The 72,089-nt window shown below is 46.3% G+C and overlaps 1 long non-coding RNA gene across 2 annotated transcripts; it reads right to left on the reverse strand.

Moving 5' to 3' along the window:
• Window positions 1–12,343: 12,343 nt before the first annotated feature.
• Window positions 12,344–33,901, reverse strand: LOC149434328 (uncharacterized). 2 transcript variants are annotated; one of them, XR_016308768.1, is made up of 2 exons: window positions 33,523–33,901; window positions 12,344–12,579 (listed from the first exon to the last, which is right to left on the reverse strand). It is a non-coding gene; the product is annotated as an uncharacterized LOC149434328 (long non-coding RNA). The 2 variants fall into 2 exon arrangements; XR_016308767.1 differs by lacking the exon at window positions 33,523–33,901 and adding an exon at window positions 20,728–20,945.
• Window positions 33,902–72,089: the final 38,188 nt, after the last annotated feature.

Genomic DNA, 72,089 nt, shown 5'->3' on the forward strand with positions numbered 1-72,089 from the left:
CATTCACTTCGAGATATATATACATATATATATATATAGAGAGAGAGAGAGAGAGACCCATACGGAAGAAAAATATACAGTATTTGAAATATATTTTAAAAATATTCTTCACAAATATATTAACATATATTTGAAATACTACAATTTTGGCCATATGAAAAAAATGTAAAACATTTTTTTAACCTCTTGCCGTCCGCCTGCTGTTTATAAACGGCAGGGCGGTGGCAGTCCAAGGTCGGGTTGCCGTTCCTAAACGGCACCCGCCTTTTCTAGCTGTGCGCGCTCCCTAGGAGCGCGCACCACCGCGATCCGGTGTCCGCTGTGTCCTCCGGACACAGTGAAACACCGATCGTCGGACGGGACCTCTGTACGAGGTCCCGGTCATGTGATCACTGATTGGCGAATCAGTGATCACATGCAAAGTAGTAAGCAAGATGTCACTTGTGACATCATTGCTTACTACATGTGAAATCTGTGAATGATCACAGAGGTCACATGGTACAAGGCTATTCACAACAGCCTTGTACCATGTGACAAGCTGTGACCAATCACAGCTCACTCAGTATTTCTCAATGACTGCAAGAATGCAGACAGAGAGAAAGAGAAATGATTGCTTTTACATCCTATATGGGTGTAAAAGCAATCAGTGTAAAAAAAAAATAAAAAATCTTCATCACCCCCCACAAGTAGTACAGTGTCACCATGGTGACACTGTACTGCTAGGGTGACAGTATGTAAAAATAAAAAATAAAAATAAAAAATAATATAAAAAAAAAATAAAATAAAAATGTAAAAAAAAATGTTTAAAAATTATAATGTTTGGTTATAAACTAATTTGGATTTTTTTTTTTTATTAAAAAAATAACGGAATAAATTTTGGCCAAGATTTAGGATGAAATATTATTTATTTGCAAAATTTTATAAAAAAAAACACTTTTTTTCAAAATTTTTGGACTTTTTCATTTACATAGTAAAAAAAATAAAAATCCCAGCGGTGAATAAATACCACCAAAATAAATTTTTATCTGTCTCAAAAAAATGGTAAAAAATTCATATGGGTACAGTATTGCATGACCGCGCAATTGTCATTCAAAGTGTGATAGCGCTGAAAGCTGAAAATTGCCCTGGACAGGAAGGGGGTGAAAGTGTCTGGACAGGAAGTGGTTAAAAAAAGCATTTCATTCAACATGCAGTGTATGTATATATATATATATACTGCATGTTGAAATGCATTTTTTATATATTCCAAAACATATGAAAAATATTTTTAAAATTATGTTTTTTAAATATATTCTTCAGATTTTTTTTTCACATATAAAAAAGTCATTTTAACATATATTTTTACATATATTTGTAAATGCATTCCAAAAATGTACATTTGTATTATTAAAGACATACAGTATATTTGAAATGTATTTTTAAAAATATTTTTCATACAGTATATTTTGTAATAAAAACGCATTTCACCATACAGTGTATATATATATATATTGAAATATATTTTGAGATATATTGAATATGGCCAAAATTGTAGCATTTCAAATATATGTCAATTTTTAAAATATATTTCAAATATATTTTTCTTCCACGTGGGGGGGAGAGAGGCTGGTCTCTAGTGTAGCTATGCAGATTTGGTCATCCTTGCTGCTGATTCCTGGCAGGGTGTGTTCTTTTAATGACCATTTAGCTGTGTGTGTAAACTGATCTCTCCTGCTCATTTACAACAAAGCTTTTTTCTGAGGACAAGAACATTTTTGCTTTTATTTGGAACATGCCACCTGCTGGCAAACAGGCAATCATCATAAGTAATGTCTCATATTTAGCTATAAAAAATTAAGATATCATATTTTTTGTATCGCTAAGCACAATAGCTAAATAAAGAACTTACAAGAGAACAAAAAAAACCCAGCAAATAAAAAAATAAAGAACTATATTTATCTTCTGTAGTTGAATAGTTTTATGGGCCATTCTTGTAGTGTACTTGTTATGACTCCAATTGTATTTGCCAGGAATGTAATGAGAGTGAGTCCTCGGTAACCAATTATTTGTAGAACCTGCTTTAGTTTCCATAGCCGGCTGCTGGAGCTGTGTCTGGAGCGAACGGTTTGGCCCTAATGACGTTTAATTGCTTATCCAGAGAAAGTCGGCTATGCTGGGTGTTTAGCTAAGAGCAACAGAACCTGCTGGAGGTGAAGCGGTGTTCCCGGAGTCTATGGACACGGTATGACCGGGATATGTGCTGCCAATGGCATCGCGGGTGCGGGAGCATACTGTGGCCTTTTACTCCTGGAGGCTTTTGGTAGGTGCTGGAGACTCTATTGGTGGGATCTCTGCACTGAATTCCTAGGTCTGCACACCTCCTGCGCCCATTTTGAGGACTTCCAACAATCTCTTTATTTGTTTTATTTCATGAAGAATGAAACAAGAGGAGTTGGAACACACAAACATCCTAAACTCCCAGGTGAACTTAATGGAAATGTGTCTTTTTTTTTCAAACTGAATTAGTTTGCATCCTGTGGTTGGCCAGGTCCACCTTCCCCTAACACTTTCTTGTAGAACAGTTATTGGGCCGATAACCCCTAAATAATGACTTACAGACATATAGGAATGATCCTTTGTCATGCTGTGTTTCTCATTTATATACTATACATGTCCAAAAGGGGTAAAGACTCCTGAAGAAGGGGTACATGGCCTTTTAGGCCAACATCATGGTGGGCCCCTTCTTCATGATGTGATTGTCATTCTTTGGACTATTCAAGTCTAAACAAGTCCAGTAATGGCAACCTTCTCCTGAAGAAGGGGTACATGGCCTTTTGGGCCAACATCATGGTGTGCCCCTTCTTCATGATGTGATTGTCATTCTTTGGATTATACAAGTCTAAACAAGTCCAGTAATGGCAACCTACTCCTGAAGAAGGGGTACATGGCCTTTTGGGCCAACATCATGGTGTGCCCCTTCTTCATGATATGATTGTCATTCTTTGGATTATACAAGTCTAAACAAGTCCAGTAATGGCAACCCTCTCCTGAAGAAGGGGCGCATGGACTTTTAGACCAACATTTTATAACAGTCATTCACCTTCTCTGCCTAAGCAAGGAGGAAACACCTGATCCAGAAGGAAGTTCAGGTGCAATGAGGATCCTGCTCACAACAGATGGGATCTCTTCATAAGTCAGATCAGTACAATGACTTGGTGATCCGTGGACAATGTCTGAACTTCAGAATTTGCTGCAATGATCAACTAAAAAAAAAAAATTCTCAACATGGCGATTCCAAGACCGTTCACCCCTAATAATGATGTGGTGCTCAGACTTATGGGTGTGCCCCTTCTTCATGATGTGATTCTTATTCTTTGGACAATACAAGTCTAAACAAGTCCAGTAATGGCAAGCTTCTCCTGAAGAAGGGGTACATGGCCTTTTGGGCCAACATCATTGTGTGCCCGTTCTTCATGATGTGATTGTCAATCTTTGGACTATACAAGTCTAAACGAGTCCAGTAATGGCAATCTTCTCCTGAAGAAGGGGTACATGGCCTTTTAGGCCACAATCATGGTGTGCCCTTTCTTCATGATGTGATTGTTATTCTTTTGGCTATACAAGTCCAAACAAGTCCAGTAATGGCAACCCTCTCCTGAAGAAGGGGTACATGGCCTTTTGGGCCAACATCATGGTGTGCCCCTTCTTCATGATGTGATTGTCATTCTTTGGATTATACAAGTCTAAACAAGTCCAGTAATGGCAACCTACTCCTGAAGAAGGGGTACATGGCCTTTTGGGCCAACATCATGGTGTGCCCCTTCTTCATGATGTGATTGTCATTCTTTCGGCTATACAAGTCTAAACAAGTCCAGTAATGGCAACCCTCTCCTGAAGAAGGGGCGCATGGACTTTTAGACCAACATTTTATAACAGTCATTCACCTTCTCAGCCTAAGCGAGGAGGAAACACCCGATCCAGAAGGAAGTTCAGGTGCAATGAGGATCCTGCTCACGACAGATGGGATCTCTTCATAAGTCAGATCAGTACAATGACTTGGTGATCCATGGACAATGTCTGAACTTCAGAATTTGCTGCAATGATCAACTAAAAAAAAAAACAATTCTCAACATGGCGATTCCAAGACCGTTCACCCCTAATAATGATGTGGTGCTCAGACTTATGGGTGTGCCCCTTCTTCATGATGTGATTCTTATTCTTTGGACAATACAAGGCTAAACAAGTCTAGTAATAACAACCCTCTCCTGAAGAAGGGGTACATGTCCTTTTAGGCCAACATCATGGTGGGCCCCTTCTTCATGATGTGATTGTCATTCTTTCGGCTATACAAGTCCAAACAAGTCTAGTAATGGCAACCCTTTCCTGAAGAAGGGGTACATGGCCTTTTGGGCCAACATCATGGTGTGCCCCTTCTTCATGATGTGATTGTCATTCTTTGGACTATACAAGTCTAAACAAGTCCAGTAATGGCAAGCTTCTCCTGAAGAAGGGGTACATGGCCTTTTGGGCCAACATCATGGTGTGCCCCTTCTTCATGATGTGATTGTCATTCTTTCGGCTATACAAGTCTAAACAAGTCCAGTAATGGCAACCCTCTCCTGAAGAAGGGGCGCATGGACTTTTAGACCAACATTTTATTACAGTCATTCACCTTCTCAGCCTAAGCGAGGAGGAAACACCCGATCCAGAAGGAAGTTCAGGTGCAATGAGGATCCTGCTCACAACAGATGGGATCTCTTCATAAGTCAGATCAGTACAATGACTTGGTGATTCGTGGACTATGTCTGAACTTCAGAATTTGCTGCAATTATCAACTAAAAAAATAAAAATTCTCAAGCTTGGCGATTCCAAGACCGTTCACCTCTAATGATGATGTGGTGCTCAGACTTATAGGTGTGCCCCTTCTTCATGATGTGATTATCATTCTTTGGAGTATACAAGTCCAAATATGTTCAGTAACTGAAATGGTCTCCTGAAGAAAGGGGACTTTGCCTTGTAGGTTGGCATTATATAACAGTCACCCTTTGGGCCAAAGTGAGAATGAAACCTTCAGTCCAGAACTGAGTTCAGGTAGGGTGGGGGACCTGCTCTTAGTTGATGTGATCCCTTCACTGGTCAAATCAGTATAATAAATTGGTGATCCACAGCCAAGGTGTAACCTTTTGGATTTGTCACTATTATCAGGCCAGACAAACAAACTAACATGCAAGGCAATTCCAAGACCATTTACCTCTAATAAAATGATGATGTGGTGCTCAGACTTATGGGAGTGCCCCTTCTTCTTGATGCAGTTGTCATTCTTTGGACTATACAAGTCTAAACAAGTCCACTAAGGGCGCGTGGCCTTCAGGGCCAACGTTATATAGTATTTAATCACCTATTTTGCCACAGTGAGTAGGACATTTTCAATCCAGAAAGGAGTTCAGGTGGGATGGGGTACCTGCTCTCGACAGATGGGATCCTTTCACAGTTCAGATCTGTAAAAATGAATTGGTTATCCATGGACAAGACCAGTTTCCAAGACCATTTTCCTCTAGTACTCAGATTTATGGGTGAGTCCCTTTTCTTGATGCAGTTGTCATCCTTTGGACTATACAAGTCTATACAAGTCCACTAAGAGCAACGAGCTTCTGAAGAAGGGACACAAGGTCCTTCAGGGCAACGTTGCATAACATTTAATCACTAATTTTGCCACAGTGAGCAGGAAACCCTTAATCCAGAAGCGAGTTCAGGTGGGGTGGTGGACCTGCTCTCAACAGATTTGAGCTTTTCACGGGTCTGTAAAATGAATTGGTGATCCTGGATAAGATCTGACCTGTTTCCAAGACCATGCTCCTCTAATACAATGATGATGTGTTGTTCAGACTTTTGGGCGTGCCCACTCTTCATGACATGATTACTATTTAGACTTTTATCTAGCCACTGATACCAACAATGAGGCACAATTCCTCCAAATGACACCAGTTTTGGGGCACAATTCCTCCCTATGATACCAAAAATGGGGCAGACAATTCCCTCCAATGACACCAGTGCTTGGGCAAAATTCCTCCCAATGACACCAGCATTGGGGCACAATTCCTCCCTATGACATAAAAAATGGGGCATACAATTCCTCCTAATGACACCTGCATTGGGGCACAATTCCTCCCAATGACACCATCATTAGGTCAAAATTCCTCCCAATGACACCAGTATTGGTGCACAATTCCTCACTATGACATCAAAAATGGGGCACACAATTCTTTCCAAGGACACGAGCACTAGGGCAAAATTCCTCCTAATGACACCAGCATTGGGGCACAATTCCTCCCTATGACATAAAAAATGGGGCGTAAAATTCCTCCCAACGATACCAGCGTTGGGGTACAATTTCTCCCAATGATACCAGTTTTGGTGCATAATTCCTCCCTATGACACCAAAAATGAGGCACACAATTCCTTCCAATGACATGAGCACTGGGGCAAAATTCCTCCCAATGACACTAGCATTGAGGCACAATTCCTCCCAATGACACCATCATTGGGACACAATTCCTCCCAATGACACCAGTTTTGGTGCACAATTCCTCCCTATGACACCAAAAATGGGGCACACAATTCCTTCCAATTACGTGCGCTGGGGTAAAATTCCTCCCAATGACACCAGCATTGAGGCACAATTCCTCCCTATGACATAAAAAATGGGGCGTACAATTCCTCCCAATGACACCAGCGTTGGGACACAATTCCTCCCAATACCACCAGCAATTATTATTATTATACAGGATTTATATGGCGCCAACAGCTTGCGCAGCGCTGTACAAAATGAAGGTAGACATTACAGGTACAATACAATGTGGTACAAGAGGAAACAGAGGGCCCGGCTCGTTAGAGCTTACAATCTAGGAGAATTGGACCGAATGACATCAACGATGGGGCACAATTCCTCCCACTGACATTAAAGATGGGGCATTGTTTTCTCCCACAGATGTTGGGACCTTCTTTACTTCCAATGGCCATAGTCTACCACCCCCCCCCCCCTTAAAGCCTGAAGGACAGTAAACTAGCCCTTTGTTTAGAAAGGGAAACCCCTGCTGTAGGCCAACAATACATAACAGTCAACCACCCGTGTAGCCCAAGTGAGCAGGAAACCCTCAATCCAAAAGGCAGTCCAGCTGCAAGGGGGGACCTTCTCGCAAAGGATGTGATGAATTGGATCCAATGGACAACTCTTGACCTTCTGGATTCGATGCAATTGTCAACAATCCAGACCTCATTATCAAGGCAGTGAACACCTCTTCGTAAGATCTGCAAATGTCCTCCTGGTTGGAAGTCTTCTTTAATATTGATTGATTGGCAGGTCATCTGAAAGCCATTTACACATCTCCCTTCATGTCCAAATGAGTCTGATTAGATATTTATATTATGTAGCGACAGACTAAGAAATATGCTTCATCTTGTTATTTATTTACTCTTTTTTTTTGCCTTCGCCAGGTTTCCTCCCCTTCCGTACACTTCTTTCTCCCCCCCGAGGCTTCATCTGACCATGGAGAAACGGCCAATTACTTAGACATTTTCTTTGGTTTGGCAGAACAAACTATAATGCCATACATCTGTACTTCACTAAGCATCGTCTCTCTCCTTTTTTTTTTCCTTCTTCTTCTTCTTTTTCTGAAGTTCGGAATTCCAGCCAAACAACACTGTGCAAAGTTCATAAAAACGGGAACGAAATAACAAAAAACACCTACGAAAATAATCAAAGCCCCCTCCTGCTTTCTGAAGGCCCTAATGCGTGTTTTGGTGAAAATGGACGCCGTTTTCATATTTATTTGCAGAAAAATCCGACCGCATCGGCAAACTCCGTTTATTTGCCGCATGCGGTCGGCTATCCCGTTTCACCGGGTGAAACCCAATCAAAACGTTTTTAACTTCTTCCATTCCAAAGCGGCGGATTTGGGGCCAAAGGGATCTGAAACCGCAAATTCTCTCTATGTGTCTCGTAATCCGCGCTTTAATTCTTCGACGGCGGTTGTCGGCGGAGTAACATTCTTAACCTCTTGGCGCCGGCCGAACGCAAATGTGCCTCTGGGCCTATTTTTAAAATATATTTAGAATATCTTTTTCTTCCATGTGGGGTCCAGGTGCGCAATATCCCCCCCATGTCTTTGCGGCAAACGTTCAACCCAAGGATCGCATTTTGCCTTGGAAGAGGAGATCTCGGTACATCACCTTAACCTCTTGGCGCCGGCCGAACGCAAATGTGCGACCTCCCGGCGTCTGGGGCTAGACACCGAGCGGCCGCACATTTGCATTCTTCCAGTCCGGACACTTTCCCCCCCCCTTCCAGTCCGGACACTTTCCCCCCCCCTCTTCCAGTCCGGACACTTTCCCCCCCCCCTTCCAGTCCGGACACTTTCCCCCCCCGGACTGGAAGGGGGGGGGGAAAGTGTCCGGACCGGAAGGGGGTGAAAGTGTCCGGACCGGAAGGGGGGGGGAAGTGTCCGGACCGGAAGGGGGTGAAAGTGTCCGGACTGGAAGGGGGTGGGAGCGTCCGGACTGGAAGGGGGTGGGAGCGTCCGGACTGGAAGGGGGGGAAAGTGTCCGGACTGGAAGGGGGGGAAGTGTCCGGACTGGAAGGGGGGGGAAGTGTCCGGACTGGAAGGGGGGGAAAGTGTCCGGACTGGAAGTGGTTAATGATTGTAACTGAAGTTACGATATATGTTCTCGCAGTGCACTTCGATCCTTTCAGACAGATAGAGGACGAGTAATTCCCTGCAGGTGTTCGGTGCAGCAAAGTAGTCGAACATATCAGGCGATTACAGTAACACTCCCTGGATATAACAAACACTCTCTATAATGTCACAAATGGCGGCTCCCCTCGTTCATCTCGATGATCTCAGCACAAGGCAGCCATTACCCTCGAAGCGCTCGCTGCATCTTATTTACTGGTAAGTATTTCTGCAGCTCCGATAATTAGAGATGTCTAATTCCCTGTAGTGGGCGTGGGCAGGGCCATGGATAAGGGGGTACCACCAGTCCTCCTGTAGGGGGGGCCCAGACAGCTGGTGAATTGGATGTGGGCAGGGAGGAGGATGGGCAATTACTGGAACCGATCCCCTGTATGGCGCTCTTTGCAGCAGCTGAAAGCCGGCTTCTTCCCCTCCCGCTGGCTCTCAGCTGCTGTATAGAGACACGTACAGGGGATCGGTTCCAGTAATTGCCCCCGCCAGCCGTGCTGATCACCCTCCCTTCCCACATCCCATTCACCATCTGTCTGGGCCCCCCCATCACACTCCTTGTGCACCATATGTTTCCCCACACCATGACACCACCAGCCTGAACCGTTAATACAAGGCAGGATGGATCCACCACACCATGACACCACCACCAGCCTGAACCATTGATACAAGGCAGGATGGATCCGCCACACCATGACACCACCACCACCAGCCTGAACCATTTATACAAGGCAGGATGGATCCCCCACACCATGACACCACCACCACCAGCCTGAACCATTGATACAAGGCAGGATGGATCCACCACACTATGACCCCACCACCACCAGCCTGAACCATTGATACAAGGCAGGATGGATCCCCCACACCATGACACCACCACCACCAGCCTGAACCATTAATACAAGGCAGGATGGATCCACCACACTATGACCCCACCACCACCAGCCTGAACCATTGATACAAGGCAGGATGGATCCACCACACTATGACCCCACCACCACCAGCCTGAACCATTGATACAAGGCAGGATGGTTCCACCACACCATGACACCACCACCACCAGCCTGAACCATTGATACAAGGCAGGATGGATCCACCACACTATGACCCCACCACCACCAGCCTGAACCATTGATACAAGGCAGGATGGCTCCACCACACCATGACACCACCACCAGCCTGAACCATTGATACAAGGCAGGACGGATCCCCCCACCATGACACCACCACCACCAGCCTAAACAGTTGATACAAGGCAGGATGGATCCACCTCACCATGCTTACAGTTAAATGCTGATGTCAGCAATGCTCAGCGGGATGGGCATTTGTTGGCACGCACCAAATCCTAAAAGATAACTTTTATTTGTTTTAATCAAAACCCAGTTATGTTTATTTATTAATTTATTAGAGGCTGACAAATGAGCAAAAATGTACAATTTTTTTTTTTACATTTTTATTTATTTATTATTTTTTTTTCCCCATAACAGCTTTATTAGAAAATGTGTCAGAATACACAGTGCTAGATAAATTCTCGTAATCAGGATACAAAATCAAAAGTATACATATCCAAAAGCGAAAAAAAAACAAAAACCGCTTTTTAGTTTTTTAATGAATGTATTTTTCATTACCGTAATGGTATACGGCAACGTTTACCCAATTGGACGTATAGCATCACAATCTCAGCAAGACCCGAATGTCAAAGCAGAGAAGGAGAGTTGGTCTGGCAGTTCTTGTCTTGCATACTGTACCATGATTGACAAAAAAAAAATTACAAAAACTGTTAAACCATTTATGTTTATATACAGTTGCAAGAAAAAGTATGTGAACCCCTTGGGATGACGTGGAGTTTTGCATGAATTGGGCATAAAATGTGCTCTGAACGTCATCTAAGTCACAACAATAGAAGAACACAGTCTGCTGAACATAATACTACACAAACATTAGATGTTGCCATGGTTTAATTGCACATAACATGTAAACATTCACAGTGCAGGGAGGAAAAAGTATGTGAGGCCCTAGCTTAATGACTTCTCCCAGAGCTAATTGGAGCCAGGAGTGAGCCAACCTTGACTCCAATCAGTGTGATGATATTGGATGTGTTGCTGACAGCTGTCCTGCCCTTAAAAAACACTCACCTGTTTTGGGTTTACTGGTTTCAAGAAGCACTGTCTGATGTGAACCATGCCTCGCAGAAAAGAGCTCTCAGAAGACCTACAATCAAGAATTGTTGACTTGCATGAAGCTGGAAAGGGTTACAAAAGTATCTCCTTGAGCCTTGATGTTCATGTGTCCACGGTAAGACAGACTGTCTACAAATGGAGAAAGTTTAGCACTGTTGCTACTCTCCCTAGGCGTGGTCGTCCTGTAAAAATGACTGCAAGAGCACAGCGCAGAATGCTGCATGAGGTAAAGAAGAATCCCAGAGTGTCAGCTAAAGACCTACAGAAATCTCTGGCACATGCTAACATTTTTGTTGACACATCTACAATAAGGAAAACATTAAACAAGAATGGAGTACATGGGAGGACACCACGGAGGAAGCCATTGCTGTCCAAAAAGAAGATTGCAGCACGTTTGAAGTTTGCAAAAGAGCACCTGGATGTTCCACAGCACTACTGGCAAAATATACTGTGGACAGATGAAACCAAGATTGAGTTGTTTGGGAAGAACACACAACACTATGTGTGGAGAAAAAAAAGGCACAGCACACCAACATCAAAACCTCATCCCCACTGTGAAACATGGCGGAGGGAGCATCATGGTTTGGGGCTGCTTTGCTGCCTCAGGGCCTGGACGGATTGTTGTCATTGATGGGAAAATTAATTCCAGAGTTTATCAAGACATTTTGCAGGAAAACGTACGACCATCTGTCCGCCAACTGAAGCTCCGCAGAGGATGGGTGATGCAACAGGACAATGACCCAAAGCATACAAGTAATTCAACAAAACAATGGCTGCAACAGCACAGAATACGCCTTCTGGAGTGGCCCAGTCAGAGTCCTGACCTCAACCCCATTGAAATGCTGTGGCATGACCTTAAGAGAGCGATTCACACCAGACATCCCAAGAATATTGCTACACTGAAACAGTTTTGTGAAGAGGAGTGGTCCAAAATGACTCCAGATCGTTGTGCAGGTCTGATCTGCAACTACAGGAAACGTTTGGTTGAGGTTATTGCTGCCAAAGGAGGGTCAACCAGTTATTAAGTCCAAAGGTTCACATACTTTTTCCTCCCTGCACTGTGAACGTTTACATGTTATGTGCAATTAAACCATGGCAACATCTAATGTTTGTGTAGTATTATGTTCAGCAGACTGTGCTCTTCTATTGTTGTGACTTAGATGACGTTCAGAGCACATTTTATGCCCAATTCATGCAAAACTCCACGTAATCCCAAGGGGTTCACATACTTTTTCTTGCAACTGTATATATATATATATATATATAATTTTTTTAAATATATTTTATATATATATATATATAAATATATGTGTGTGTGTGTGTGTGTTCTTTTAATACATATAATTATATATAAAATATATATATATATATATATATATATATATATATACACAGTAAATATTTATTTATTTTTATAAAAAATAATCCCAAAAATTACATTCATAATTCTAAAAATATATTTTATTTATTTGTTTATTAATTTGTATTGCTATATTTGTAGGTTTTTGTTTTTTTTTAATCCTTGGGATCCTTCTGATGAGTCATTCCCGAGGTAGGAGTTCTCCTTTAAATGGGGCCTGTCCATCCTGACAGCAGTGGTTTTTGGCAGTCGTGTGTTTTTTGCTGGCTTGGCCGTGTCCACCTGCGTGCCGTGTTGCGGGCGGCTGTACAGACCCGTCCTGGAAAAGCCATCAAGCAGGAAATGTAATTACACCATTAATGACTCGTCAGCTGCGATATTACGGTTTTACTCATTTAGATTATATACTTCACTGCGAAGAATATGAACTCCTGAGTGCTGGAACTCAAACATCATAAATTTCAGCATTTTTTTTTTTTTTTTTTACTTTTAACAAACATCGCCGATATTATAATACATCTTTCAGTTGTTACGGATTTTTGTCATTACGGCAGCTTTTTCTGTTTTACTCTTTATGCCAAATGCAAAATCTTCATCCAACGTCCATTTAAAAAGGAGCGCAAAATGACTGTTTTCGTACGGCTGCATGTGGTCAACGTAAACAGCATAATTATAGGATGTGATTGTTGTGGCCTAAAGTGTAACTCTGCCTTTGACCCCGGCCAGCAGGGCCATGAAATAATACGCTTTCCAAATGACATTCATAATTCCAAAAATATTATTATATTTTATGTATTTGTTTCTGTATTTCTATCATATCATTTATATTTTTATATAAACAGTATATTTACATTATTTATATTTATTTTTATTGTGTATATATATATATATATATATATATATATATATATATATATATACACACACACATACATATATACACACATTAAATAATCCCAAAAATTACATTTAGAATTCTAAAAATATAATATTTTATGTATTTATTTGTATTTTATTTATATATATATATATATATATATATATATATATATATATATATATTTTAACACAGTATATAGTTATTTATTTATTTTTATAAAAAAAAATCCCAAAAATTACATTCAGAATTCTAAAAATATTGTATATACAGTTGCAAGAAAAAGTATGTGAACCCCTTGGGATTACGTGGAGTTTTGCATGAATTGGGCATAAAGTGTGCTCTGAACATCATCTAAATCACAACAATAGAAGAACACAGTCTACTGAACATAATACTACACAAACATTAGATGTTGCCATGGTTTAATTGCACATAACATGTAAATATTCACAGTGCAGGGAGGAAAAAGTATGTGAACCTTTGGACTTAATAACTGGTTGACCCTCCTTTGGGAGCAATAACCTCAACCAAACGTTTCCTGTAGTTGCAGATCAGACCTGCACAACGATCTGGAGTCATTTTGGACCACTCCTCTTCACAAAACTGTTTCAGTGTAGCAATATTCTTGGGATGTCTGGTGTGAATCGCTCTCTTAAGGTCATGCCACAGCATTTCAATGGGGTTGAGGTCAGGACTCTGACTGGGCCACTCCAGAAGGCGTATTCTGTGCTGTTGCAGCCATTGTTTTGTTGAATGACTTGTATGCTTTGGGTCATTGTCCTGTTGCATCACCCGTCCTCTGCAGAGCTTCAGTTGGCGGACAGATGGTCGTACGTTTTCCTGCAAAATGTCTTGATAAACTCTGGAATTCATTTTCCCATCAATGACAACAATCCGTCCAGGCCCTGAGGCAGTAAAGCAGCCCCAAACCATGATGCTCCCTCCGCCATGTTTCACAGTGGGGATGAGGTTTTGATGTTGGTGTGCTGGGCCTTTTTTTCTCCACACATAGTGTTGTGTGTTCTTCCCAAACAACTCAATCTTGGTTTCATCTGTCCACAGTATATTCTGCCAGTAGTGCTGTGGAACATCCAGGTGCTCTTTTGCAAACTTCAAATGTGCTGCAATATTCTTTTTGGACAGCAATGGCTTCCTCCGTGGTGTCCTCCCATGTACTCCATTCTTGTTTAATGTTTTCCTTATTGTAGATGTGTCAACAAAAATGTTAGCATGTGCCAGAGATTTCTGTAGGTCTTTAGCTGACACTCTGGGATTCTTCTTTACCTCATGCAGCATTCTGCGCTGTGCTCCTGCAGTCATTTTTACAGGACGACCACGCCTAGGGAGAGTAGCAACAGTGCTAAACTTTCTCCATTTGTAGACAGTCTGTCTTACCGTGGACACATGAACATCAAGGCTTTTGGAAATACTTTTGTAACCCTTTCCAGCTTCATGCAAGTCAATAATTCTTGATCGTAGGTCTTCTGAGAGCTCTTTTCTGCGAGACATGGTTCACATTAGACAGTGCTTCTTGAAACCAGTAAACCCAAAACAGGTGTGTGTTTTTTAAGGGCAGGACAGCTGTCAGCAACACATCCAATATCATCACACTGATTGGAGTCAAGGTTGGCTCACTCCTGGCTCCAATTAGCTCTGGGAGAAGTCATTAAGCTAGGGCCTCACATACTTTTTCCTCCCTGCACTGTGAATGTTTACATGTTATGTGCAATTAAACCATGGAAACATCTAATGTTTGTGTAGTATTATGTTCAGCAGACTGTGTTCTTCTATTGTTGTGACTTAGATGACGTTCAGAGCACATTTTATGCCCAATTCATGCAAAACTCCACGTAATCCCAAGGGGTTCACATACTTTTTCTTGCAACTGTATGTATATGTATAGATAGATAGATATATTTTTTTACATTCTTAATTCTAAAAATATATTTTATTTTTTTATTTGTATTTCTATATTTGTATTATATATATATATATATATATATATTTCAGGTACTTATATAGCACCATCAATTTACACGGCGCTTCACATATATATTGTACATTCACATCAGTACCCGCCCCCGAGGAGCGTACAATCGAAGGTCCCCAATTCACATTCATACATACACATATTGGGGACAATTTAGACAGGAGCCAATTAATCTACAAGCATGTCTTCAGAAGAAACCCACGCAGGTACATGGAGAACATGCAAACTCCAGGCAGGTGGTGGTGTGGTTGGGATTCAACAACCCTAGTACTGGCTGGCAGAAGTGCTAACCATATATATATGTGTGTGTATATATTTCGTTATTTAAAAAAAAGCCCAAAAATTACATTCATAATTCTAAAAATATTATGATATTTTATTTATTTATTTGTATTGCTATATTTGTATTTTGTGTGTATATGTATGTATATAATTTTTTTTATATATTATTATTATTATTATACAGTATTCATGTAGTGCCAAAAGGTTTGCTCAGCGCTGTATATATATTATATTATCTATATTTTATAATATATACTATTTTATTTATTGATTTATAATATATTTTAGGACATTAATGTGACATTCACTGCTTTAGAAATACGCCCCTAAGGGAAATAAACTGAACCATCCTAAATACACAGCAGTCTGTAATGGGCGTTAGGGAGGAAAAAAATGGGACTTTAAAGGTGCCACAAAGAGATCATGTACACAGGGGCGGACTGACCATTTGGAAACTCGGGCACTGCCCGAGGGCCCAGGGTCAGTAGGGGGCCCCACGAGATGCCCCTGGTACCTTTTATAGGCTTTTTTGAGTTTGGGCAAGGACGCAGGGGCCCCATGATCCCCTATTGCCCGGGGGCCCCATGAGTTGTCAGTTCGCCCCTGCATGTACATATATATCTCCTAGATTGTAAGCTCCCAGGATCAGGACCCTCCTATCCCTCTTGTATTGATCTGTATTGTTGCTGTATTGTCTCCCTTATATTGTAGTGCTGAGCAAACTGTTGGCCCCATAAATCCTGTATAATAATAATAATATATAAATCCTGTATAATAATAATAATATATAAATCCTGTATAATAATAATAATATATAAATCCTGTATAATAATAATAATATATAAATCCTGTATAATAATAATAATATATAAATCCTGTATAATAATAATATATAAATCCTGTATAATAATAATATATAAATCCTGTATATTAATAATATATAAATCCTGTATAATAATAATATATAAATCCTGTATAATAATAATATATAAATCCTGTATAATAATAATAATATATAAATCCTGTATATTAATAATATATAAATCCTGTATAATAATAATATATAAATCCTGTATAATAATAATAATATAAATCCTGTATAATAATAATAATATATAAATCCTGTATAATAATAATAATATATAAATCCTGTATAATAATTATAATATATAAATCCTGTATAATAATAATAATATATAAATCCTGTATATTAATAATATATAAATCCTGTATAATAATAATAATATAAATCCTGTATAATAATAATAATATATAAATCCTGTATAATAATAATAATATATAAATCCTGTATAATAATTATAATATATAAATCCTGTATAATAATAATAATAATAATATAAATCCTGTATAATAATAATAATATATAAATCCTGTATATTAATAATATATAAATCCTGTATAATAATAATATATAAATCCTGTATAATAATAATAATAATATATAAATCCTGTATAATAATAATAATAATAATAATATAAATCCTGTATAATAATAATAATATATAAATCCTGTATATTAATAATATATAAATCCTGTATAATAATAATATATAAATCCTGTATAATAATAATAATATATAAATCCTGTATATTAATAATATATAAATCCTGTATAATAATAATATATAAATCCTGTATAATAATAATAATAATAATATAAATCCTGTATAATAATAATAATATATAAATCCTGTATATTAATAATATATAAATCCTGTATATTAATAATATATAAATCCTGTATAATAATAATAATATATAAATCCTGTATAATAATAATAATAATAATAATATAAATCCTGTATAATAATAATAATATATAAATCCTGTATATTAATAATATATAAATCCTGTATAATAATAATATATAAATCCTGTATAATAATAATAATATATAAATCCTGTATAATAATAATATATAAATCCTGTATAATAATAATAATATATAAATCCTGTATAATAATAATATATAAATCCTGTAGTATTACCCCCAGTAGAAAAAAAAAAACACACTCTTGAATAAAGGGGAGCAAATAAGGATATTTTTAAGAAAAAGATTTTAAAAAGATTTCTTATTTTTATGGGTTATGCAGAAAAAAAATGATGTATTTAACACAAAGATTTTAAAAATATTTTCTTTTTTTTTCTTTTTTTAAGCATAAAATAAAAGAAAATTAAAAAATAGCAAAAAAAAAGAAAAATCTAACACACCCCCATGGCCCCCACTAAAAAAAGCACACTCGAATAAAGGGGACCAAATAAAGATATTTTTAAGAAAAAGATTTTAAAAAGATTTCTTATTTTTATGGGCTATGCAGAAAAAAAAAAAACATAAATACACACGCCCAATAAAAAAAAAAAACACACTCTTGAATAAAGGGAACAAAAAAAATGATGTATTTAACACAAAGATTTTAAAAATATTTTCTTTTTTTTTTCTTTTTTTATGCATAAAATAAAATTAAATTAAAAAATAGTAAAAAAAAAAAAAACTAAAAACACCCCCCATGGCCCCCACTAAAAAAAAGCACACTCTTGAATAAAGGGGACCAAATAAAGATATTTTTAAGAAAAAGATTTTTAAAAAATTTCTTATTTTTATGGGCTATGCAGGAAAAAAAAACATAAATACACACGCCCAATAAAAAAAAAAAAAACACACTCTTGAATAAAGGGAAGAAAAAAAATGATGTATTTTTAAGCATAAAATAAAACTAAAATAAAAAATAGTAAAAAAAAAATAAAAAAAAAGTAAAAACCCTTTAACTTGGTGCAATCGGAGGCAACGTTTCACGTCCTGGAAAGTTCTGGAAAATAAAAGGACCCTCTCCTGGACGCCGTATCGCTGCTTCCTATTAAACAAATATTATTGGGCGTCTCTGGACGCGGGACGCCGGCTGCAGAAACCCGATCTTCGCCTAATTAGTACCCAAAGAGCGTCTGACTTGCCGGGTTAATCCATCTAAACCCCCCAAATTCCGAGTCGCGGGGGAAACGCGTCTCTGGCGACTCTGCTTTTCACTCACTTATGGAGATTACCCGGCGCAGAGAAAATGAAAATCTGAGCGTCACGGAGAAAGTCGTGGAAGCGGCGGTGACCCCGCGGTGCGCCGTGTCAGGGCCCCACTCACCCGTTGCGTGCCGGATTCCTTTTTTTTTTTTTTAGCAGGAGAAAGAAATTCCAGACTTCAAATAAAAATATCACCGAAACCGCGATCTTCACCTTTATATATTTATTGTTAAGAGATGTGGGGGGGGGGGAGGGGGGGTCTTCTGTTATCAAACTGGTCGATGTCATCGTTCACATCAGCGCTCGCAGTTCCGGTGCGTTCCGGATGCAGGAAAAAAAGGTATGACAGGCGGCATTTTTTCTGCACAGAACTGTACTGGAAAACGGTAAAACGCATCAAAAACGCACCGGAACGCGCCAGAAACTCCCTGGAACACACATGTCCATGATTGAATAGAAGAAACAGAGAGGGGAAAAAATTAACTAGAGTGCTTAAAAAACGCACTGGAACGCGGTAAAAACACGAATGCAAAAATGCACCGGAACGCACCAGAGGCTCCCTGGAACACGCTTGTCCCTATTTGAATTGAAGAAAATGAGAGGCGAAAAATGAAGTGGAATGCTTAAAAATTAACTGGAACGCATCAAAAAACACATCAAAAATTCACCGGAACACGCCAAAAACACGAATGCAAAAACACACCGGAGCCTCATTGGAACGCGCATGTCCAGACCTGAACTGAATAAAAAAAGAGGGGAAAAATGAACCGGAACGTTTAAAAAACGCAAAAAAAAGTGCACCAGAATGCGCCAAAAGCGCGTCAAAAACACAAATGCAAAAACGCACCAGAACGTACCAGAAACTCCCGGGAACACGCATGTCCCTATTTGAATTGATGAAAATGAGAGGCGAAAAATGAAGTGGAATGCTTAAAAAACGCACTGAAACGCGTCACAAACGCATCAAAAATGCACTGGAACGCACCAAAAACACAAATGCAAAAATGCGCCAGAACCTCATTGGAATGCGCATGTCCCGACTTGAACTGAATAAAAAAAGAGGGGAAAAATGAACCAGAATGCTTAAAAAACGCACCAGAACGTGTCAAAAACACTAATGTAAAAACGCATCCAGAACGCATCTGGACTGCGTTTCTGTAGTGTGAACTGGTCCTGAGGGCACTTGAGGGGAGTACTGAGACAGGACCCTTGTGGCCCCTCTCACCAGACATGATCTGCCTGCATTGCATAGAGAAGCACAGAGACCCAGTGATGACATCGCTGGGTCTTAAAAAAAGGTAAAGTATGTCATAAAAACTGAAGTTTTGTAAATGTTCCGTATCATGTTGGGGGGGGGGGAGGGGTGGTAGCTGGAGCCACGGATGGTGGGGAGGGGTGGTAGCCGGAGCCACAGAAGGTGGGGAGGGGGAGGGGAGTTAGCCAGAGCCACGGATGCTGGGGAGGAGTGGTAGCCGGAGCCACAGATGGTGGGGAGGGGGAGGGGTGGTAGCCGGAGCCACGGATGGTGGGGAGGGGGAGGGGAGTTAGCCGGAGCCCCAGATGGTGGGGAGGGGGAGGGGCAGTAGCCGGAGCCACAGATGGTGGGGAGGGGTGGTAGCTGGAGCCACGGATGGTGGGGGGGAGCGCGGTAGCTGGAGCCACAGATGGTGGGGAGGGGCGGTAGCCAGAGCCACAGATGGTGGGGGGCAGGGGTGGTAGCTGGAGCCATGGATGGTGGGAGGGGGGGGGAAGGGTGGTACCCGAAGCCACGGATGGTGGGGGGGGAGGGGTGGTAGCAGGAGCCACAGATGGTGGGGAGGGGGAGGGGTGGCAGCCGGAGCCACAGATGGTGGGGAGGGGGAGGGGCGGTAGCCGGAGCCACAGATGGTGGGGAGGGGTGGTAGCTGGAGCCACGGATGGTGGGGGGGAGCGCGGTAGCTGGAGCCACAGATGGTGGGGAGGGGCGGTAGCCAGAGCCACAGATGGTGGGGGGCAGGGGTGGTAGCTGGAGCCATGGATGGTGGGAGGGGGGGGAAGGTTGGTACCCGAAGCCACGGATGGTGGGGGGGGAGGGGTGGTAGCCGGAGCCACGGATGGTGGGGGGAGGGGTGGTAGCCTGAGCCACGGATGGTGGGGGGAAGGGGTGGTAGCCGGAGCCACGGATGGTGGGGGGGGAGGGGATGGTAGCCAGAGCCACAGATGGCAAAATATAAGCAGATTAAGCTTCAGCTTTAGGTAAGGAAAATCATTTTGAATTCTTTCCGAGACGAAATGCTAAACAAACCCCATGCAGCTCCCGGAGAGAGCAGCCTCCACACTCCATGCTGACATCTCAGGTCCCGGCTGAAGGAATCCATTATACCTCCGACAGGAACGTCGCACGCCGAGATGGGAAATTAGATTTTTCTTTTATTAACGTGTCCAGCGGGAAGGAATTTGACGCGGTTTTTGATGGGACGCGTTTCATGTTATCCCTGCAGCAAAATGCGTCCCACAGAAAGAACCCGCCTTCCCGCCGGCTGTTCTAATGAAGGGCGAATATCAGCGTTCCTGTTGCTGGTTCAGTCAAAACATGTTCTGGATCCAATAGAGACGGATCGGAATCTCGGTCCGGCTCCCAGAGGGGGGGATGTCCCTGCATGGCCGAGCCCACTGACACCCCGGGGTAAGTAATACAGATCTCTCCCCTGTCAGCAAGGACATGCTGCTTTGTATGGCTCTGCATAGCAGCATGCTTACATAGTAAATCACACACAGTACACAGGGCCACACTAATCACTGCTGAGGGCCACACTAATCACTGCTGAGGGCGCACTAATCATTGCTGAGGGCCACACTAATCATTGCTGAGGGCCACACTAATCATTGCTGAGGGCCACACTAATCACTGCTGAGGGCCACACTAATCACTGCTGAGGGCGCACTAATAACTGCTAAGGGCCACACTAATCACTGCTGAGGACCACACTAATCCCTACTGAGGGCCACACTAATCACTGCTGAGGACCACACTAATCCCTACTGAGGGCCACACTAATCACTGCTGAGGGCCACACTAATCCCTACTGAGGGCCACACTAATCACTGCTGAGGGCCACACTAATCACTGCTGGGCCCCCAGATTAGCCCTCCCTCCCGCAGATTCCCACAACCACAGCCCAGGGTTTTAAGGAAGAGCCCCTTGTCCCCATCAACATGGAGAGATTTGCTAGGAGAGATTAGGGGTTTGCTAGGAGGGTTGATTGGGGGAGGTGTTGCTAGGCAGGGGGGTTTGGAGGGGAGTGGATTTGTGCTAGGAGGGGAGATTGGGTGGGAAAGTGAGCTAGGAGAGGGGATGGGGGGTCCATTAGCAGGGAGAATTTGGGGGGAACTTGTGCTAGGAGGAAGGATTGGGGGGGGGATTTGTGCTAGGAGGGGAGATTGGGTGGGAATGTGTGCTAGGAGAAGGGGATTTTTTTTAGGAGAGGAGGATTGGGGGGGGGGGGGGGGGTTGTGCTAGGGGGGAATTGGAAGGGGTTGTGCTAGGAAGGGGGAATTTGTGACAGGAGGGGGGATTTGGATGGGGAGAAAGCATTTGTTCTGGGAAGGGCAATTTGGAGGGGTTATGCTAGGAGGGATGTAGGGGGTTGTGCTAGGAGGGATGTAGGGGGTGGTGCTAGGAGGGACGTAGGGGGTGGTGCTAGGAGGGATGTAGGGGGTTGTGCTAGGAGGGATGTAGGGGGTTGTCCTAAGAGGGATGTAGGAGGTTGTGCTAGGAGGGATGTAGGGGGTGGTGCTAGGAGAGACGTAGGGGGTTGTCCTAGGAGGGACGTAGGGGGTTGTCCTAGGAGGGACGTAGGGGGTGGTGCTAGGAGGGATGTAGGGGGTTGTCCTAGGAGGGATGTAGGGGGTGGTGCTAGGAGGGACGTAGGGGGTTGTGCTAGGAGGGACGTAGGGGGTTGTCCTAGGAGGGACGTAGGGGGTGGTGCTAGGAGGGACGTAGGGGGTTGTCCTAGGAGGGAAGTAGGGGGTCGTGCTAGGAGGGATGTAGGGGGTTGTCCTAGGAGGGAAGTAGGGGGTTGTGGTAGGAGGGACGTAGGGGGTTGTGCTAGGAGGGACGTAGGGGGTTGTGGTAGGAGGGATGTAGGGGGTTGTCCTAGGAGGGATGTAGGGGGTTGTCCTAGGAGGGAAGTAGGGGGTTGTGGTAGGAGGGACGTAGGGGGTTGTGCTAGGAGGGACGTAGGGGGTTGTGGTAGGAGGGACGTAGGGGGTTATGCTAGGAGGGATGTAGGGGGTGGTGCTAGGAGGGATGTAGGGGGTTGTCCTAAGAGGGATGTAGGGGGTTGTGCTAGGAGGGATGTAGGGGGTGGTGCTAGGAGGGATGTAGGGGGTTGTCCTAAGAGGGATGTAGGGGGTTGTGCTAGGAGCGATGTAGGGGGTCGTGCTAGGAGGGATGTAGGGGGTCGTGCTAGGAGGAGCGTAGGGGGTCGTGGTAGGAGGAGCGTAGGGGGTTGTCCTAGGAGGGATGTAGGGGGTTGTCCTAGGAGGGATGTAGGGGGTCGTGTTAGGAGGGATGTAGGGGGTGGTGCTAGGAGGGATGTAGGGGGTTGTGCTAGGAGGGATGTAGGGGGTTGTCCTAGGAGGGAAGTAGGGGGTTGTGGTAGGAGGGACGTAGGGGGTTGTGCTAGGAGGGATGTAGGGGGTTGTGGTAGGAGGGATGTAGGGGGTTATGCTAGGAGGGATGTAGGGGGTGGTGCTAGGAGGGATGTAGGGGGTTGTGCTAGGAGGGATGTAGGGGGTGGTGCTAGGAGGGATGTAGGGGGTCGTGCTAGGAGGGATGTAGGGGGTCGTGCTAGGAGGAGCGTAGGGGGTCGTGGTAGGAGGAGCGTAGGGGGTTGTCCTAGGAGGGATGTAGGGGGTTGTCCTAGGAGGGATGTAGGGGGTCGTGCTAGGAGGGATGTAGGGGGTGGTGCTAGGAGGGTTGTAGGGGGTTGTGCTAGGAGGGATGTAGGGGGTTGTCCTAGGAGGGATGTAGGGGGTCGTGCTAGGAGGGATGTAGGGGGTCGTGCTAGGAGGGACGTAGGGGGTCGTGCTAGGAGGGACGTAGGGGGTTGTCCTAGGAGGGACGTAGGGGGTCGTGCTAGGAGGGACGTAGGGGGTCGTGCTAGGAGGGACGTAGGGGGTTGTCCTAGGAGGGATGTAGGGGGTTGTGCTAGGAGGGACGTAGGGGGTTGTGCTAGGAGGGACGTAGGGGGTGGTGCTAGGAGGGACGTAGGGGGTTGTGCTAGGAGGGACGTAGGGGGTTGTCCTAGGAGGGACGTAGGGGGTGGTGCTAGGAGGAGCGTAGGGGGTTGTGCTAGGAGGGACGTAGGGGGTTGTCCTAGGAGGGACGTAGGGGGTGGTGCTAGGAGGAGCGTAGGGGGTTGTGCTAGGAGGTGGGATTGAGGGAATTAACTCTAGGAGGGGGGAGAGGATTTGTACTAAGAGGGGTGAAGTAGAACTACAGGTGAAGTTTTATTTTTCTTGGGTGGGGGGTGCAAGTAGCAGGTCTTGCCTGAGCCGTAAATCAGTCTAGCAGCGGCCCTGCCGGGAGCCCCGAATCCCGCCTGTGTCTAGACAACAGGTACTCTTTAACCCCCTCCGCCGCCCCGTAGCCGGCCAATCAGCATTCTGGGTTCCCACAATTTTGCCGGCAGCGAAGCCGGACAGCCGGGGCAGCAATAACGAGACACGCTGATTTATTCCTCGCTGTCTTTTTACTGCCGGCGAATGTGAATTGGCCCTCCAGTCCCTTCCAAGGACAACAGACAGCGTCTTATTAGAACGATCGTTCCCCGAAGAACCGTCCGGCAGCAGAAAGGCTAGAGAGCGTTTTACACACACTTGTCTGGCGGAGTCTGCCAAGAAGGGGGGCTGGCGAGCCGTTTACGGGCTTCCTGCGCTCCACGCTAATTAACAGTCTGCGCGGCTTTACAAAAAAAAAAAGATGGAGTCACGGCTGGTTAGCTATTTCACGGGGGAGTCTGCGTTTGTCATTGAAACAATATTGCGAATTTTAAAAAATATCTGTAAAGACGCGGGATTTTCCAACGTGAGGAACAAGTTCTAGGGTGACCGCAAAATTGGAAGCGCCTTTAACTACCATTGCATCATGTCTGTGCATGGAGGATGGTAGGAGGATACATGGGGGATGGGGGGGGGGGGGGAGGCGCACTGACTGCCGAGTGCAGCGACTCAACCAATCAGAACTAAACTCCACAAGCAAAAAAAAAAAAAAAAAGATTAAGAATATTCCTTGAGAGCCACAAAGAATATAAACCCACTTTGCCTTTGCAAACCCAGATATTACCTTGTAAAAGTAACAGTGACATCATCACGGTGCTGTACATAGCCCATGCAGACAGCAGAACTGTGGGAGGGGCCCAGCAGGCTCCACCCACTACAGAAAACTACAGGAGGCAAGGCCAGTCATCCTGCACAAGAAGAGAGTAGAGGCTCCACCCACTACAGAAAATTATGGGGGGGGGGGGGGTGGAGACAAAACCAGTCATCCTGCACAAGAAGAGAGAGCAGAGTTTTGGGAGGGGCCAGCAGGCTCCACCCACTACCAAAAAGTGCAGGTGGAGGTGGAGACAAGATCAGTCACACTGCACAAATAGAGAGAGCAGAGTTGTGGGAGGGATCCAACAGGCTCCACCCACTACAGAAAATTACATGAGAGGTGGAGACAAGACCAGTCCCCCTGCAGAAAACAGAGATATAAGAACTGTGGGAGGGGCCTAGAAGGCTCCACCCACTGCAGAAAACTATAGGAGGGGGGTGAAGAAAAGATCAGTCACCCTGCACTAAAAGAGACAGCAACGCTGTGGGAGCGGCCCAGCAGGCTCCACCCACTACAGAATATTACAGAGGGGGTGGAGACAAGACCAGTCATCCTGCACAAGAAGAGAGAGCAGAGTTTTGGGAGGGGCCAGCAGGCTCCACCCACTACCAAAAGGTGGAGGTGGAGACCAGATCAGTCATCCTGCACAAGAAGAGAGATATCAGAACTGTGGGAGGGGCCTAGAAGGCTCCACCCACTGCAGAAAACTATAGGAGGGGGGTGAAGAAAAGATCAGTCACCCTGCACTAAAGAGACAGCAAAGCTGTGCGGAGGGACCCAGCAGGCTCCACCCATCCAGCGAAGGCTGCCTACAGAAAACTACAGGAAAGGGCGGAGACAAGACCAGTCCCCCTGCAGGTGAGAGAGCAGCAGTGAGAGGTCTTTATTACAGGAAGTCTTACGCTGGAATACTGCACAGATCTGGGAGAAACACACAAAGATCTCCATGAAAAATACACGACTAATGGACTATTTCCATCCCTCAACAAGAACCTTCAAGGCAGGAAAACTGCAGATCTTAAAATATTGAAATATTACAATTGGCCGCTGAGCTTCTCCTATCCCCAGCCTGGTCACAGGGCACTGAGCAGAACTCCTCCTCCCCACACAGCACAGATCCCATTCCCTTACAGACACAGCCTTGATCTGCACCGTGTGTAGCTGGCTACTGCAGCTGCACTGCCGTATTGATTCTGGAGTTTCACAGGACAGAAGTGCAGCATAGTAGCCAGCTACACGCAGTGCAGATCAAGGCTGTCCGCAGGGGAATCTGATATCAGATCTGTGCTGTGTGTGGGGAGGAGATCTGCTCAGTGCCCTGCCGGCAGTGACCTTTGTCCTCTGCCCTGCTGACCCCTGTACAGTATATTACTGACCCCTGTCCTCTGCCCTGCTGACCCGTCTTCTGCTCTGATGACCCCTGTACAGTATATTACTGACCCGTCTTCTGCTCTGCTGGCCCCAGTCCTCTGCCCAACTGATCCTTGTCATTTGCTCTGCTGAGCCCTGTCCTCTGCCCTGCTGACCCCTTTACACTGCCCTGCTGACCCCTTTACACTTCCTTGCTGATCCCTGTCTTTGGCTGTACTGACACCTATCTTCTGCACTGCTAACCCCTGTACACTGCCCTGCAGACCCCTATCCTTGGTTCTGCAGACACATGTCCTCTGCCCTGATGACCCCTATTCTCCTCCCTGGTGACCCCAGTTCTCTGCCCTGTACACTGCCCTCCCTGATAAAAACAGTGGGGAGAGGTATGCAAATAATAACATGCCTTGATAGGTTGATGTCAATCTGGAGGAATGAGCAATCCTAGGCGGGCTGTATTTGCATAGGTAACGCCCACATGTGATGCTGAACCTCCATGATTGAAAGAACTGAAATCCAATGAATGAACAATCAAGTTGGGGAGGAAAGCGCTAGATGATGCTGGACGTCCGCCAGCCAGGAAATGAGGGGGAGCTCTATCTGACTGGCTGCAGCTTCTAATGCACATTGTGAGGAGCTCCCAGTGTGCAGTGACATCAGAGTCCAGGAGAGGAGCTGGTCTCTGATGTAAGACCGAAGGGGAGGAGCCGGTACACCTGTGCAAGACTGAAGGGGAGGAGCCGGTACACCTGTGCAAGACTGAAGGGGAGGAGCCGGTACACCTGTGCAAGACTGAAGGGGAGGAGCCGGTACACCTGTGCAAGACTGAAGGGGAGGAGCCGGTACACCTGTGCAAGACTGAAGGAGAGGAGCCGGTACACCTGTGCAAGACTGATGGGAAGGTCGGGGGTCAGATTGTATTTCTGGGCCCCGTTCCTTCTCTCCCCGGTTACATTTTGGCTCCCCATGGTGTGCAATGTTACTTTCCTTCTATCCTATTGGTGGATATTTATATCTCTAAATACAATCTTTAGCTCTTTAGTTCATCCAAATCAATATTTTTATCTCCTCTCACACTTGGGAGACTCAGAACACGATGACGTTTTTGGCTGCAGACATCGAGCGACACAACGTCAGTCGATGAAACTTTGTTCTGCGCTGTGATTTTACGGCCCCCTCGGAATATCCCACGGTCGTGTCAGGGGGAGATACGGACTGAGAGCGGGGGGGGGGGGGGAATATCTCACTGCGCTGTAATGGAGAAGACACATGTAATGGTTCTGACACATGCTGGGGCCCGGCGTGTTTTTTCAATCAGTTTTCGGTGAGTTTTTCCAGGGCCCGGCTCCGCCTCGCAGAAATAATAATAATTTGCGGATTATTCTGTCAATACCGGCTCATGGATCTCTAATCCCGACAGTTTCCTGCAGACTTTGGCAGGGACCGGCCTTATCTGTCCGTGATTGAACCTCAACAACCTTCAACGATGCCAGGGCTTCGGGGAATCCCTTTTCTTTTTCATTTTTTTTTTTTTTTTTTTTATATATGGTTGAACTGGATGTCTTTTTTCAGCCAGACTAACTATGTAACTATGTCTACCTTTTTTTTTTTCCTTTTATACAAAGACCTTCTCTTGACTTGTGAACTGGAGGTCCTGATGAAGGGGGTGCTGGAGAATAATCAGATTTTAGTACCCCTATAATATACACAGGAAAATAATATGGACTACTTGAGATTGGGGTGTCCCAGACCAAGAAGAAAGTGAAGGAAGAGGGGCACCTCATCTTATAATTACAGACCCTCGAAAAAAAAGCACAAAATGGACTTTCGAGCTGCTCCAGGAAAACCACAATATCATGTATGGGCAGCACAGCGGCTAGATGGTCAGCACTTCTGCCTGGCAGTACTCGGGTCGTTGGTTCAAATCCCAACCACGGCACCACCTGCCTGGAGTCAGCATGTTCTCCCTGTGCCTGTGTGGGTTTCCTCCGGGTACTCCGGTTTCCTCCCACACTCCAAAGACATGCTGGTATGTTAATTGGCTCCGGTCTACATGTGTATGTATGAATGTGAGTTAGGGACCTTAGACTGTACACCCCTTGAGGGTTAGGGACCTTAGATTGTACGCCCCTTGAGGGTTAGGGACCGATGTGAAATGTACAATATATATGTAAAGCGCCATGTAAACTGATGGCGCTATAGAAGTACCTGAAATAAATATATATATATAATACAAATATAGAAATACAAATAAAAAAATGTATGATGGGAGTTAGGGACCTTAGATAGTACGCTCCTCGGGGGCGGGGACTGATGTGAATGTACAATATATATGTAAATTGCTGCGTAAATTGGCGCTATATAAGTACCTGAAAGAAATAAAGTAAGAGAAAAGAACATCCCTGTACAAGTTTATTTTTACAAAAACATTCAAATTTGGCTGTTACAAAATTTCCATACATTAACCACTTCAAGTCCGGACACTTTCCCCCCCTTCCAGTCCGGACACTTTCCCCCCCTTCCAGTCCGGACGCTTTCGCCCCCCTTCCAGTCCGGACGCTTTCCCCCCCTTCCAGTCCGGACGCTTTCACCCCCCTTCCAGTCCGGACGCTTTCACCCCCTTCCAGTCCGGACACTTTCCCCCCTCCTTCCAGTCCCGACGCTTTCCCCCCCTTCCAGTCCCGACGCTTTCCCCCCTCCTTCCAGTCCCGACACTTTCCCCCTCCTTCCAGTCCCGACACTTTCCCCCCTTCCAGTCCCGACGCTTTCCCCCCTCCTTCCAGTCCCGACGCTTTCCCCCCTCCTTCCAGTCCCGACGCTTTCCCCCCTCCTTCCAGTCCCGACGCTTTCCCCCCTCCTTCCAGTCCCGACACTTTCCCCCCTCCTTCCAGTCCCGACACTTTCCCCCCTCCTTCCAGTCCCGACACTTTCCCCCTCCTTCCAGTCCCGACACTTTCCCCCCCTTCCAGTCCCGACACTTTCCCCCCCCTTCCAGTCCCGACACTTTCACCCCTCCTTCCAGTCCCGACACTTTCACCCCCCTTCCAGTCCCGACACTTTCACCCCCTTCCAGTCCGGACACTTTCCCCCCCTTCCAGTCCGGACACTTTCACCCCCTTCCAGTCCAATCGCTTTCCCCCCTTCCAGTCCGGACGCTTTCCCCCCCTTCCAGTCCGGACGCTTTCACCCCCTTCCAGTCCAATCGTTTTCCCCCTTCCAGTCCGGACGCTTTCCCCCCCTTCCAGTCCAATCGCTTTCCCCCCTCCTTCCAGTCCCGACGCTTTCCCCCCCTTCCAGTCCCGACGCTTTCCCCCCTCCTTCCAGTCCCGACACTTTCCCCCTCCTTCCAGTCCCGACACTTTCCCCCCTCCTTCCAGTCCCGACACTTTCCCCCCTCCTTCCAGTCCCGACACTTTCCCCCCTCCTTCCAGTCCCGACACTTTCCCCCCCTTCCAGTCCCGACACTTTCACCCCCTTCCAGTCCGGACACTTTCCCCCCCCTTCCAGTCCGGACGCTTTCCCCCTGTCCAGGCCAATTTTCAGCTTTCAGCGCTGTCACACTTTGAATGACAATTGCGCGGTCATGCAACACTGTACTCATATGAATTTTTTAGCATTTTTTTGAGACAGATAAAGCTTTTTTTGTTGGTATTTATTCACCACTGGGATTTTTATTTTTTTTGCTATATTAATGAAAATGTCCAAACATTTTGAAAAAAAAGTGCTTTTCTTATAACATTTTGCAAATAAATAATCTTTCTTCATAAATCTTGGCCAAAATGTATTCAGTTATCTTTTTTGTAAAAAAAAACCCCCACAAATTAGTTTATAACTAAAATATATTTATAATTTTTCCTAAAAATTTTTTACATTTTTATTTTTTTTAATTTATGGTTTTTTTTGTACATACTGTCACCCTAGCAGTACAGTGTCACCATGGTGACACTGTAATACTTGTGGGGGGTGATTACGTTTTTTTTTTACACTGATTGCTTTTACACCCATAAAGGCTGTAAATGGAATCATTTCTCCTTCTCTCTGGCTGCATTCTTGCAGCCATTGAGAAATACTGTGTGAGTTGTGATTGGTCACAGCTTGTCACATGGTACAATGCTGTTGTGAATGGTCCTTTACCATGTGATCTCTGTGATCATTCACAGATTTCACACGTAGAAAGCAATGATGTCAGAAGTGACATCTTGCTTACTACTCTGCATGTGATCACTGATTGGCCAATCAGTGATCACATGATCGGGACCTCGCACAGAGGTCCTGTATGACGATCTGTGTTCTGGACATAGCGGGCACCGGAGTGCGGTGCCACACGCTCCCAGGGAGTGCGTACAGTCCAAAATGGTGGGCGCCATTTATGAACGGCAACCCGCCCCTGCACTGCCCCCGTCTGGCCGTTTATATATATGGGCCGGACGGGAAGTGGTTAAACAAGTAGGCACAGAACTTGCTGCATAGACATTTCCTCCTCGGTCATTATACATAAACCATTATTACGGCTGATGAGCGGGTTCCCCCCATGTAGGGAATTAGATTCCACTTGGCAAATATTGTTGCTTGTGTGTTGACAATATGAAGTCCCTCTACGCGTTTCGTGGGGACTTGTCCTCCGCTTCCTCAGGAGGAAAAAATCCAAAGAGGTCAAGTGTTATGCTATGCAGCATTACCTGATTTTGAAAAGAAAAATAAGGGGGGGGGGAACAAAAACAAATGTTTTTTTCTTCTTTTGAATATTAGGCAACCCTCTATAGCAGGGGTGTCAAACTGGCGGCCCTCCAGCTGTTGCAAAACTACAAGTCCCATCATGCCTTTGGGAGTCATGCTTGTAACTGTCAATCTTCCAATGCCTCATGGGACTTGTAGTTTGGCAAGAGGTAGAAGGCCGCCAGTTTGACACCCGTGGTCTATAGCATAACACTTGACCTCTTTGGGGGTCATTGGGGCCAATGGGAAAATGACCCTTAGAATGGTGACCAATAGGAAGAATACCCCCTTACAGATCATTGGCGGCATGCTTCTCGCTCTGCCAAGTGGCATTGGCTCTGGAATTATGCAGGCATCATTGAATTTGAGGTCAACCAGCCAAAGCTCAAGCAACCCCAAGCAACCTCTGGAGGAATCCAGGGTGATAATGACTGGTCTATGGGAACACAAAAGTAGCTGATTCCCACCCCGGCCTATAGACAAGATAACCGCTGGGTGAGACATTCGCCGTTCTGGGTGGATATCATATGACAGCCCCCCATAATGCGCCTTACAAGCCCCATAGGCTGTGCTGCGGCATGATCTGTCACCTGCCGTGTCCACCGGACACAGCCTATACTGGCCCGCTGCTCTTACCATGTGATCACTGTGACCAATCACAGCAGATCACATGACAATTGTACACAGCGGATGGCTTCCATTCATGCCATAAATTGTTGTACGATTGTGTTGCTCTCTGTGATTGGTCACAGTGATCATATGGTACAGACATGGCCAAATACAGCCCATGTGTACCATGTGATTAGCTGTGGCCAATCACAGCTAATCACAGCAATACTCACAGCAATGTTCAGTAAAAATGACTGTTTATAACAGGGATATTCACGGTTATGAGAGATCACAATGTGGAAAAAATTTTAATGAAATCCTGATCACCTGCCTAGAGTAGTACTATGGTAGCACTGTAATGATCTGGTCACTGTATGCAAAAATACATCATAAAAAAAAATTTAATAAAAGAGAAAAAAAAAAGAAAAGAATTATGCCACCAGTTAGTGTCCCTGATCACCGCCACACCGCACCGCACCGCACCGCACCACACCAGCTGTATGATGATGCTGTGCTGCACTGGTGACAAAAAAAATTATGAAGAAAAAAAAAACATTTCTTCATTTTCCCCAAAAAATTGTGACTTCAAAAATGCCATGCCATGATATTTGTACTATCCTAACATTTGGGGGGATTTGTACTGTCCTGACATTTGGGGGGATTTGTACTGTTCTGACATTTGGGGGATTTGTACCGTCCTGACATTTGGGGGGGGGGGATTTGTACCGTCCTGACATTTGGGGGGGGGATTTGTACCGTCCTGACATTTGGGGGGGGATTTGTACCGTCCTGACATTTGGGGGGGGATTTGTACCGTCCTGACATTTGGGGGGGGATTTGTACCGTCCTGACATTTGGGGGGATATGTACCGTCCTGACATTTGGGGGGGATTTGTACCGTCCTGACATTTGGGGGGGATTTGTACCGTCCTGACATTTGGGGGGGATTTGTACCGTCCTGACATTTGGGGGATTTGTACCGTCCTGACATTTGGGGGGATATGTACCGTCCTGACATTTGGGGGATTTGTACCGTCCTGACATTGGGGGGATTTGTACTGTCCTGACATTTGGGGGACTTGTACTGTCCTGACATTTGGGGGGATTTGTACTGTCCTGACATTTGGGGGGGGATTTGTACTGCCCTGGCATGTTAGGGCCTCAAGAAATGAGATCGGAGGTCAGTACATCAGGATTGATCGATTTTCAGATATATCCCATAGTTTGTAGACTCTATAACTTTCCTACACACTAAATAATATACACAGAAATGTAGCAGAAAACATTTTGGCCTAAATTTATAAAGACTGATTGTTTGCAAAATTTTATAACAAAAACGAAGAAAAACTCATTTTTAAAAATGTTTTGGTCATTTAACTGTTATTTAGCATAAGATAAAGCAAACCCTCAATGGTGAATAAATTCCACCAAAAGAGATCTCTATTTGTGTGAACAAAATGATAAAAATTTCATTTGGGTACAGCGTTGCATGACCGTGCAATTGCCCGTTCAAAGTGGGCAGGAGGGGGGTGAAAGTGCCCAATACTGAAGGGGTTACAGCAGGTCAAATGCAGGTAGGAAGGAGGTCAAATGTAGTGAAAACAGAACCAGTCAATGAATTCTGAATGATCTTGGAAGCTTCTCAAACTGACATTGCTATTGGCCATCTGTCAGAGATGGGAGTTCATATGCACAAGGAATATCGGGAATCAGGGGATTAAAACTGGAGCTGTGTGGAAGAGGTAACAGTACCTCAAGGTTCACTGAAGGCCATGGGGCGATCGATAACAATCTGGAAACCTGATGGGACACAGGGGACTTGTGGAAACACATAGTGACAGCAAGGTGACACCACATAGTGGGAAGACAGGGTACTGCAGGCAGTTGGAAGTGGAAGGCACAGGCGAGAGCCCCAAGAAGGACCAAGGCGCAAAGTCTAAGGAGCATAGAAATTACTAGAACACTCCACAAGGGGTGATGGACTATACTCCAGGATGGCTTTCAGGTTGTGGCCCTCTGACTCACCTGACTAGGCAGCAATTCAGCTATCATGAGTTGGAGATATAGTCATCTTTAGCAGGGGTTCCCCGAGACTGGAAAGTCATTTCAAGGGTTCCTCCATGTGGAAAAAGGTTGGGAAAAACTGGTCTAACATGATATGAGGACAATCACCAGATCCAATATTATGATATGAGGACAATCACCAGATCCAACATTATATGAGGACAACCACCTGATCCAACATTACGATATGAGGACAATCACCAGATCCAACATTACGATATGAGGACAATCACCAGATCCAACATTACGATATGAGGACAATCACCTGATCCAACATTACGATATGAGGACAATCACCTGATCCAACATTACGATATGAGGACAATCACCTGATCCAACATTACGATATGAGGACAATCACCTGATCCAACATTATGATATGAGGACAATCACCTGATCCAACATTATGATACGAGGACAATCAGCAGATCCAACATTATTATACGAGGACAATCACCTGATCCAACATTATTATACGAGGACAATCACCTGATCCAACATTACGATATGAGGACAATCACCTGATCCAACATTACGATATGAGGACAATCACCTGATCCAACATTACGATATGAGGACAATCACCTGATCCAACATTACGATATGAGGACAATCACCTGATCCAACATTACGATATGAGGACAATCACCTGATCCAACATTATATGAGGACAATCACCTGATCCAACATTATATGAGGACAATCATCTGATCCAACATTAAGATATGAGGACAATCACCTGATCCAACTATATGATATGAGGACAATCAGCAGATCCAACATTACGATATGAGGACTATCACCTGATCCAACATTACGATATGAGGACTATCACCTGATCCAACATTACGATACGAGGACTATCACCTGATCCAACATTACGATACGAGGACAATCAGCAGATCCAACATTATGATACGAGGACAATCACCTGATCCAACATTATGATACGAAGACAATCAGCAGATCCAACATTATGATACGAGGACAATCAGCAGATCCAACATTATGATACGAGGACAATCAGCAGATCCAACATTATGATACGAGGACAATCACCTGATCCAACATTATGATACGAGGACAATCACCTGATCCAACATTATGATACGAGAGCAATCACCTGATCCAACATTATGATACGAGGACAATCACCTGATCCAACATTATGATACGAGGACAATCATCTGATCCAACATTATGATAGGAGGACAATCACCTGATCCAACATTATGATACGAGGACAATCACCTGATCCAACATTATGATACGAGGACAATCCCCTGATCCAACATTATGATACGAGGACAATCACCTGATCCAACATTATGATACGAGGACAATCCCCTGATCCAACATTATGATACGAGGACAATCACCTGATCCAACATTATGATACGAAGACAATCATCTGATCCAACATTATGATACGAAGACAATCATCTGATCCAACATTATGATACGAGGACAATCCCCTGATCCAACATTATGATACGAGGACAATCACCTGATCCAACATTATGATACGAGGACAATCCCCTGATCCAACATTATGATACGAGGACAATCACCTGATCCAACATTATGATACGAAGACAATCATCTGATCCAACATTATGATAAGAGGACAATCACCTGATCCAACATTATGATAGGAGGACAATCACTTGATCCAACATTGTGATATGAGGACAATCACCTGATCCAACATTGTGATACGAAGACAATCAGCAGATCCAACATTATGATACGAGGACAATCACCTGATCCAACATTATTATACGAGGACAATCACCTGATCCAACATTATGATACGAAGACAATCAGCAGATCCAACATTATGATACGAGGACAATCACCTGATCCAACATTATGATACGAGGACAATCACCTGATCCAACATTATGATACGAGGACAATCAGCAGATCCAACATTATGATACGAGGACAATCACCTGATCCAACATTATGATACGAGGACAATCACCTGATCCAACATTATGATAGGAGGACAATCACCAGATCCAACATTATGATACGAGGACAATCACCTGATCCAACATTATGATATGAAGACAATCAGCAGATCCAACATTGTGATATGAGGACAATCAGCAGATCCAACATTATGATATGAAGACAATCAGCAGATCCAACATTATGATATGAGGACAATCAGCAGATCCAACATTATGATATGAAGACAATCAGCAGATCCAACATTATGATATGAAGACAATCAGCAGATCCAACATTATGATATGAGGACAATCACTAGATGTAGAAATCCTGCTGCATGAAGCAAGCTCCTTTATTCGTGGTCAGAACTGACTCTAGTGCCCTCTAGCGGCGACAACCTTGCGTGTCATTGTATGTATGTTCTTGCAGACCATTGGTTCAATTCGCTTTGTGAAATAAGCCTCTTATATGTTAGCTTTCCATGTTATAACGCATTACAGACAAAGCGCGGTTGTTGTTTGTCCACGACTTCCAGGAGAGGTATTATGTTCTGCGATTGTACTCTACAACTCTTTGTGGTTTTTCGATACTGACATATTTTACTATAAATGTGTTCTCGGCATGTTAAATCCAATTCATATAAAACTTACCGCTGTTTGTCTTGGCTTCCCAAAATACAACTTATTGAAGAACAATGACTACAAAACAAACATGGGAACTACATTCAAATTTCTTTCTCCTAAAATATCGCTTATCTGGAGAGCGGTTCTGTCGTTCTTGCAAGGTTTTCCTTGGAGAGAGATAACGCATGTGGGGTGTATGATGTGAGAATGGAGAAATGTTCATCAATTCCAGTGAAATGTGACATCTTTATAGAATGGTGACGTCCCTTCTGTGACACCTTTGCAAATTAGTTTTTTATTTCCCACAAAATCCAAAGTACAATAAATGATCAAAGTTAGTGGGCACCTGACCATCATACATATAGGAGCTTGTTGTCCATGCCATTTCGAAAACTATGTCCAATAATATGGAGTTGGCCTCCTATAGGATCCTCCATTCTTCTAGGAAGGCTTTCCAATAAGATTTTGGAGGATGAGGTCATGTACAGATGTTGGATGAGAAGATGTGGCTCACGACTGGTGTTCCAATTCACCCCAAAGGTGTTCAGTAGGGGTGAGGTCAGGGCTCTGTACAGGATACTTGAGTTCCTCCATACCAAACTGGTCACACCATGTCTTTATGAGCTGGCTCCACTGTTCTAGGAAGGCTTTCCTCAAGATTTTAGAGGTTTCCTGGGAATTTGTTCCCATTATGCCAAAAAAACACTTGTGAGGCCAGGTACTGATGTTGGATGAGAAGACATGGCTCACAACTGGTGTTCCAATTCACACCAAAGGTGCTCAGTAGGGGTGAGGTCAGGGCTCTGTACAGGACACCAGGGGCTGACTGACCATTCAGGCCCTCTGGCACTGCCTGAGGGCCTGGAGTCAGTAGGGGGCCCCATGAGATGCCCCTGGTAGCTTTCATAGGCTTTTTTGGGTGTGGTTTCACTGTGGGCAAGGATCCCCTATTGCCCGGGGGCCCCATGAGTTGTTAGTCTGTCCCTGCAGGACACTTGAGTTCCTTCACACCAAACTGATCACACCATGTCTTTAAGGAGCTGGCTTCACTGTTCTTGGAAGAATTCCTTAAGATTTTAGAGTGTGTTTGGGAATTTGTTCCCATTCTGCCAAAAGAGCATTTGTGAGGTCAGGTACAGATGTTGAATGAGAAGACCCGGCTCACAGTGTTTCAATTCACCCCAAAGGTGTTCATTAGGACTGAGGTCAGGGTACAGGACACTTGAGTTCCCCCACACCAAACTATTCAAACCCTGTCTTTATGGAGCTGGCTCGACTGTTCTGGGAAGGCTTTCCTCAAGATTTTAGAGGTTTCCTGGGAATTTGTTCCCATTTTGCCAAAAAAGCATTTGTGAGTCCAGGTACTGATGTTGGATGAGAAGACGTGGCTCACGACTGGTGTTCCAAATCACCCAAAAAGTGTTCAGTAGGGGTGAGGTCAGGGCTCTGTACAGGATACTTGAGTTCCTCCATACCAAACTGGTCACACCATGTCTTTATGGAGCTGGCTTCACTGTTCTGGGAAGAATTCCTTAAGATTTTAGAGTGTGTTTGGGAATTTGTTCCCATTCTGCCAAAAGAGCATTTGTGAGGTCAGGTACAGATGTTGAATGAGAAGACCCGGCTCAGTGTTGCAATTCCCCCCAAAGGTGTTCAGTAGGGGTGAGGTCAGGGGTTTGTGCAGGACAGTCAAGTTCTTCCACACCAAACTGGCCAAACCATGTCATTATGGAGCTGGCTCCACTCTTTGAATGCTTTCCTGTGGGAATATAATGGCGACATCCCATCTGTGACATCTTTTTAAATGAGTGCTTTCATTCCTACAAAATTAAAGTGCAATATATTGGTCCAAAGTTAGCGGTTAGCTGACCATCATACCTATATGAACGTGTTGGCCATCCGATTCGAAAACCATGTGCATTTATATGGAGCTGGCCTCCTATAGGATCCTCCATTCTTCTAGGAAGGCTTTCCAACAAGATTTTGGAGGGGGTCTGTGGGAATTTGTGCCCATTTGTGAGGTATCGATGCTGGATGAGAAGACCTGAATTACAATGGACGTTCAAATTCATCTCAAAAGTGTTCATAGGGTTGAGGTCAGGGCTCTGTACAGGGCACTTGGGTTCCTCCACACCAAACTGGTCAAACCATATATTTATGGAGCTCGCTCACAGTTCCAGCACATCCCAAAGCTGGCCAGTAGGGTTGGGTCAGGGCCAGGGGTGGACTGACAACTCATGGAGCCCCCGGGCAATAGGGGATCATGGGGCCCATGTCCTTGCCGTAACTCAAAAAAGCCTATGAAAAAGGTACCAGGGTCATCTCATGGGGCCCCCTACTGACCCCGGGCCCTCGGGCAGTGCCCGAGTTTCTAAATGGTCAGTCCGCCCCTGGTCAGGGCTCTGTGCAGGACATTTGGGTTCCTCCACACCAGACTGGTCAAACCATTTATGAGGTATCGATGTTGGATGAGAAGACCTGAATCACAATCGGCGTTCCAATTCATCTCAAAGGTGTTCATAGGGTTGAGGTCAGGGCTCTGTACAGGGCACTTGGGTTCCTCCACACCAAACTGGTCAAACCATATATTTATGGAGCTCGCTCACAGTTCCAGCACATCCCAAAGCTGGCCAGTAGGGTTGGGTCAGGGCTCTGTGAGGACACTTGGGTTCCTCCACACCAAACTGGTCAAACCATGTCTTTTTGGACCTAATAGATGTGGGATTAAAGTGGCTGTAAAGGCTCTGTTTTTTTTTAGATAACAAACATGTCATACTTACCTACTTTGTGGAATGGTATTGCACAAAGCAGTCCTGAACCTCCTCTTCTGGGGTCCTCCACTGGCACCATCCTCTTCTCCATTTGCCCCTATAGGAAGCCTCTTGCTATGGGGTGCATCTGTGGGCTCCATACTGAGCCAGTCTGTGTGCATCTATAGACACATAGAGTGTCTCAGCCCTGCCCCCGCTTCTGAATCACAGGATTTATTTCTGGGTGTCGCATATGCTACCAGTCGAATGTTCTAGAACACCCCCATTTTTCCAGTTTTTATTGAAATTTATGCAGTTCAATGTCTCAATATACTCTGAAGATAAAGCACAGAACAAATAACAACTGGATATAGTTGGGACAAAGTTGGGAGCATGAAATTGTCCAAAATGTCTTGGTATGCTGATGCTTTAAGAGTTCCCTTCACTGGAACTAGGGGGCCAAGCCCAACCCCTGAAAAACAACCCCACACCATAATCCCCCCTCCACCAAACTTTACACTTGGCACAATGCAGTCAGGCAAGTACCGTTCTCCCGGTTACCGCCAAACCCAGACACGTCCATCGGATTGCCAAACGAGAAGCGTGATTGGTCTCTCCAGAGAACACACCTCCTCTGCTCTAGAGTCCAGTGGCAGCGTGCTTTACACCACGGCATCCGACGCTTTGCATTGCACTTGGTGATGGAAGGCTTGGATGCAGCTGCTCGGCCATGGAAACCCATTCCATGAAGCTCTCTACACACTGTTGTTGGGCTCATCTGAAGGCCACACCAAGTTTGGAGGTCTTTAGCTATTGACTCTGAAGACAGTTGGCGACTTCTACACCCTGTGTGCTTCAGCATGCGCTGACGCCGCCCAGTCATGTGACGTAGCCTACCACTTGGTGGCTGAGTGGCTGTTATTCCCAGTTGCTTCCACTTTGTTATAATCCCACTAACAGGTGAGCGTGGAATATTTAGTAGCCAGGAAATGTCACGGATGGACTTATTGCCCAGGTGGCCACCTATCACGGGACCACGCTTGGAGTCACTGAGCTCCTGAGAGCGACCCATTCTTTCACCAATGTTTGTAGAAGCAGTCTGCATGCCTAGGGGCTTGATTGTATACACCTGTGTCCATGGAGGGGATTGGAACACCTGAATCACATGATATGGAGGGGATTGGAACACCTGAATCACATGATATGGAGGGGATTGGAACACCTGAATCACATGATATGGAGGGGATTGGAACACCTGAATCCCATGATATGGAGGGGATTGGAACACCTGAATCACATGACTGGGAGAAGATTGGAACACCTGAATCCCATGATATGGAGGGGATTGGAACACCTGAATCACATGACTGGGAGGGGATTGGAACACCTGAATCACATGATATGGAGGGGGTTGGAATACCTGAATCACATGATATGGAGGGGATTGGAACACCTGAATCACATGACTGGGAGAAGATTGGAACACCTGAATCCCATGATATGGAGGGGATTGGAACACCTGAATCACATGATATGGAGGGGATTGGAACACCTGAATCACATGACTGGGAGGGGAATGGAACACCTGAATCACATGATATGGAGGGGATTGGAACACCTGTGTTATATGTTACAGGAGTGATATCAGTAGACTACACCAAACATTGGTGTTATTGCTAATAGTTATGAATGAGTGAAATCAACGGTTTACATTTCCCCCTCAAATTTTGGTGAAAACTGAGAGATTTTTGATGCAATTTACCCATTTATGGGAAATGCTTTAAAATAAAAGTGAAAATTAAAATAAAGTAAGTCATATAATAAATAAAATAAATTCAAATAAAATTTAATAAAAGTAAAATTAAGGTGTGTTTTTTCAAAGTTAAAATAAAAATTAATTAAAACAATTAAACAAAATAAACTAAATAGGATAAATACCGTATTTTCCGGCGCATAAGGCGACCCCCTAATTTTCCAGTTAAAACATAGGTTTTGGGCTACGGTTGGCCAACGGTTGGCTCTGAGGAAGAGGTTGTGTCCTCGAAACGCGTTAGCCAGTTGGTCATCCAGGGTTCCATCGTATGGACTCAGATGTTGTTTGGATCATACATCTTGTTCAGTTTGACATGCCTGTGTTATTATGTCCATTGTGAGTATGATACCTATTTTGTTTCTTCAATTAAATTATTTTAAACGATAATGCACTAGGCCGGTGCGCCCTTTTTCTGTTTCTCCATTTGTATCCAGTGTATTTGGACCACCCCGGTCTTTTGAGGGCAGCAAGCAGTGCATATTCCAGAAAATTCCAGAACATTCCTATTGGGTCTACTGAGTCCTTTCCTAGCGCAGGAGTAAAGTGTTTGTTGTGTTGGATTTACCTTAGATTGTACGCCCCTTGAGGGTTAGGGACCTTAGATTGTACGCCCCTTGAGGGTTAGGAACCTTAGATTGTACACCCCTTGAGGGTTAGGAACCTTAGATTGTATGCCCCTTGAGGGTTAGGGACCTTAGATTGTACGCCCCTTGAGGGTTAGGGACCTTAGATTGTACGCCCCTTGAGGGTTAGGGACCTTAGATTGTACGCCCCTTGAGGGTTAGGGGCCTTAGATTGTACGCCCCTTGAGGGTTAGGGACCTTAGATTGTACGCCCCTTGAGGGTTAGGGACCTTAGATTGTACGCCCCTTGAGGGTTAGGAACCTTAGATTGTACACCCCTTGAGGGTTAGGAACCTTAGATTGTATGCCCCTTGAGGGTTAGGGACCTTAGATTGTACGCCCCTTGAGGGTTAGGGACCTTAGATTGTACGCCCCTTGAGGGTTAGGGACCTTAGATTGTACGCCCCTTGAGGGTTAGGGGCCTTAGATTGTACGCCCCTTGAGGGTTAGGGACCTTAGATTGTACGCCCCTTGAGGGTTAGGGACCTTAGATTGTACGCCCCTTGAGGGTTAGGGACCTTAGATTGTACCCCCCTTGAGGGTTAGGGACCTTAGATTGTACGCCCCTTGAGGGTTAGGGACCTTAGATTGTACCCCCCTTGAGGGTTAGGGACCTTAGATTGTACGCCCCTTGAGGGTTAGGGACCTTAGATTGTACGCCCCTTGAGGGTTAGGGACCTTAGATTGTACGCCCCTTGAGGGTTAGGGACCTTAGATTGTACGCCCCTTGAGGGTTAGGGACTGATGTGAATATACAATATATATGTAAAGCGCTGTGTAAATTGACGGCGCTATATAAGTACCTGAAATAAATAAATATCATAAATAAAATACATTCAAATTTAACTTAATAAAAGCAAAATTAAGGTTTTTTTTTTTAAGTTACAATTAAAATAAAACTTAATACATAATTAAATAAAATACATAATAATAGAAAAAAAAAAAATAAGAGATTTGAATGAAATTTTACCATTTATTGGAAATGTCTTAAAATCAAAGTTAAAATTAAAATAAAATAATTGAATACAATAAACTAACTAACTAAATAAAACAACATAATAAATAAATTGAATTAAAATTTGAAAAAAGCAAAATGAAGGGTTTTGTGTCTTTTTTTTTTTTGTAGGGCAATGAACTTCAAACTGTTCCTGGACCCCTTTTCACACCCAAAAGACCCCTAAAAAGACCAAATGACACACAAAAGACCTCTAATAATTGCATTCTTTTACAAAAACTTTAAAAAAAATTATAATAACAACAATGGAAAAAAAAATTAAAGCAACAGCAAAAAACAAAAAAAAAATCCCAAATAAACCACAAAGCAACTAAGTGAAGTAAAGTATACTGCACTGAATACATCCCACCCAAAATAACACCCTGACATATAAAGAAAAAAAAAAGTTGCCTTTTTTTTTTTTAAGCTGATTTCACCTAAAGCTGTTTTAGCAATCTGGCATTTATCGACCGTAAAATCAATCATTTTGTGACAACATAAATTTCACCAAAATGACTCAGCTCACTCTAATCATATATATATATAAATATTAAAGAAGAGAAGAAAAAAAGGGAAAAAAAGCATAAAAAAATTAAAAAAACAACAATATTAAAAAACAAAAAAACAAAAAAAAGACTAATTTTCTGTCTGTGCCCCGCTGATTTAATTCACACTGACCTCTGCTGACACACTCAGACAGGTATGCGTTTTGCGCAGACTGGCCGTCGTGGCAGCGCAGGCACTAAAGAGGTTAATCCGCTGTGATCTGCCATGCATGTCTCCAAACCGCTGCAGATTAAGAAAATTGTCACCAGTGGAAATCGGATAATACCGAGCCTGCAGAAGATGAGGTGAACTAGCAAAGGCAATAGGGGGAGAGAAGAAACATGCACCCCTCTGCCTCTAATTACGGCTGAAGACGTGAGTGGATGCCATTCACAATCACTGGAGTCCCAGCAATTACCCAGAGCAGGCCGGCAGCGCACACTCACAGCACACAGTCAGCTCCCATCAGCGCTCAGGCGGCTGTACAATGTCCAGTGCTGGCGAGTGCCAAGAGCTCCCCGGTAATTACCTGTATGAATGCAGACGTCCCCGCAGCCAAACCGTGATGTCATCCCCCGGCCCAAAGTAGATCGATTTCACCGAAGAGCCACAGGGAGATCCCACTGCGGGTGCCGCGAGCCCCAAATTGGGGGGGGGATGGTGCCTTACCTATTTAACCCTTTGGGCAAAAGTGAAGCGCCATCTTATTTACAAAAGTCTGCGGCAACCGCGTCTTCAGAGAACAACTTGCAAAGTGCGCAGTCCATTCGCCTTTAGTAAATACACCCCACTATGTTCTAGGTTAAAATTATATATATATAAAATTATAACATCTATATTATACTGTATATATAATAAACAAGATATTTATATCACTCTTTTTTTAAATATTTATAAGAAAATATTAAACATTTACTTTATATATATGTGTATATATATATATATATATATATATATATATATATATATATATATATAAATTACGTAATACATATGATAAAAAAAACTGAGAATATTTAATATTTAATATTTTCTTATTTAAAAAAAAGAATGATATAAATATCTTGTATATCATATATACAGTATAATATAAATTTATATATATATATATATATATATATATATATATATATATATATATATAACGTAATACAAAAAAAACCTATTTTTTATATATATATATATATATATATATATATATATAAATTTATATTATACTGTATATATAATAAACAAGATATTTATATCACTCTTTTTTTAAATATTTATAAGAAAATATTAAACATTTATTTTATATATATATATATATATATATATATATATATATTATCATCATTTATATGTGTGTATATATATATATATATATATATATATATATAAATTACGTAATACATATGATAAAAAAAACTATTATTTATACATATATATATATATATATACACATTATATATATATATATATATATATATATATATATATATATATATATATATATATATATGAGAATATTTAATATTTTCTTAGCAATATTTAAAAAAAAAGAATGATATAAATATCTTGTATATTATATATACAGTATAATATAAATTTATATATATATATATATATATATATATAAAACGTAATACAAAAAAAACTATTTTATATATATATATATATATATATATATATATATTTTATATTATACTGTATATATAATATACAAGATATTTATATCATTCTTTTTTTAAATATCGATTAGAAAATAGACAAACAAACGAAACCAGCGCTCAAATCTTCATGCAGACTAAAGGAATTCAAAATGGTGAACAAAGAGGTGCTGCCCTTCAAAGATCGGGAAATCTGGATGCTAATGAACAAAGAACAAAAAAGGGCGCACTCCCATCCTGCATTACCGTGGTATACACCGTGTTTATTGTGTAATCAAATACATGTATACTCACAAATCAAAGGATGATAAAAGCAGTGTGAATGGTCCGCATTGGCAGTCAATGCAATGCTGTGCCCCAATTGGGGATAAGCTGACGCGTTTCGGGAGACGAACCCCCTTCCTCAGAGTGTCCCAAAGCGGACCAGTAGGGTTGGTTCAGGGCTCTGTGCAGGACACTTAAAATTTATATTATACTGTATATATATAACATACAAGATATTTATATAATTATTTTTTTAAATATTGCTAAGAAAATATTAAACATTCTCATATATATATATAAATAATAGTTTTTTTATCATATGTATTACGTAATTTTTATATATATATATATATATATATATATATATATATATATATATATACACGAGCGCAGTGTCTGTGCGAGCGCAGTGATTGTGTGAGCGCGGTGTCTGTGCGAGCGCGGTGATTGTGTGAGCGCGGTGATTGTGTGAGCGCGGTGTCTGTGCGAGCGCGGTGTCTGTGCGAGCGCGGTGATTGTGGGAGCGCGGTGTCTGTGCGAGTGTGGTGATTGTGTGAGCGCGGTGATTGTGTGAGCGCGGTGATTGTGTGAGCGTGGTGTGCGTGCGAGCGCGGTGTCTGTGCGAGCGCGGTGTCTGTGCGAGCGCGGTGTCTGTGCGAGCGCGGTGTCTGTGCGAGCGCGGTGTCTGTGCGAGCGCGGTGATTGTGCGAGCGCGGTGTCTGTGCGAGCGCGGTGTCTGTGCGAGCGCGGTGATTGTGCGAGCGCGGTGTCTGTGCGAGCGCGGTGTCTGTGCGAGCGTGGTGATTGTGTGAGCGCGGTGATTGTGCGAGCGTGGTGATTGTGCGAGCGTGGTGTCTGTGCGAGCGTGGTGATTGTGTGAGCGCGGTGTCTGTGCGAGAGCGGTGATTGTGCGAGCGCGGTGTCTGTGTGTTTGTGCGAGCGCGGTGTCTGTACGAACGCGGTGGTTGTGTGAGCGCGGTGTCTGTGCGAGCGCGGTGATTGTGCGAGCGCGGTGTCTGTGCGAGCGCGGTGTCTGTGCGAGCGCGGTGTCTGTGCGAGCGCGGTGTCTGTGCGAGCGCGGTGTCTGTGCGAGCGCGGCCCGTCATTTCTGAATGCCTTCGCCGTGATGGAGTGCTATTTAAATCAACAACAATTTCTGCTATTGTTTCCAAAAATACTTGTGGTCCCGCGAGGACGCGGGGAGTGCGGACCACCGCAGGAGCACTGACATGAAATACACTGTCCAGGTGTAAACATGTGTTGACCTGTCACAGATACTCAAACACAAGCAGCGTGGCCCTACGGGGCCCAGACGTTGTGGTGCAACACATCTTACAATAATAATATACATAAGGAAAGTGATTTCTTCTTTAATTAAATGGGATTTACAGTTTTTTAAACAGACTAATCAGTTTGGGGTGTGTTCACCCTTTAAGTGCAGCCAGAATCTGCACATGACATGGTGCTGCGTCCAGATAAAACGTTTGATGGGCCGGTGCCATAAAATTGTTTTTTTTTTCCTGAGGAGGGTTCAGCCTTGGGGACCCACAGGAAAAAAAACGTACCCCGCGCCCATGGTGTGCTGCGGAAAATTGTGCGAATGCCAAAACTGCGCTTTCAGTAGGAGGGGCTTAAACCGTGAGTGCTGATCGCACACAGCGCAGGGGTGAGAAGTGCTGAGGACATGGTGCAGGGGTCAGTACGCCCCCCCCCCCCCATAGTACAGCTCCCCCCAGTGCAGCTATCCCTCCTCCAGTGCAGCTCCCCCTATAAAGGTCTTCCCCCAAAAACAGATTTACCCCAACAGAACAGCTCCCCACGTACAGACCACCCCACTCCGTTACACCCAGTAAAACTCCCCCCATGAGCAGCTCTTCCCCCTCCAGTACAGTTCCCCCCAGAACAGCTTTTCCCCAACAGTACAACTTGCTCCTCCCAGAACAGCTCCCCCTAATTTAGGTCCCCCCCTCCAGTACAGATTTCCCCAGTACAACCCCCCCCCAGTGCAGCTCTCCCCCCTTCAATACAGATCCCCAATGCAGTTCTTCCCCCTAGAACATCTTCTACCCAACAGTACAGCTTCCCCCTCCCAGAACTTCCCCCTCCCAGAATAGTTGCCCCCAATATAGGTCCTCCCCCTCCAGTACAGATTTCCCCAGTACAACCCCCACCCCCTAGTACAGCTCTCCCCCCTCCAGTACAGCTCTCCCACCTTAGTACAGCTCTCCCACCTTCAGTACAGCTCCCACTATACAGTTCCTCCCCCCAAGACAGCCTTTCCCCAACAGTACAGCTTCCTCCCCCAGAACAGCTCCCCCCAGTATGAGTCTCCTACCTTGAGTACAGATTCAGAGATTTAGCCAGTAAACCCCCCCCCCACCCCCCGACCCATGCAGCTCTCCCCCCTCCAGTACAGATCCCCCAATACAGTTCTTCCCCCCAGAACAGCTTTTCCCCAACAGTACAACTTCCTCCTCCCAGAATAGCTCCCCCCCAGTAGTATAGGTCTCCCCCCTCCAGTACAGCTTTCCCCAGTACAACCCCCCCCCCCACACCCAATGCAGCTCTCCCCCTATCCAGTACAGCTCTCCCACATTCAGTACAGCCCCCTCATACATTTTTCCCACTCAGGACAGCTTTTCCCCAACAGTACAGCTTCCCCCCCCCAGAACAGCTCACCCCTAGTATAGGTCTCCCATCCTCCAGTACACATTTAGCCAATACAACTCCCCCCCCCCCAGTGCAGCCCTCCTCTCTCCAGTACAGCTTTCTCGCCTCTTCAGTACAGCTCCCCCTATACAGTTCTTCCCCCCAGGACAGCTCTCCCCTAACAGAAACCCCCCCCCCCCAGTATAGGTCTCCGGCCTCCAGTACAAATTCCCCCAATACAACTCCCCCCCCCAGTGAAGTTCTTCTTCCTCCAGTACAGCTCTGTCATACTATTCTTCCCCCCAGGACAGCTTATCCCCAAAAGTACATCATCCACTCTCCCAGAACAGCTTCCCCCCAGTGTAGGTTTCCCCCCTCCGGTACTGCTTGCACCAGGACAATCCCCCCCAGTACAGTTCTCCCACCATCAGCACAGATACCCCCATACAGTTCTTCACCTCAGTGCAGTTTCCCCCTCAAGTACAGCCCCCCCCCTCCAGTACAGCTTTCCCCTCTTCAATACAGCTCCCCCTATACAGTTCTTCCCCTATACTGGACAACTTTCCCCTAACAGATCACCCCCCCCCCCAGTATAGGTTTCCCCCCTCCAGAACAGCTTTCCCATATTTAGTACAGCTCCCCCTATACAGTTCTTCCCCTATACTGGACAGCTTTCCCTTTACAAAAGTAAATATAGGTCTCACCCCCAGTACAAGGCCCCCCCCCCACAGTGCAGTTTCTCCCCCTCCAGTACAGCTCCCCCTATACAGTTCTTCCCCTATACTGGACAGCTTTCCCCTTACAAAAGTAAGTATAGGTCTCACCCCTCCAGTACTAATTCCCCCAGTACAATGCGACCCCCCCCCCCCAGTGCAGTTCCTCTTCCTCCAGTACAGCTCCCCCCATACAGTTCTTCCCCCCTGGACAGCTTTCCCCTAAAAGTACTCTCTCCTAGAACAACTTCCCCCCAGTATAGGTCTCCCCCCTCTTGTACAGCTTCCCCCAGTACAGCTCTCCCCCCCCCCCCCCAGTACAGCTCTCCCACCTTCAGCAGTACAGCTTCCCCCAATACAACCCCCCCTTCCCCCCCAGTGCAACACAGCTACATCCATATAGTTCTTCCCCTCAGTACAGCTTTTCCCCAACAGTACAGCCCCCCTTCCTCAGGTATGGCACATACATACATACATACATACATACATACATCGGTCCAAGCTGGTCCAACATAACTGTGCAAAAAAAAGCCAAACCTTTAATTCAGCTTTAATTACGGTACATTGATCGCTTTTTTCCATCAGATTCCCTTGTTAACATCCGGTCTGAGTACTTTACACCACCATCGTCATCATGGAGCATGGGACCCACTCTCAGCCTCTATGTTAACAAGGGAATATAGGTCGAGGGGGAGTTTGCCCTTTGTTATAATAACGTTACAACTCTCGGCTTTATGATGGCATTGCCCTTGTCCTTGCCTGCAGTATTTCAAGCAAGGTCATTTAACACCTGATGATGTGTCTCAATCAGAAGGTCCAGCCTTCATGATCGGTGAGTGAGGGTGGAGGACCAACACTCCAGAACTGGGCATAGTTTATCCAACATGACAGGAACCAGAGGACCCTTTTACTTGTTCATCTGAAAGGATTGGTCCAACCAGATCTGAAGAAACTCTTCATCTACTCAACTATATTCAAGGTGATTATTACCAGCAATGTGATCAATACAGAGACTGGGTCATCCATCGCACAAGGAGAGATTACAGAACTGCATGGCGTAGAATGGGTGTACCACCATGCAACCCTTCTCTTACCCCTTGCGCTGACTGTCCATGGATTAAGTGTGCCCTGTGCATGCCCAGCCAATCGTTTGATTTTGGTTGGGAGGAGGTTGTGCATGTGTTAAAGCCAGGGGCGGACTGACAACTCATGGGGCCCCCGGGCAATAGGGGATCATGGGGCCCCTGTGTCCTTGCCCAAACTCAAAAAAACCAATGAAAGGTACCAGGGGGCATCTCATGGGGCCTCCTACTGACCCCGGGCCTATGGCAGCAGTAGCTGTCTGAGCAGATATGAAGATGTAGCCCTGGAGCCTGAATCCAGGGAGGAGAATGAGGCCCTCCTCCCACTTGATGCCGCCTGCCCCACCAGCTTACTCCTTTCCTTGTCCTAGCCTTGGGTGTGATGCTCCTGCATACACTCAGGATTCTGGAATCAGGGCAGTTCCAAGTTAAAGATCACTCTCGAAAATGGATGGGCCCTCCTTTCCCTCTTATATTGAACTGTATTGTCTCCCATTATATTGTAAAGCGCTGAGCAAACTGTTGGTGCCATAAATCCTCTATAATAATAACTAGGACCCCATCAGACCTTTTTTTTTATTGCTCTCTGTGTCCTCACTAATCAAGCTTCACCCACCCTTCTACTAATGAAGTACCCTCCCAGGTAGCTAGGGGGAGCTAGTTGATTATTTTTAGTTAGTGGAAAGCAGTCTGGTGGAATAGTCAGAGGGGGGTCAAATGGGTCAGGGCTGAGAGGCTCTGCAGACCAGCTCTCTGGAACTTCCTCCTGATCTTGGAGAAAATACAGTGGGCAGAGGTGGGGAGTGGCTGGTCTGCATTCTTGGTGGATCCTGACCAATCCCCAAGCAGGAGGCTTGGCATGGCATCAGGACAACCCGTAAGAGTGACTGAGCCTGCTCAGCAGCAGGAGAGTTCGGGTGGAAGATGGACTGAGCAGGATGGGGTGTGGAGCCTGGGAGGGGGTCCAGGAGAGGGGCCTACCTACAGGGAGAGGAGCTGGAAGGGAGGATCTCTCAGCCTCACTGTCCACTGCGAGAGGACAGCCTGGGAAGCAGGGAAGAAGCTAGCCCAGCGTAAGGCCTGAAGGCAACAACCAACCCTCAAGCTTGCAGGAGAGACTGAGTGAGTAATTCCTCACCCCCCTGGGCCGGATCAGAGGAAAGGGCATTTCGGTGGGAAACCTGACTAGCCCCCATCTAGGACTGCTTTTATTAATGGTGGCAGCTTCTGGGACCTCTTGGCCAGGGATTCCCTCGGGCAGCTGGGTGAAGAGGAGATTTCATTTGGGGTCTGAGGTGGTACACAAGGAAAGGCTGGCAAACTCTTCAAGAAGAGAAGAGAGAACTCTTCTGACTACTTGTACATAGCTCCAGGGAGTTGTCCTCAGTTTTACAGTTCCTTGGACATCCCATGTACCCCTCATCCCCATCCAAGTTATCATCCCCTAATAAATGCCAATAAAAAAAAAAGTTCAAGGACTGTTTACTGTCTCTGGAGTGCAAGTCTGGAAGGAAATGCATGCTGCCTGGCTGTGGAGGACTATAGGGGAGATCCAAATCTCTAGTGACTCTTAAAGGGGTAGTGCTACACCAACATTTCAGTTTTCCGTTGCATGGGGTCACAAGCTGACTTCCCCTATCTCTCTGTGTCAGCAAATGTTTAGCCAACTGAGACACAGCGACAAACTCATAATGGCTTGGTAGGAGGAAATAGAGGTGGAGCCTTTGAGAGAATTCCTCCATCTAGAATTTTAAAGATTTATCTACAAACCATAATCACCTCTTCAGGTGCATAAAATCACATTTTAGGCAGTCGGCATCAATCAACTGAAAAGACTGGAGGAGATCATGGAGAGGAGTGGAGGACGTCATGAACCTTTCCCCTTCGGGAACTCTTCCATAACACCCTTTACTCACAATGTAATGAGACAGAGAGAAATTCACTTCACCATCGAGGATTGCCTCGTCACATACCTATATGAGGAGCTTGAGATGATGAGGGTGACCTGCACAATTTCCTCCCAAGAACCTCCGAATGTGGAGACAGGGACTGCTAGGGCAGTGGAGGGGCGCAGGTACCAGGAAACTGGAACAGTGGAATTGAACTTAGGAGAACTGGTGTACAGTAAGCAGAGGCACAGTGATGAGGGCACCCGATGTCACCCAGACCAGCAGAGAGCAGAACCCATTTCAGTAATAGCTGGGTGGAAAGGCACCAAATCGTAACTAGGATCAAGATCAGATACAAGTAGAGGCTGGCAATGTGCAGGCAATAAGGTACGGGATGGACAGGCAAAATCTTGGTCAAGAGTCCAGGCCAAGGTGGGCAGTAGGCGTAAAGAGAGGTAATCCAAAGGCAGGTCAGATGGAAGCCAAGTCAATAACAGAGTCAAGCAAGATTCAGGATCAAGGATAACAAGCTGAAAGAACTGTAGCACTCGTACCCACAGAGATGGACGCGGTTCAACCATTTTGCTCCAACCTCCATCTTGGCAAAGGATCGTCCATCTTGTACAAATATATCTTTCCTCATCCCCCTCCCTCTCTGTTCATCCACAGTGACATCTGACCTGAGTGAGTAGAAGGGTCACAGGTGGCCAAAGCACAGCAGGGAGCTCCGAGCTATAAAACCTCACTAGCTAGGTGCCTAGCTGTCTAAGAAACTGTGCAATCTGGCACATCATAAAAGGGTAAACTCAGTCCCTCACTGAACTTCAAAAGACCTTCCAAGGGGTCGTAAAAACAGACTCACTTTTAAAAACTCACTTTTCATATAAGTTGATATCTTCACGTAGGACATAACTACCTAAACATGGAGCCTATATTCAGAAGGCTCAAGTTGGAGGACATTCTCCTGGTATGTGACACCCATTAGCTGGCATACCTAGAAAAGCAGAAACGTATATCTCTTGAACCATTCAAGTGTATATTTCATATTTCATATCTAACCATTCCACAGATGCGTCTGCATATTAATGTACCCGCGGGTGGACGGTTCCATGTACCTGTGGATCATGGATCATATTAGCAGCTATGAGAGCTTCTAGTCATAACTTTGGGCTCCACCTACCCCTCCCTCCCCAAAAGAAGACCATTGGTTACTACTCAAAAGAGACACCCTGCTGAGATTCTAGAAAAAGGGCTGTTATGCTTGGAGTGTGTGAGAGAGAAAGAAGAGCCTCCCTGTAACATCGAAACTGAGTGAGAGACCAGAAATCCTTTTTGAGCTCATAAGACTTGAAACTGCTTAACCCAAGGCTGATTGGCAAGTACTTTAACCTCCTTTCTGTTATCTCTTTGCTGTGCTATTGTTCTCTGTATATTTAATTTATATATATATTAGTTACATCTTTTTCTGTAAATAGTTTTATTGCACCCTTTTGACCCTTTTAGTAATAAATCTTTCTTTCTGAAAGTGTTGAACTGTTTCTAAAGCTATTTAATGCAACTTACGATTTCCTGCTGCTGAAGAGCGCTACTATGTGTGTTTAACCCTCTGTATAACCTGTCTGCGGTGACAGTGGTATACAGACACTTATCCAATCATCCTAGTATTATTGCTAATACTGATGACTTTTCTCTTTCTTTGTACAAAAAGGAGGTGGTGGCAGTGTGAAGGGTTAATTGCGTAATTAACCTGACCCAGTAACAATCACGCTCAGGCTGCGAGTACACAGGTCGCGGACCATTAGCTGGAAAATCTGTGTGCAGGGTTCAGCTGGGCATGGCATTGTTACGCACGTGACATCGCGGTTTTTGATTGGCTAGTCCTTCAGTCACGAGTTTGGTGAGAAGGTCAGTGATCTGACGCCGCGATCATCACAAGAATATCTAGAAATGATTCCATAAAGGCCACTTAAATAGTCCACTGGGTGCCAGTGTCTGTGGTGAACGTGCCTGCTGTTGTGTGCATGATCCTGTGAACGTGCGCTTTGTTGCATGCTTGCATAGGCTCCCACGCTGCACACACATGGAGCACAATCTCTCTACCACAGGAGTTTCCAACTCCATTTCACCGTGGGCAGCATCAGCATTATGGTGGCTCTCAACGGGCGGGTTGTATGTTTAAGACTAGATGTCCAGAGCCCCCCCATTACATCAGATGTCACGAGCCCCCCACCATCAGAAGTCAAGAGATCCCTACTATCCCTTACACCACAGTGCACCTCCTTGAAGAAGCTGGGGCAGAGCTGGGAAGTAGAAAGTGCAGGGTGTTGAGGAGGTCCAGAGGAGGGCTGGAGTCAGCTGCTGGGGTCTGCTGAATGCTGAAACCAGGGGAGGTGGAGAAGAGGGGGCACTGTGGCTGCACGGAGAGGCACAGGATCTGTGGGAGGAGATCTGTGCTCCTCTCTGCTGCTGATTACTGAGATGGGGGAGGGGTAAGCAGAGACAAGCCACTCCCTAGTTGCACAGAGAGGCACAGGATCTGTAGGAGGAGATCTGTCCTCCTCTCTGCTGCTGATTACTAAGATGAGGGGGAGGGGTAAGCAGAGGCAAGCCTCTCCCTAGCTGCACGGAGAGGCACAGGATCTGTAGGAGGAGATCTGTCCTCCTCTCTGTTGATTACTGAGAGGGGGGAGGGGTAAGCAGAGACAAGCCACACCCTAGTTGCACAGAGAGGCGCAGGATCTGTAGGAGTAGATCTGTCCTCCTCTCTGCTGCTGATTACTGAGATGTGGGGGAGGGGTAGGCAGAGACAAGCCACTCCCTAGTTGCACGGAGATGCGCAGGATCTGTAGGAGGAGATCTGTCCTCCTCTCTGCTGCTGATTACTGAGATGAGGGGGAAGGGTAAGCAGAGACAAGTCTCACCCTAGCTGCACGGAGATATGCAGGATCTGTAGAAGTAGATCTGTCCTCTTCTCTGCTGCTGATTACTGAGATGAGGGGGAGGGGTAAGCAGAGACAAGCCTCTCCCTAGCTGCACGGAGAGGTGCAGGATCTGGATGAGGAGTTCTGTCCTCCTCTCTTCTGCCAACTGCTGAGACAAAGTGGGGGGGGGAGACAAGGCAGGTGCTGCAGCTGCAGGGGAGATGTGAGAGCACATGTGCCAGGCCATTTCATGTGGCCCTAATGGCTGACATGAGGTTTCTGACAAAGGCCAAGACGTAAGAGGACCAAACTATGTCTTATGGCCAGCTAAAGACATCTAGGGAACACTAGAGAGGACTCATCCTGGAGTTGGGCTTTAAACCACACATTTCAGCCTTTTCCCCAAGAGGCTTGCAATCTAACATTCCTGGGGTGGACTGACAACTCATGGGGCCCCTGGGCAATAGGGATCATGGGGCCCCTGTGTCCTCGCTCACACCCAAAAAGCCAATGAAAAAGGTACCAGGGGCATCTCATGGAGCCCCCTACTGACTCCGGGCCCTCGGGCAGTGCCCGAATGGTCAATCCGCCCCTGCAATTGCCTCGTCAATCTGCTTGGCCGCTAGGTAACCTACCAGCATGGTTTGGATTGTGAACAATAAAGCAGAGGAACCCCATGCACATATGAGAAGAGCTAAATGTAGGTAAAGTCCTTGGCAGGACATGACACCCAACATGGTAGTGGTGGCAGACAAGAGCCCCTGACCTATGGAGAGTGTGACCCCGAAAGCCACAGCTAGGATACAATTCTTGGCTAAAGGATTGACTTTTGAGAACATTGGAGGAGCAGAGGGCTGTTCTACGAAGCTTTCCATGGGCCCCTCTCTGACATTTATATTTACACTTGTGTTACAGCATTTTTCTTCCATTTATACAGTCTTATAGAATAATCCTGATTATTGTTTACAGCTGTTTCACCTTCACTTTTTTTTCTGAAAATGTTTCCAAGCATGACGAAACCTGAGCCCCTCAAACGATGGAAGCGTAAACTCTACACTTATCACGTTGGGCCTATCGCTCTCCTTGTGCGTTCCTCCCTCTGAACGGGTTCTGCTGGACCCGGGCCACGACCCGGAGGCTGGAGCTGTTGTTTCTGAGTTAATATCTTGGCTCGGTGTGCTTTGTCCTCATCCCTCGCACTAATATTTGCTCCGCCAATCCCTTAAACCCAGTGGAAAAGTTTAGGGGTGTTGCTCCTCGCCATTCGAGGGTCTGCTTAGTGTTCCGATGTCCTCTGACATTACTCTGATTTTTCGTTTGGAGTGGCGCGCACATTCATCACACGAAATAGGGGGGGAAAAAAAACATGAAAGGCATCTAAGCTAGGAATTAGCAATAGGAATTTTCTCTATTACAGGCAAACACATTCCATTGATGGATCGCCATGAAGAGCGAAGACTCTGGACCTCGGCTAAGTGCGCTCTGTAATTCTGCAGCATAATTGTACTTGAAAAAACATAGAGCTGTTAGGTATTCGGCAGTGCAGCAAAGGGAGTCACAGAGGTCATGAACATGGCCAGGCCCTCGGGGGGCTGTGGGCCCTGATTTCAGCTGGTGTGCTGAACCTCGGCACTAATGACGGAAACATTTAAAGAGACCCTGTCAAGTCTCTAAACAAAGGCAAATGGGACTCCCCTGCAATAGAAGAAGTGGTATGCTCTTCAGTTATCTTCAGCGATCTGTGTCTTCAACCAAGGGCAAGTGTGCAATCCAAACGCACTCGTTCCTGCGGTGGTCACATGCCTGATGAAGGGGTCCTGCGAGACTCTGAAACGTTGCCTTGCTGTAACTATGCGATTGTTCATTAAAACATTTGGACCCGTATTGGTGATCCTCGGTGTGCTGGTGACATTCTCCCTTGTTTAACCGAAGACAGGGACAAGGGGTGGGCAGGAGGAGTCACTGCCCTGAGCGCGGTTGGGGATTTGGAGGGTTGAGCTAGAGGGGGTGTTTTGGAAAGGGGGATTTGTGCTGGGAGAGGGGGATTTGTGTTAGGAAAGGGGATTTAGGGGGGAGGATTTGTGCTAGTAGTGACGATTGGGAGGATTTGTGCTGGGAGAGGGGGATTTGAGCTGGGAAAGGGGGATTTGGGGGGATTTGTGCTGGGAGAGGAGGATTTGGGGGGATTTGTGCTGGGAGAGGGGGATTTGGGTGGATTTGTGCTAGTAGTGATGACTGGGAGGATTTGTGCTGGGAGAGGGGGATTTGGGGGGATTTGTGCTTGGAGAGGAGGATTTGGGGGGGATTTGTGCTGGGAGAGGGGGATTTGGGGGGATTTGTTCTGGGAGAGCAGGATTTGGGGGGATTTGTGCTGGGAGAGGGGGATTTGTGCTGGGAGAGGGGGATTGGGGTGGATTTGTGCTGGGAGAGGGGATTTGGGTGGATTTTTCCTGGGAGAGGGGGATTTGGAGATGGGAGAGGATTTATGCTCAGAGGGGAAATTTGAAAGGTAGAGGAATTGTGCTAAGAGGGGAGATTTGGGGAGGGATCTGATTTGTGCTGGGAGGGGGGAATTTGTACTGGAAGAGGAAGGGGCGTATTTACCACAAGGCAAACAAGGCAGCATTTTTCAAAGGGGCAGCGCCACCCCCCAAAAGAAGGGATGGAAGAAGGGACACACACAGCATGGGGAGAAGGTGGTATCTGAGAGAGGCTGCGGGCTCCTTGATGGTGTATGCAGAGCCTGACTCTTGTTCCTGGGGCTATTCAGAGCTGTGAAGGTGAATATCTTCTCTCTTGCCGGGATGGTGGGGGGTGGTAGTGGAAGGCGCTCTCAGGTGGGGGTGGGGGTGGGGTTTTGTTGGTCAGTGTCAGGGTCTCTCCGAGGGGGTTGGGTGATTTTTGTGTTGCCCAGGGCAGCATGAAACTAAAATACACCACTGGGAAGAGGGTACATTTTTTTGCTTAGAATTTTGACTTGCAATGGGAATTTTTGCTTAGGGGTTAAGTGTGACGATTAATGCTTACATCTTTTTTTTTTTTTTTTTGGGAAGGGGATTTGGGGGGATTTGTGCTGGGAGGGGGGTTTGGGGGGATTTGTGCTGGGAGGGGGGATTTTTGCTGACACACAATGCTCATACATTTAGCTGGGCACTGAACGTCTACTCCCTGAGCAATAGATGACCTTGTCCTGGCATTGCTTCAACCTTCCCCCTGGTCCAGCGTTCCAGCCGTAACACTCTTCCACTTTCAAGAGTTTCGGACATGTTTGTCCTCTGCCATGCGCTGGGGGGGGGGGGGGGCATCCCCTGACTGCTATGTCACTACAGCATTGACTTGAAGGTTCGAGGATCGAGCCACGGTTCACGGAAAGGGGAAAAGGCTTCCGACAGTCCATGAAAAGTCGATGGGCAAAGAGTCAGAAGCCTAAGATGCTGCATTGCAGGAACGGAGATAGGAGATACAGGCCACTGGAGAGGAGGTGAAGATAGGAGATACGGGCCACTGGAGAGGAGGTGAAGAGAGGAGATACGGGCCACTGGAGAGGAGGTGAAGAGAGGAGATACGGGCCACTGGAGAGGAGGTGAAGGTAGAAGATACGGGCCACTGGAGAGGAGGTGAAAATAGAAGATACGGGCCACTGGAGAGGAGGTGAAGATAGGAGATACGGGCCACTGGAGAGGAGGTGAAGAGAGGAGATACGGGCCACTGGAGAGGAGGTGAAGATAGGAGATACGGGCCACTGGAGAGGAGGTGAAGATAGGAGATACGGGCCACTGGAGAGGAGGTAAAGATAGGAGATAGGGGCCACTGGAGAGGAGGTGAAGATAGGAGATACGGGCCACTGGAGAGGAGGTGAAGAGAGGAGATACGGGCCACTGGAGAGGAGGTGAAGAGAGGAGATACGGGCCACTGGAGAGGAGGTGAAGAGAGGAGATACGGGCCACTGGAGAGGAGGTGAAGAGAAGAGATACGGGCCACTGGAGAGGAGGTGAAGAGAGGAGATACGGGCCACTGGAGAGGAGGTGAAGATAGGAGATACAGGCCACTGGAGAGGAGGTGAAGATAGGAGATACAGGCCACTGGAGAGGAGGTGAAGAGAGGAGATACAGGCCACTGGAGAGGAGGTGAAGAGAGGAGATACAGGCCACTGGAGAGGAGGTGAAGAGAGGAGATACAGGCCACTGGAGAGGAGGTGAAGATAGGAGATACAGGCCACTGGAGAGGAGGTGAAGATAGGAGATACAGGCCACTGGAGAGGAGGTGAAGATAGGAGATACAGGCCACTGGAGACGAGGTGAAAATAGAAGATACAGGCCACTGGAGAGGAGGTGAAGATAGGAGATACGGGCCACTGGAGAGGAGGTGAAGATAGGAGATACGGGCCACTGGAAAGGAGGTGAAGATAGGAGATACGGGCCACTGGAGAGGAGGTGAAGATAGGAGATACAGGCCACTGGAGAGGAGGTGAAGATAGGAGATACGGGCCACTGGAGAGGAGGTGAAGATAGGAGATACGGGCCACTGGAGAGGAGGTGAAGATAGGAGATACGGGCCACTGGAGAGGAGGTGAAGATAGGAGATACAGGCCACTGGAGAGGAGGTGAAGATAGGAGATAGGGGCAACTGGAGAGGAGGTGAAGATAGGAGATACAGGCCACTGGAGAGGAGGTGAAGAGAGGAGATACAGGCCACTGGAGAGGAGGTGAAGAGAGGAGATACAGGCCACTGGAGAGGAGGTGAAGATAGGAGACACAAGCCACTGGAGAAGAGGTGAAGATAGGAGATACAGGTTACTGGAGAGGAGGTGAAGATAGAAGATACAGGCCACTGGAGAGGAGGTGAAGATAGGAGATACAGGCCACTGGAGAGGAGGTGAAGATAGGAGATACAGGCCACTGGAGAGGAGGTGAAGATAGGAGATACGGGCCACTGGAGAGGAGGTGAAGATAGGAGATACAGGCCACTGGAGAGGAGGTGAAGATAGGAGATACAGGCCACTGGAGAGGAGGTGAAGATAGGAGATACAGGCCACTGGAGAGGAGGTGAAGATAGGAGATACAGGCCACTGGAGAGGAGGTGAAGATAGGAGATACGGGCCACTGGAGAGGAGGTGAAGATAGGAGATACAGGCCACTGGAGAGGAGGTGAAGATAGGAGATACAGGCCACTGGAGAGGAGGTGAAGATAGGAGATACAGGCCACAGGAGAGGAGGTGAAGATAGGAGATACAGGCCACTGGAGAGGAGGTGAAGATAGGAGATACAGGCCACGGGAGAGGAGGTGAAGATAGAAGATACAGGCCACTGGAGAGGAGGTGAAGATAGGAGATACAGGCCACTGGAGAGGAGGTGAAGATAGGAGATACAGGCCACTGGAGAGGAGGTGAAGGTAGGAGATACAGGCCACTGGAGAGGAGGTGAAGATAGATGATAAATGCCACTGGAGAGGAGGTGAAGATAGGAGATACAGGCCACTGGAGAGGAGGTGAAGATAGAAGATACAGGCCACTGGAGAGGAGGTGAAGATAGAAGATACAGGCCACTAGAGAGGAGGTGAAGATAGGAGATACAGGCCACTGGAGAGGAGGTAAAGATAGGAGATACAGGCCACTAGAGAGGAGGTGAAGATAGACGATACAGGCCACTGGAGAGGAGGTGAAGATAGGAGATACAGGCCACTGGAGAGGAGATGAAGATAGGAGATACAGGCCACTGGAGAGGAGGTGAAGATAGGAGATACAGGCCACTGGAGAGGAGATGAAGATAGAAGATACAGGCCACTAGAGAGGAGGTGAAGATAGGAGATACAGGCCACTGGAGAGGAGGTGAAAATAGGAGATACAGGCCACTGGAGAGGAGGTGAAGATAGATGATACAGGCCACTGGAGAGGAGGTGAAGATAGGAGATACAGGCCATTGGAGAGGAGATGAGTATGCTATTCTATGTTCAATTGATTGTTATGGCATGCTGGTTTCGCCAAAGGAGATCTCTGCCTTTCTATTCTTTTCATTGTATGCTCAGTTTTAAATGCCGAGGTTTGTGATCGATTTACTTTCTGGTGGATCAACAGAGATGTGTGGTCCTGCTGATCTGAATAGCTTTATAGCTCGTCTCTGGGATATGTCTATGACTAAACTAATGCTGATCTCCATGAAGGTGTTAAAAAAGCAGGCCCATCCATCCCCCAAACGAAATCTACCAAAATGTCCACCAATCGTTGCCTAAATTCACAATCATGGACAGCTTGGATCCTGTATGTGCTTTCTGCTGGTGTGTGGTGCTCGAAAGTTCCTCTTCAAATGTCCATGTGGACCCCTGGTGATGTGGATGTTTCCTATTGCCTTTAGAGTCCATTATCTATCTGTAATTGATCATCACACCATTTATCTTGGCCAGCCCTTCTCAACCAGGGTTGTGTGAAATCCTAGGGTTCCTCCAGAGGTTTCTAGGGGCTTCTTGCAGACTGAGCAATTTCTGCCTCTCAAAAATGGAAGCCCTGACACCAATGGCATTCTGACCACCATTGTAAGGAGTATACTTTTCATTGGTCACAAATGCAAGAAGATACATTTTACCCACAGGCCACCAATGTTAGGGACATTCTTCCCACTGACCCCCCAATGTAAGGACATTCTTCCCACTGACCCCTAATGTAAGGGACATTCTTCCCACTGACCCCTAATATAAGGGACTTTCTTCCCACTGACCACCAATGTAAGGGACATTCTTCCCACTGACCCCCAATGTAAGGGACATTCTTCCCACTGACCCCCAATGTAAGGGACATTCTTCCCACTGACCCCCAATGTAAGGGACATTCTTCCCACTGACCCCCAACGTGAGGGACATTCTTCCCACTGACCCCCAACGTGAGGGACATTCTTCCCACTGACCCCCAACGTGAGGGACATTCTTCCCACTGACCCCCAACGTGAGGGACATTCTTCCCACTGACCCCCAACGTGAGGGACATTCTTCCCACTGACCCCCAACGTGAGGGACATTCTTCCCACTGACCCCCAACGTGAGGGACATTCTTCCCACTGACCCCCAACGTGAGGGACATTCTTCCCACTGACCCCCAACGTGAGGGACATTCTTCCCACTGATCACCAACGTAAGGGACATTCTTCCCACTGACCACCAATGTAAGGAACATTCTTCCCACTGACCCCCAATGTAAGGGCCATTCTTCCCACTGACCACCAATGTAGGGGCCATTCTTCCCACTGACCACCAATGTAAGGGCCATTCTTCCCACTGACCACCAATGTAAGGGCCATTCTTCCCACTGACCACCAATGTAAGGGACATTCTTCCCACTGGCCACCAATGTAAGGGACATTCTTCCCACTGGCCACCAATGTAAGGGACATTCTTCCCACTGGCCACCAATGTAAGGGACATTCTTCCCACTGGCCACCAATGTAAGGAACATTCTTCCCACTGACCCCCAATGTAAGGGCCATTCTTCCCACTGACCCCCAATGTAAGGGCCATTCTTCCCACTGACCACCAATGTAAAGGCTATTCTTCCCACTGACCACCAATGTAAGGGCCATTCTTCCCACTGACCACCAATGTAAGGGCCATTCTTTCCACTGACCCCCAATGTAAGGGCCATTCTTCCCACTGACCCCCAATGTAAGGGCCATTCTTCCCACTGACCCCCAATGTAAGGGACATTCTTCCCACTGACCCCCAATGTAAGGGACATTCTTCCCACTGACCCCCAATGTAAGGGACATTCTTCCCACTGACCCCCAATGTAAGGGACATTCTTCCCAATTTTTCTTTATTAAAAGTCTCGCAATCAATAAACATAAAATATTATACAGAATATAAAAAAAATTATATATATTTACAGCAAAACGAAAATAAACATAGCAAAATCTGCTGTCAGACAAAAGCAAACGTCTCAGAAATGAACATGACATAATTGGGGAAATAAATCGTACTACCACTCACATCACTACACCAGACATCAAACCTGTGAGGTCAAGAAACCACCCCGCCCCCCTTATGCATGCAGCCCTTCTTCAAAAAAGATCTTAATCAACAAAAACTACGGGAGTGAAAAGAACAGCATAAGGAAAGAGCCCCTCACCCAGAGATGGACAGTTCACCAAAGGAAGGTCTGATATTCCTCCACGCCCTTATCCAGACCGCCCGAGGCTTCCTGCCCTTCTCAAGACCCCAAATCTTCCCAACCTCACCCAGAATATCGCGCACCACCACCTCTACAGGGAGGACTTTCTTCCGGATGGTAATCTGACACGGTGCGTTCCATGTGAAGTAACGGACAACTATACTAACTAGAAAAAGTGTATCCAAATCAAAGTCCCAGTGAGCTGGGAATGCCCCGTACACCCACTCTGCATAACTCATGCGATAGAGAAAGGGGATGCCCAGAACCCTCCCCACCCTTTTATACACCTCTATGTTAAAGGGACACAGGAGCAGAAAGTGGTCCATAGACTCCACCTTACCAACACACTCTGCTCTAGGACAATCTCGATCATCCACAGAGCGGTGCTTCAGGTTCCCTCTCACATAGAGCCTTCCATGGAAAGCGAGCCAGGCTTGATCCCTAAACTTCAAAGGAATTCTCTCCAAGTTAATTAAACGCAATCCCTCCCTCATTACGGAGCCTGGGCAATCCTTTAAGGCCAGTGACACACTGAAAGCAGAAGCCAAAATCCTCTCCCCCAGAAGCTTCCTGGGAAGGGACCTGATATCCTCCACTGTCACCTGCCACTGCCGAAGTATTCTCAGACACGGGGCAACATAAGCCGGAAGCTTGCCATGTCGGACTCTCAGACTTTTCACTGGGCCGCCATCTTCCCAGCAATGCAGAAAAGGCCTAAACCAAGACTGAAAAATACCCACCCATCCCGGCGGGGTCTCTGCTAACATATTACCAAGATTGTACTTTAAAAAGAGCAAAGAAAAGAAAACTATCGGGTTGACCATTCCTAGGCCACCCTCCCACCTGGACAGGTAAGTTACATTGCGTTTGATCAGGTTCAGCCTATTTCCCCATAACAGTTGGAAAAAACAGCTGTAGACCCGTGCATAGAGAGATACTGGCAAGATACAGACGAAGCTGACATAAAAAGATCGGGATCAGGTAAGTTTTGATCAAGTCAACCCTCTCTCTCAAGGAAAGCCTCCATCTCTTCCAGCTCGCTACTTTGGCATTGGCAACTACCAACCTGCTTTCCCAGTTTCGATGACCATAGTCACCAGGACCAAATTTGATGCCCAAAATTTTAATTTCCTGCTGGGGCTCTGGGAAGGCATCCGGAAGTTCGAAGCTTTCACCCTCCTCACCCATCCAGAAAACTTCACTCTTTTCATGGTTGACTTTAGAGCCAGAAGCCTCCGTGTACTGCTCTATCACAGAGACCACCTCCTGCGCCTCCTCAGTCCCAGAGATAATAACAGACACATCATCGGCATAGGCAACGACCTTCAAAGGCGGCACACCAGCAATGCCCAGAGGCACCCCGCACAACGATGCACCCTCTAGCCTTCTTACAAAGGGGTCGATTGCGAAAGCATATAGCAGGGGGCTCAAAGGACATCCCTGGCGCACACCAGAGCCGACCTCAAAAGGCCGCCCAACCCAACCATTAACAAGTGGGAAGCTCTCAGCCCCTTTATATAATGTCTTCAGCCAATCTATAAACCTCCCCTGCAGGCCGTATCTACCAAGCAGCAACCACAGATATTCATGATTCACTCGATCATTGCCTGATCCAATGCCAGCAAGTACTTTCTCCATCCAGAAGCCCTGCATCGTTCCAAAGCCTCCCGGATAGCCAAAACTGCTGAAAAGGTACTTCTACCTTGGACCGAACAGTGCTGATGGCTGGACAACAAATCGCCTGCTACTGACGACAAGCGCCAAAAAAGAATCTTTGCCAAGATCTTTCTATCAACATTGAGAAGACTGATGGGGCGCCAGTTCTCAATCATTGAGGGGTCTTTACCTTTTGACAGAAGAATCACAGCGGATTGCCTCATGGAGGGAGGGAGCGAACCCTCTTCTAGACAGCTGTTAAAAACCTCCGCTAAAAAGGGAGCCAGAATGGACTTAAAACACTTGTAAAATTCAGCTGTCAATCCATCTGGCCCAGGCGATTTTTTGGTAGCCAGCTTGTCTATAGCATGAACTACCTCATCTGCTGAAATTGGTTCTGTCAAATTCATCAAAAACAATGCACCATTTCCCAATCCTGGAGTAGAATCCAGAAAGCTTTCCATCCTGTCCCGGCTAAGGTCCTTTCTTCCCAGGAGGTCTGCATAATACGACCCAAAGATCTCCAAGATCCCTGATCTGGACTTTATCAGGGAACCTGTACTGTCTTTCAGGCCAATGACCGTCTTAACTGCTATGCCTTGCTTACAGTTCTGGTAAGGATCAGGTGAGTGATATTTCCCATAATCCCTCTCCAGAACCAAGGAGGCATGCCGGTCATATTGACACTTCCTAAGAAGAAGCTTCACTTCAGAGATCTCCCCTGGATCTCCTCCATACGAGACAAGATGATCAAGCTTCCTCCGCAAATGCTGGTAGGCAATATACATACCAAGCTGCTTCTTCTTACTTATGGCCTTGAAAAGTCCGATCGCCCTTTGTTTCACAAGCTCCCACCACTTTGACTTAGTGCTGCAAAAGTCCAGAATAGAAACCTGTGCCTGAAAAAAATCCTCAAAGGATTGTCTTACCTCTACATCTTCCAGGAGAGCCGAATTCAGTTTCCAGACACCCCTTCCCCTGGGTGGAGTGTCCGAGGCATTCAGAGTCACAGACAGCATACAGTGGTCAGAGAACTCCACCGCCTTCAACTCAGGAGCCGAGAAAGCAGAGTTCTCCTTCAAAAAAAACCTTCTATCCTGCTCTGAAATGTGAACCCCGTGCTGCCAGGGCAGTGCTTAATGTGCACATCTACCAGGCCTGCCTGTCTAACCAAATCTCAGAGAAAAACGCTATCATAACCCAGCCTGTCTATGGAGCCTCTCCTGTCTTCAGGCCTAATTATGGTGTTAAAGTCACCTCCAAAGACAACCTGCTGGGACGTAAAAAGGAAGGGCTTGATCTTTGTGAGGAGGCATTTCCTGCCCCATTTTGACTGGGGTCCATAGATATTGATCAGGCGCAGGTCCTGCCCCCTAACAGAGACGTCTAAGACCATGCATCTCCCCATTTCTACCTCAATTACCCGCCGGCACGTTACCATATCGGTTTTAAAAAGGACCGCAACTCCGCTGCAAGGCTCAGCCGCAAGAGACCAAAAGGAGGGACCACATCTCCACTCCCTTTTTGCTAGATAGACATCGGCCAATGTATTGAGCCAGGTCTCTTGCAAAAATAAAATCTCAGCATCAAACTCGCTGAGCAAAAATAAGGTCGTATCACGAGCTCTTGCAGATTTAATGCTGGCGACATTAATGGTCACCACCTTTAACAGAGTGGGAACTGCCATCAGGATGATTGGGGTAGTCGTTTCTTAACCTCTACCACACTCTCATCACCCGAAACAGCTCTCTTCAGAGTATGTGACTCCCCCTCATCCATAGATGATAGAGAAATGGATATATCCGATACCATCTCATCACCTGACAAAACTGAAAAAGTATTGCCAAGAGGGACCCCTCCTGGATCTGATTCTGAGGAAGAGAGGACAGCTCTTCTCATCCTCCTCCTCTTCTTCTTCCTCTTCTCCTTCACCCTCTCCCACCCCTCATCAGCCGAATCCCCCCCAGCAGGAGGTGAGACATGGGACATGGATACCCCTCCCTGAGCCCCATCGGCTCCACCCCCATCCGGCACCCCCACAACCTCCTGACCACGTTTGCGCTGACGGGGGACAGGTACCGGAGGTGGAGTAGGCCGAGAGGGGAGATCCACTAAACCAGCCCCCCCAGCAGCTTCCGCCAGTCTGGAGGATCTACGTACTGTAGGATTAGGGACAGGAGGGACAGACTCAGGGGTGACATTACTGGGGGAAACACAATCTGACACAACAGACGGAACAGACACAGGAGGTACAACTACAGTTTCCTCCCCGGCATCAGCTGCCTCATCCTCTTTATCCAGCCTCTGCAGCTCAGCCTCCAGTCCTGGCAGGTTGTGTAGTGCCTCTGGGCACAGACTGTATGGATGACCCAGCTGCTGGCACAAATTACACCGAATCTCGGTGCATTCTTTGGCCAAATGGCCAAAATCCTGGCACAGTGAGCACTTCTTGATGGTGCAGGACGATGCAAAATGGCCTTTCTCTCCGCATTTGTTACAAACTTTAGGCTGACCTTGATAGAAAATGGTCAGCATATCCCTCCCCAGAAAGGCTGAGCAGGGAAGATGCTGAACCACATTGCCCAGCACCCTCAATTGCACTGACACCGTCCAGGCCCCTGTCCATATCCCATGCTCATCCAGGACCTTCCGCAGTGGGGTGAGGACCTCACCATGTCGGCGTAGCCAAACTACCAAATCAGCCTCTGGTATGGATTCATTCCGGACCAGGATTGTCACCGATTTTATCAAAGGCTGTCTGGAAACCACCTTTGCCACCAAACCTCTCCACTGCTGAAGGCTCCTGCACCTCCAATATCTCTCCCAAAACAGGTCCAGGCCTTCAGGTTTTACAAATGACAAATTGTATTCATAGCTGCCTACTGGGCAGATCAACGCAAACACATCACAGGCTTTAAACCCCATCTCTAGAATCAACTCAGCCACCCTCCCCCTTACTGGTGGGTTCCCTTCCCCCTCCCACTTCAACTGTACCACATTCCTTCTCCTGACCCCACCAACCATCCCACCACCAAACCTCCCCAAATTGTGACCATTAGCATTCCCAACACTACCCCCACCCCCCTTGGTGCGACTCCCCAAAACAGAGGCATAGCTCCCCCCAATCCTCCCAGCAGCAGAAACATTTGTGTGTCTGGGAGCGTCTGGTGCAACTCTAGCAGATACCGATTGCACAGATCCGGGATTGGATGGTGTATCCTCTCTCTGCTCAGCAGGGGGAGAAATGTCATTTTTAGTCTTATGAGCAACGTTAACCCCTTCACCTCCACCCACCACCAACACCTCCATTGCTTTACCAGTCTCAACAGTCATAGACTTCACAGCAATGTCCACACTCACTGCTGCAACCATAGAAGCTCCATCAGTCATCTCTTCTTCCAAGAAAGGACACTCAGCCCAGGACTGGATTGGATTCTCAGACACAGCAACAAGTGAGACATCCATGTGTGCTGTTTGCTCTCCACATGGTGCAGTGTGCTGCTCCCCTCCCCCACCAGCATCAATCAGCTCTGGAGCACCTGGGAGCTCAGGTGAAACAGTCTCTCTGCAGGGGTCAGCCATCTTGCCTGTAGAGGGACTACTGGTCTCAGCAGGAATAGCAGCAGCAATTTCCATCTGTGGGGTGCTTGGTGCAGGTTCACCCACATTCCCCTGATGGTATGGAGACCTCTCTGCCAGGGAATTTTCCTCCAGGTTGGCTGAGGATTCCTCCACAGCAGGCTGCTTGCAGAGCTCCTCATCCGCAGTACTGACCACAGCAGGTGGGGCAGACATGCTGGAAGCAGCCATCTTGGTATACTGGGATCTCTCCACCAGTCTTGGCTTTGCTGCTCTGAACCTCCTCTGTCCATCTTCAGGGACTTCTGCAGGGTCATCAGTGAAGGCAAACTTGTCTGCTCTCAGGGGTGACTCCATGTGCTGGATGAACCTCAAGGTTCCATACTCACCCTCAACCCCCTGGCTGGTTGCCACTGGTGATTCCACAGCCTGACATGGGGGGAGAGACGCTGAGGCAGATGGAGCCGGGTCATCCATTACCTGAGGCTGCTGATCCACAGAGCTCACTGATGTCTGGCTGGCAAATCTCCTCTCATTATCGAACTTTTCTTTACATGCACCACTTCTAGCTTTCAGCTTTTCTAATAATAAAGATTGTCTCTTTACTTTCTCCTCCATGTGCTGGAGCTCTGGCTTCATTCCCAATCTGTTCTTGCTCCAGGCCTGGCAGTATTTGGCTCTGAAGGATTTGTGTTCAGATTTCAAAACATTAAGTTTCTCCTCAGCTCTTCCAATAGTCACAAATCTATCAGTAATCTTCTGTCTGAAGACATCGACATCCTCACCAGGGCCGGGACCCACAGTCAGGTCCTCCACCTCCTCCTCTTCACTAGGCCCGGTCTCATCAGGGGAATCCCTCCCAGGGCCTCCCCCTGGATCAGGCATGGTTCCTGGGCCAAGCTAGCAGGCAAGGCCCAGGCTTGAAAACGCTGGTTCTCAGGGAGAGCTCCTTCAGTGTGTCCTCCTCCTTCTCCCACTGACCAACAATGTAAGGGACATTCTTCCCACTGACCCCCAATGTAAGGGCCATTCTTCCCACTGACCACCAATGTAAGGAACATTATTCCCACTGACCACCAATGTAAGGGACATTCTTCCCACTGACCCCCAATGTAAGGGCCATTCTTCCCACTGACCCCCAATGTAAGGGACATTCTTCCCACTGACCCCCAATGTAAGGGACATTCTTCCCACTGATCACCAATGTAAGGGACGTTCTTCCCACTGACCACCAATGTAAGGGACATTCTTCCCACTGACCCCCAATGTAAGGGACATTCTTCCCACTGACCCCCAATGTAAGGGACATTCTTCCCACCGACCCCCAATGTAAGGGACATTCCTCCTACTGATCACCAATGTAAGGGACATTCTTCCCACTGATCACCAATGTAAGGGACATTCTTCACACTGACCCCCAATGTAAGGGACATTCTTCCCACTGACCCCCAATGTAAGGGACATTCTTCCCACTGACCCCCAATGTAAGGGACATTCTTCCCACTGACCACCAATGTAAGGGACATTCTTCCCACTGACCACCAATGTAAGGGACATTCTTCCCACTGACCCCCCAATGTAAGGGACATTCTTCCCACTGACCCCCAATGTAAGGGGCATTCTTCCCACTGACCCCCAATGTAAGGGACATTCTTCCCACTGACCCCCCCCAATGTAAGGGACTTTCTTCCCACTGACCCCCAATGTAAGGAGCATTCTTCCCACTGACCACCAATGTAAGGGACATTCTTCCCACTGACCCCCAATGTAAGGGACTTTCTTCCCACTGACCCCCAATGTAAGGGACATTCTTCCCACTGATCACCAATGTAAGGGACTTTCTTCCCACTGACCCCCAATGTAAGGGACATTCTTCCCACTGACCCCCAATGTAAGGAGCATTCTTCCCACTGACCCGTTTTTCAGGCGGACCCCATCGGACTATCCATTGTTTTCTATGGGGAGGTGGACATGTATCCGTTCACACCCACCTACATCTGATCCGCTCCCCTAGAAATGGACGGATGGGGGATTCGTTCCATCTAGTGGATCGGATCGAATTACAGTCGGATGTAAACAGACAGGCGGTACATATACATCTGACCACCCCATAGAAGACAGGGGGCTGTATCCGTGTCTGCTCTGCATGAGCGGAGTGGACACTGACCCGTCCGCGGGGATGAGCGGACGGATTCCCTGATGAGTAGGCAGATCTGCTTGGCGGAGTCCGCCTGTGTGAAAGGGTCCTAGCACCGGAGGAGGCTTGGAGCATCATTTTCTCCCTCTGCAACTCTTTATTGATCCGCCCCAGCTTGACGTAACAATTATATTAGCAATATCATATGCAATACATGCTGTATATGGATCCAGGATTCGGATTGGGGGGATACGGATCCAGGATTCGGATTGGGGGGATACCGATCCAGGATTCGGATTGGGGGGATACGGATCCAGGATTCGGATCGGGGGATACCGATCCAGGATTCGGATCGGGGGGATACCGATCCAGGATTCGGATCGGGGGGATACGGATCCAGGATTCGGATCGGGGGATACCGTTCCAGGATTTGGTTGGTTGGTGGCAAACTTTCTCCACCGGGGAGGGGGGGCATCCAATTTTTGTGTTGCCTAGGGCAGCACAAAACCCAAATACCCCACTGAGTATGGGGCCATTGGTTTGAACCCCAACCACAGCACCACCTGCCTGGAGTTTGCATGTTCTCCCTGTGCCTGCGTGGGTTTCCTCTGGGTACTCTGGTTTCCTCCTACACTCCAAAGACATGCTGGGAGGTGAATTGGCGCCTGTCTAAATTGTCCCTAGTATGTGTATGTATGAATGTGAGTTAGGGACCTTAGATTGTACGCTCCTCGGGGGCGGGGACTGATGTGAATGTACACTATATATGTAAAGCGCGGCGTACATTGACAGCACCATATAAGTACCTGAAATACATAAATATATCTAAAAATATATCAGGGGCGGACTGACAACTCATGGGGCAATAGGGGATCATGGGGCCCCTGTGTCCTCATCCACACTCAAACCACACCCAAAAAAAGCCTACAAAAGGTACCAGGGACATCTCATGGGGCCCCCTACTGGCCCCGGGCCCTCGGGCAGTGCTCGAGTTTCCAAATGGTCAGTCCGCCCCTGATATATATATATATGCAATATTAATTTTGTATGAATGTGAGTTAGGGACCGTAGATTGTACGCTCCTCGGGGGCGGGGCCTGACGTGAATGTACAATATATATGTAAACTGTGCCGAACCTGAAATAAATCAAATAAATAATAATGTTTTTCGATCTCTCCGTATTTGTGGCGTCTCTCCTGAGGCTGCTGTGAGTTGCACAGTGCAGGAAAGAGAAGCCGTGAAACCCAACTGAAAATATAAAAATGAAAGCGTCGCTCAGCACGTGCGGATCTGGAGGGGGGGCCGCGGGAGATAGCTGAATGTCAGAAAAACAAATCGGATGGATTAAACGGCATTAGCCGAATATTAGACGCCGTAATTCACACATTAACTTTTAATCATTTTAAAACCTCTAATTTTTCTCGAACCTTGAAAAAAAAAAGTCACAAAACGAGGGAGAGAGGGAGAGAGAGGGAGAGAGAGGGAGAGGGGAAACATCTGGGAGATGGTCCAGCCATATGTATTCTAATATAATGACTCATGAACGTATATTTGATGTTTTTATTGCAAAATGAATAATGTCTGGAGTCCGGGCCGAGATTTTTCCATCCAGGCTTCTGGAACAATTAAGCTGGAGGGCTTGGTACTAACCAAACGTGTCTGCTCCTGCGACCGGCAATTCCTCAGCTCTTGTCGGTGGATCGCATGTCCTCTCAGGATAACTGCGCAATTCCGCTTTCTTGTTCAGTGATTGTCGGGAAACGCTTTGTTGTCTCCAAGAGGCCCTGTCACCCCGAGAGACAGGAAAGAGAAGAAAGTGCAATTCCTCCTCTGGGATCACATCTAGGCGGGTGCGGCGGAGGCACTTTTCTCGGTGCGTTTTGTGTTTTTGAACACATGGTTTTGACACCTTTTTTTGACTCCACTGGCCTCCACTCAGTGTCCTCCACCCCTCTCTGCCAATCCCTCCACTGGCCTCCACTCAGTGTCCTCCACCCCTCTCTGCCAATCCCTCCACTGGCCTCCACTCAGTGTCCTCCACCCCTCTCTGCCAATCCCTCCACTGGCCTCCATTTAGTGTCCTCCACCCCTCTCTGCCAATCCTCCACTGGCCTCCACTCAGTGTCCTCCACCCCTCTCTGCCAATCCCTCCACTGGCCTCCACTCAGTGTCCTCCACCCCTCTCTGCCAATCCCTCCACTCAGTGTCCTCCACCCCTCTCTGCCAATCCCTCCACTGGCCTCCATTTAGTGTCCTCCACCCCTCTCTGCCAATCCCTCCACTGGCCTCCATTCAGTGTCCTCCACCCCTCTCTGCCAATCCCTCCACTGGCCTCCATTCAGTGTCCTCCACCCCTCTCTGCCAATCCCTCCACTGGCCTCCATTTAGTGTCCTCCACCCCTCTCTGCCAATCCCTCCACTGGCCTCCATTTAGTGTCCTCCACCCCTCTCTGCCAATCCCTCCACTGGCCTCCATTCAGTGTCCTCCACCCCTCTCTGCCAATCCCTCCACTGGCCTCCACTCAGTGT

This window comes from Staurois parvus, unplaced genomic scaffold (assembly GCF_062004578.1).
Source record: "Staurois parvus isolate SC_StPar_1 unplaced genomic scaffold, SC_StPar_1.0 ptg001774l, whole genome shotgun sequence".
In the NCBI taxonomy this organism is placed as follows: domain Eukaryota; kingdom Metazoa; phylum Chordata; class Amphibia; order Anura; family Ranidae; genus Staurois; species Staurois parvus.